Consider the following 72,089-nt stretch of genomic DNA (forward strand, 5'->3'; position numbering starts at 1 on the left):
TCCAAGAGCTGGTGCAGACTCGATGGGCCAAATGGCCTCCTTCTGCACTGTAAATTCTCTGATAATCTATGATAAAGTGAATATATGATTTAATATAAAATTAGTTCTGATCAGTTTTTGATATAGGTGGATACCGCCACACCCCCGAGTCATTCACATTGACCTCTTTAGCCAACCACCCCCCCCATCTATGCCCTGACCACTGACTAAACTTCTGATACCACCCACAAGACCTCACCCCCCGACCCCCGCCCTCGAGAAACCCCTCAAAACCAGACAACCACCCCCAGAGATTCTCGATCCTGCATGGAACTAAACCACGCCCCCTCTGTGTATTCCCACAAGCCCCCCCCCCCCCCACCTCCCGGACCTGACCCGACCTTTCCCCCGCTCCCCCAAACCTGACCTAACTAGACCACCCACTTTGCAGCCCAACATCCTCCCACCCGACTCTTGACACCCCCCCTCCACAGTCTGACACCCCCCAATTGGCCTGGCCCAACCTCCCAGACCTTTGACCACAGGACATCCCATCCCCGATCTCCGCGTCCCTGACCTCCTACCTCTAATTTACACCCCCTCTCCGATTTCCTGTCCACCAAGCCCTCAAATCCCATTCACATACATTAGATACTTACCTTCTCCCTGGCCTGTCAGTTCAATGGGACCTTGAACTTTCCTGGTTTACAGTAGTTAGTGTTGTCAAAATGGAAATGTGTCCTCCTTCAATCTGACAGAGCTGAACCGCGATGCTGTGCCTCGAGGACAGCTGTGCTGCTTGGATTTTGCCTGGCCTGAGTTGGAAGGTCAAGTGAGGCAGGCATGGAAGAAAATCTACAACGGAATTAGGCACGGAATGGTGATAACCTCTGTGAGGGATTTATGCCCCTAATTACTGTCCTGAAATATCTACAGTGGGTTTGGCTTGTCTCTACAATGCAAGTAGCACAATTTTACAACATTTAATCCATGTCAGTGGTGATGAAGACAGTTAAATGCAACTATGTGAAGCCATTGGCAGAGCCACGCAACTCAGACAGCAAAGTTTGAATATTTACATTTAATTGCACATCTAGTTCTTGCCTGAAGTTGCTGTACCATTTACTCATAAATAATAACCATTAACTTCACTATTATGCAGACTGAAAAATCTGGCCCATTATTATAGTTTTAGCTTCAGGGCATTAGTGTTTGAAGAACAATGCAAAGCTGTAAGTGCTGGCTACAAGCCGTGGGAGTAGGACCACCCAGGATATATTTTTATTTTATTCCCTGGCTCCCAATAGTAATACAACGGCCACTGATGTAACGTGGTGACTGGCTTTTAAACTTAGTTTTGTAAGAATGTTTGATACCCTGTGCTGTCTGTTCGATATCCTGTACGAAGTTGTAGTCTGAAGTTTCAGTTTTTCTTTTCTGTTTTTCACATCTGCTGGCTGTCTTACACGGATGGCAATCTGTTCAATTTCAGCTGCACACACCTGACACCATTTTCCATGCGGTGGATAGAATGGTTTCTACCAAAGAAAGGATTACCTCAGAGGTCACGGGCTGTATTCTCCATTTCTGTGGCTATGTGCCGGCACCAATGGAGAATCCATGGTGTTCTACGACGGGAAAATCGGTGCAAAACCCACATCAATTCTGGTACGTGAGGAGCTATCGCCGGTGCCATGTGGAACATCCATGGAACATGCGGAAAACAGCCGGAGAATTGCCGGGTCCAGGGCCGCACATGCGCAAAGCTGGCAAGCTGCAGCCGCACACGTCTACACCCTCACCGGTCATGCCAGGAATCATGCCACTGGCCATGCTAGACCACGTACCCGCCCATCCCGCCCCCACAGCCTCTGGCCACTCACCACCACTCCGCCCAGCCCGAGCAGAAGCATCCCTGCCAGCGGCACGGATCTCGGTCAAGTGTGGCCGCACTGGATACTGCCCGCAGCCAGCACGCCAGGCTCCCGACCGCCTGTGACCACACGTGGCCCACCCCGTAGGGAAAACGGCCCATTGGAGGCGGAGCATCTTGTGTGGGCTGGCTGATGATGCGTCAACGGCCTTGTGACTGCGTGCGGCGCAAGTCCCGATGACGCCGATTTGGAGGGGGCGGAGAATCGCCAACCAGTGTCAAACCGCACCTGCCCCAATTTCGGCGTCGGGAGCCATTATCCGCCCAATCACCGTTCTCGATTTCGGCGTCGTGCTACGTAGAATCCCACCCATGTCTACGACAGATCACAGTGTACATAGGCAACAGTGCAGAAAGGCATTTCTCCAAAATACGTACTGTTCTGTCCAGGTTGTCATGTATGGAGGCCGTCCTGGGGCTTAACCTTCCCTGATTGAACGTTGAGACCACAGCTAACCCCCTATAATGCACAAGAAAAGTGTTCAATTCTGCCTCTGTGGAGGCAATAAAAAAGAAAGTAAAGACTTGTATGAGTTGAAAATGTGCAATCTGACAAAACCAATGACTGGTATGTTTTGACCATGTGCAAGCGCATCCTTAATATTCCCAATATTAAGTATCTTCAGGTATATTTCCCTTCAACTACAATGAAGAACAACATATTGTGAAAACTGCATCAGCCATAACACATTTAGAATTGACAATTAGCAATAACATTCGCAACAACATATTGCAATTTACATGCTGGCCTTCCACTTGCAGAAATGTATGCATAATTATAGGGAACTCCTAAGATTTACTGAAAAATCTGCAGAAATGTATATTTTTTACTGGATATCTTTTTTCTCCAGCTTTACTTACTGTATCCATTTTTCAGTAACTGCAGTCATTTGTTTCTGCAGTGCTCTCCCACAGGTGGTGAACATCTTGATGTATCAAAGAGAATAATGGCTTTGTTCATCAGCCATAACAGTAGGTGTTGATCTGCTATTTGACCACAGGCACTGCTTTGGCAAATTGTTTTTTCTCCAAGCCCCTGGATAATATGATGGGTTAATTGAGAGCAAGCAGGGGCAGGCATCTTAGCCTAGCCCAGCAATGCTGAGGCCAATGGTAGCACCATTCTGAAATATTGGCAAACTCAATATATCAAATTCAAAGTGCATGACTGAAAATGTTAGCAGCACCAAAAATCCAGCAGCCATGATTTCAGTAGTTTGTACCCAACACAGTGCCTCCCACTACCAAAAAACATTGCAATTTGCCTCTAATCCAATGGCGGTGCCCAAGGACTAGGAGAAGCTAACCCCATGGAAATCACTTACAAATGTATCATGTGCGGAGTCTGCACGTCCTCCCCGTGTGTGCGTGGGTTTCCTCCGGGTGCTCCGGTTCCCTCCCACAGTCCAAAGATGTGCGGGTTAGGTGGATTGGCCATGCTAAATTGCCCGTAGTGTCCTAAAAAGTAAGGTTAAGGGGGGGGTTGTTGGGTTACGGGTATAGGGTGGATAAGTGGGTTTGAGTAGGGTGATCATGGCTCGGCACAACATCGAGGGCCGAAGGGCCTGTTCTGTGCTGTACTGTTCTATGTTCTATGTTCTATGTAATGTTTTTTGAGTGCCTTTCCTGAATAGACTGTTCTTCACAAGTGCCAACGGCGGGGCAGAGACATCACACTATCCACTCATAGCTCAGAATGCCAGTGGGATCCTATTGACATCTTAGGAACTCAATTGGCATGAGCAAATGAGATTCCCACCCACATCAAACAGAAGTCTGGGCCCCAGATTTCAAGACAGCAATCAAAATGGTGGTGACTTGAAAATGATCAGGAATGGGCTGATGAACGATGACATGTTACCGCCCCACGTGCACCAGGTGAAAAGGGAATAGATTGGCCCAATAAGATATGCAGTTTGGAGGACAAGGGGATCGTGGTGATATGTGTATGTTATGCTATCATCTGATTAGACATTGAGTACACAGACACGCACATCTGACTTTAACACATGACTACCACCTTTGGGAGGAATCAGCATTGCTGAACCTGAAAGAATGTATGAACCTAATAAATAGAAGCAGGAGTCGGCCATTCAGCCCAATGAGTCAGCTCTGCCATTCATTCAGATCATGGCTGAACTTTTACATCAACTCTACATTTTTTCCCTCAACTTCCTTGATCCCTCAGTATCACAAAAATCTTTAGATCTCAGTTTTGAATAACTTCATCGGCTGAGCTCAGGTCAAATCATGAATGAAAATGGAAATAAACAGGCATGTTGAAATGATACCATGATTTAAAACCTCTGTTGAAATAGAGGGAGAGGAAAGTCAGATGAGCACAGTTTGCTGATATCCCATGGTGCGGTGCAGGGCCAGAAATTTTAGAACTGATTATCTGCACATTCACTGAATGCAAATGATCGCTATGAAGCAATTTCAGTATTTGGATATATTAGCACAGTATTCTGATTTTCTTTTCCCTGAGTAACTGGAGAGCAAATTCACAGATGATACTTTGGTTATATTAGGCAAAGATCAAATGCTATCACACTGCATGCTACATAGTGTATTACCATTTATATACAGGTATAAATGCCAAGTGTACTCAGTATGTAGCGCTGTCAACAGACTCTCCACCTACACATAACAAAGAGAATAACCTGCCAACTCCAATTATTTCCCAGCAGGAGATTTCCATGTAAGATATTCACATCAGTATGCACTGGAATCATCTGTTGTACTGGCAAAGGCTCTCACCTCAGACATACCAACATGCTCCAGGGTCCCAGGTTCGATTCCCGGCTGGGTCACTGTCTGTGCGGAGTCTGCACGTCCTCCCCGTGTGTGCCTGGGTTTCCTCCGGGTGCTCCGGTTTCCTCCCACAGTCCAAAGATGTGCGGGTTAGGTGGATTGGCCATGCTAAATTGCCCGTAGTGTCCTAAAAAGTAAGGTTAAGGGGGGGGTTGTTGGGTTACGGGTATAGGGTGGATAAGTGGGTTTGAGTAGGGTGATCATGGCTCGGCACAACATCGAGGGCCGAAGGGCCTGTTCTGTGCTGTACTGTTCTATGTTCTATGTTCTATGCCCTGAGCAGGCAATCCTGGCAGTTGCATCATGATGCACTGACCATATTTTCCATAGTATTCCTGCAGTGCAGTAGGAAGGCATTCAGTCCAGAGAGTCGGCACCACCCTTTGAAGGAGCACGCTACCTAGGCCCACTCCCCTGTCCTATCCCTGTAACCTCTAAACTCACCTAACCTGCACATCTCTGGAGACTAGGGGGCAATTTTCTAATGTGGCCGATCAACCTAACCTGCACATTTTTGGACTGTGGGAGATAACTTGAGTGCTCGGAGCAAACCGAGACAGTCACAGGAAGAATGTGGAAACTCCACACACACAGACACCCAAGGCTGGAATCGAACCCGAATCCTTGGCACTGTGAGGCAGCAGTGCTAACCACTGTTCCATAGTGAAGTCCCGGTCAAGCCACTTTGGATGAGTTTCCAGTGACAGCCTGTCCTGACATGTTACAACACTGATTGGATCAGCATGCATTTATAAACTCCACGTAACCAAGTGCAGGTAATTTATTGAACCCCATTCGTGAAACAGAATGGAAATTGAAATTTGAGCACCCACTTATGGAAAAGGGGAAAAAGTCACTCAGGCCCCCAAATGAATCCAGTCTGCTGCATATTTCTGTTTAAATGAAATGCATAGGTGGGGGAGATATGTCATGGATAATGCACAGGCATTCATGATAATATTTCAGTAGTTACATATCCACTGAACATTAATGGAGTGACATCTCTTTCAATTAATAAATACTGATGGTTGATATCAGGATGCCCTGATTGCCATATGTCTGCCCTAGATCCCAATGGAAGGCCCCATATCTGCACTTGTGGAAATTGATAAGCTATGACTCACTCTGTACCAGCCATCAATAAAGCTGGGTCAATAAGAAACATGGAGCGCAATTCAACGAAAACAATTCATGTCCGGTTTCAGACGTATTTCGTGGGGTGTGATAGACCCTACTATTCAACGGCACTTTGCTCGATTTTTTGGCATCGGTGATACAAGGCCATATTTTAGACATTTCTAAATGACACGAGTGGATCATTTAAATATGCTGATCCGGATCTTACAGCATGGGCGAGATCCAGATCATGAGGTACGGTTGAATCTCGCAAGACGTCTCAAGCGTTGCTAATCCCGTGAGAGGTCTCTCGTGTGAGGCCTTTCAGTATCTGCTCTGCTGAGCCACTTCATAATCTTGAATGTTTCAATGGAGATTACCGCTTAGTGCCATAAAAACCCAAAGTCAAAATAACCTCATTCATCAGATCATTTAAAGTCAGCTTATACAATTTGTTGCCAGTATGATGAAAAGTCTGATTCTAAATCAAGGGACTCTGTGTGATTGCATCATGTCAATCAATTATCTTCCCTTGTGCAGCTACCTTTCAGACCTAAGCATCTTCCTCTGATGCATGACTGGTGGCAGGGCCTCGAATTCCTCAGTGTCAAAGTGGACCCGCATATCTCATACATTGCAGTGAACAACTATTCAATTTTTCTATCATCAGAGAATCCAGTCCCATATTTTACTTCAATATCCTAGCCATACTATATAAACCATTGCATATAACAGGGTGAACTGATTTACGTTTTTTGTAGTGTTTGTTATTGGCCCATAACTTCCGGCTAATGGTGGGAAGCCACAGGCTGCCGTTTTTGAAGGGGAAAAATGTGCATTTACGGTGCTCGGATAATGCGGTGAACCTTTCTCTCTGTGCGGCAGTCTTGGGCCTTCAGCGAGGCGCAGGAGGAGCACAGCTCCGTCCCCCTTTGATGGGGCCAGCTTGGGAACACCCATTGAGGGCAAACATTTAAACTGCAGATTTATATTGAAGACACCAGGTAACATATTCAACAAGTGTTTTAAAGGTATCTGGAAGTTTTTCTAACAGTTTGCTTTTTGCTCTTTCTTTTATGCAGGCATGGCAGTTGTTATTAATTCTTTTAAAGTAATTTTTAATTTTTTTGATTAAAGGTGATTATTTAGAAGTGAACATAGGTTTGGTTATTTGTTTTAAATCTGAAAAACTATTTAAATTTGCACAATATTATTTTCTAATTTTACATGTGGCTTGCTTAAAAATGTTTAGATGTTTTAATTTAGATTATGGTCAGAAGATTTTAAAAGCACCCCAGGGCTTTATGTTGTCACTGCCCTTGTAACATCTGATATTTGTCTGATTTGTGTATATAGATTCACTAAAGTGCAGAAGGAGGCCATTCAGCCCATTGAACCTGCACCGATATTCCGAAAGAGCACCCTACCTAGGCCCACTACCTGGCCTATCCCCGTAATCCCACCTAACCTTTGGACACATAGGGGCAATCTAGCAAGGTCAATCCACATAGCCTGCACACCTTTGGCCTGTGGGAGAAACCGAAGCACCAGGGGAAAATGCCGGTAGCACAGTGATTAGCACTGCTTCCTCACAGTTCCAGAGACCTGGGTTCAATTCCGGCCTTGGGTAATTGTCTGTGTGGACTTTGTAGGTTCTCCCAGTGTCTGCGCGGGTTTCCTTCGGGCTCTCTTGTTTCCCCCCACAGTCCAAAGATGTGCAGGAAAGATGAATTGGCCATGCTAAGCTGCCCCTTAATGTCCAGGAATGTACAGGTTAGGTTCTGGGGATAGGGCAGAAGAGTGGGCTTAGGTAGGGTACTCTTTCAGAGGGTCGGTGCAGACTCAATGGGCCAAATGGCCTCCTTCTGCACTGTAGTAATTCCATGGTTCTAGTCCATGGTTCTGGGAAACCTAAGCAGACACAGGGAGAAATTGAAAACACCACAGTCACCCAAGGTCCGAATTGAATCTTTCGTGTTGTGAGGCAGCAGTGCTAACCAGTGTGTCCCCGTGTTATTATGGTTCTGCCTTGTTTACTTCAATTATCATTTTCATTTATAATTATTTCATCATTAAATGTTGTGTTCTGATGTTTCAGTTAGACATTTGTAGAAGCTTGCAAAGTTTAATTAAAAAAGTTATTGACTGAAATAATTTTGTAAATACAAAACTTTGAAACTGGTTAACATCTAACTTAACGTTTAACTTTATCAGCTGAACAATGACATTAAACCATCTCAACTTTTGCAAATTTTTTGCAATAATACATACTTTTCCACATAAACACAACAGTTCTAATTGTAAAGAGGAGGGAGTGGGGAGAGAAGGGGAAAGGGGGGAAGGGAAGAGGGAAGGGAGGGGAGGGTTTTGATTGTTAGTGTTACAAGCTCAAAGTCGAAAAACAGCAGGTGCTGAAGTATTGTGCCCTGGCACACATCTCCTTTGTTATCATTTTGGGATGCTCTTTGTCTCTTCGGGGTGGGTAATTGATTCACTGCAATATCTGTCGGAAAGATTGTTCACATAGTTTACAGAAGGTTGCATTTGTCAACTAAGACGTTAAACTTTGTTAAAGCATTTGAAGTAATCGCTGAGGCTTTTAAGGATGAACATTACATCAGGGAGACTCTTAAACAGCACAGCTTAAAATAAATTGCAAAATGTAGTTTAGCTCTGAATCAGCTGGAAGGACAGGCATGCTAACGTCAGTGTCCTTGAAGGAGCCAACAGCACTAGTATCAGGCCATGATCATCCAAAGATAATGCCTCTAGGCTGCCCATATGCTTAGGACGTCAGACTTCTGACTGTCAAAGCAAATCTTCTTCACCCACCTCACGAAGGATCCTGAACAAGAGAAGGATAAAGGAAGCTCTTCAAAGAGAGCTTGAAGGTTTACCCCAAGAAATGGAACATAGACGTCAATGCCTGGGAGACATTTGCTCAGAAGAGACCTACTTGGAGGAAACTCCTGATTGAAGGGATACAATTCTTCGAGAACACCCTGGCGGCAAAAGGAGGACTCGGAAAAGGAGTCTGAGAAAAGAATACCTGTGACCTAGCGTCTAAGGACCAATCCCACCTTTTGGAAATTCCTTCCAAGTAAATTATTGAAGATGTGGCTCTAAGATCGGGCTCATCAGCCGCGCAAGGACCCACAGAACCCGTGACCTGTAACACTGAGTATCTTAGGTGGACAATCGACACATTCTGTCCATTATAGTTCCTTTAATTGAATTAACATCCTCATGACAAACCAAAGTTAAAAAAAATCTTTCTTTCACTTCCTGTGACTCCAAACTCACGTTGTACAGTAAATTTTGTGCATTTTGCTCAAAGCGATATTTTGTAAATATATAGATTTCAGAAATTATTCTTTTCCTGTGTAATTCCTGTAACTTCTCAATTTTCTTGTTCCACATCAGTGCTATTCTCCATCCAGGAGTGGCAGCTGTGCAGGCCCTCCCACACAGACCAATCTTACCGGAACCAAATCCTGGCATCTACATAATCCACTAGCGTTCAGAGTGCATTTGAACATCCTCGACTTCCAGCGTGTCTAACCCGCGGTGACGTGCCAGTTACATGCAGCACTCACCACACGAGCAACAAAAGCATCAGCAATCTGCAAAAGTATTTCTTCAACTGGGTCATCAGGTGGCCAATTTAGATCAATGTCGTGCACCAGGTCCCACAACATTTTCTTGCTTCAAACTGGATTGCCTGCTGGACTCATACATCCCCCTGAGCCGGGTGTTCCAGGACCCAGGTATCTCAGAAAAAATGTTCTTCTTTCCAGCTACAGAAAATGAAGGAAACAGTAACAGCAACCTCCTGGCATTTGCAGCCACAAGCAGGAGCAAGCATCAAACACACCCTGCAGCTGTGAAGTGCTCTCACAACTAACAAGACCAATTCCTCATTCACAATAGTCTTCATCTGTGAAGCTAGACGCTGTTCATAGTCAGAAGGAGGTAAAGTGACACAGCATAGACCCAAGAGCAAGGTTCTGTCCTGGAAATGTTTGGTAGGACAGGCAGCAGCTGTAGTTGCCCCGTTATGTGCATCCACAATATTTAAAGATAGCTTGAAGGCCTCGCAGACGAAAAGTCCCCCACCACCCCTCCAACCCAGGGGTAACCCCCAGCTGGAATGCTTCAGACCCCGATGAAGCCCGATCCCCCTTGAGAGTTTCTCTCCCCCCAACCACCCTCTGAGCACTGGGAAGCAGCTCCAGTGCCCTTGAGCTCCATGCCCGAAAATGGAAATGGCTACTCACCTCCTCAGTTCCCCCCAGCAGCCATTGCAACAGCTTCACATTTTAAAAAAGGAGTACTGAATGACGCTCATGGTATTTCTCTCTGGGGAGCCGGTTAATTCCCGGGAGGCCATGGCATTCAATATCTATCTCGCTAATGAGATTGAAATGAATGCAAATTGGAGTTAATGATATTTGGGCGAGATCCGGAACTCACTACTGGGAGCGGGCCGGTTAGATGGCAAACTGTATTGCACGTGACGCGACTCTCAATCTTGGCCTTCCCTGCTCTTGACTAGGTAAGACAAACATGGTGACAAAGCTACCCATAAAGGGATGGTAAAATTGTAATTGGGAAGTCTAAGATTTTTCTGGTGGAGCATGGAAGAGCACCCCTGCTCCTCCTGATCCCTCGAGGCAAGTAAAAGAAAAATTCACTTGCATGACTTGCTCAGGCCACTTAGTAAATCTTGCAGTTGAGTCCAGAAGATGTGATTGCGACCTGATGTGCATGTGCAAACATGCTTATGGCTGGATCGCTTTGCCACTAGCTCAGGAAAGCAAGTGAACACAAAGCATATCAGCCCCTGGTGGCACTGGACTGGGTAAATCACCTTGGGAAATTTTAACAGCCCCCTGAGGGAGAGATTGGGTTCAGAATGATGCCACCTCCAGATGTTTTTAAATGTAGTGTTTCACCTACAAAGCTGAAAGAATTTGGGAACGTTATTGAGCGGGATCCCCATCCCGCCGCACTCATTTTCTGGTGCAACGTGCCCCCACCAGCAGCAGTTTTTTCTGTCCCGGCAGCCAGCCAGTGGGGTTTCTCGTTGTGTGAGGGGGGCGCCCCCACTCTGTCCACAGGCCTGAGTGCGCTGCTGGCAAAACAGGATCCCGCCGATGGAGAATCCTGCCCATTGTTCTCAGGTTGCGGTCGGAGACATGTTCATTGCTTTCTGCCCAAGGTAACACCTGCCATGTATGAATAAGGTTAATTTGCTTCATTTCTTTCTTGTAGCAGGCCTCACCAGAATGTAAGGTTGAGTGACTTCTGTTCGCCACAAATTCATCAAAGCCTGAGACACAGTTTGCTCGGCCAAAATTGCGGGAGCTTTAATTTGAGTAGTTTGAAAGATTTTTAATTTCTGTGCTGTAGCCACTGCAAGGCAATATAATTACAGCTGCACGCTAAGAACAATTTTATTTTTATGTTCTGCTTTATTACAGTTGCCCAAATGAAATTGTTGTAATTAGAATTCTGAATCCTGATAATTATAATAATCTTTAACTTCGAGTTGGAATATATGAAGTAAGGTCTGATGAAACACGATCCCGTACTTTCTTCAGTGGTCGACAGCGATACATTCCCAGCAATTTCTTTTATCAGTTCCAGTATTCAGCTTTTCAAGTTTTCTTTTTCTTATTCGTAAGTTTTAAAAGGTTGATGCGCTATCAATTGCACACAAAGACTCGAATCGGTACAAGAGAGGCTTTATTACCGTGAGATGTTTATCCTTCGACTGCAGCTGGTAGAATGGCAGCTCAGGAGAACTCATGAATATTTATACTGCTCCCTGTGGGCGGAGCTAGTCGGCAGGGGCTACCGACAAACCTGTAATACAGGTACTGCTGTACATCCCCTAATACAGGCACTCGCATATTTACACAGTGATGATCACCACAAAGATTCTCATGAAAATTGATGAAGAGGATTTACAAGGCTGTAATTTGGGGAGTAAGATTGCTCTGGAGCAGATTGAGGACACAAATGTTCACTCCAAGAGCCCAAGCGAAAGGAGAATTTTAATGAGCTGCACAGGAAGTGCTACATACTCTTGGCAGCCTGCAATATTTAATTGGAAAAAAGTTTCTGCTCATTGAGTGCTAGAGGTTGGACAAACAATTCAGCAATTTAGACACAGCAGACAGGTTGAGAGAGATGATGGCGCAGTAGAGTTGGGTGTTGTCGGTATGCATGTGGGGCTTGATGTGTTTTCCGATTATATCTTTGTGGGGCAGCGGTTTGATAGGAAATAGGAGGGGGCCAAGGATATGACCCTTGGAAGACATCTGAGATAGGGGCGCTGGTGCAGGAAGACAAGAGATGCTCTGGCCACAACTGGATAGTTAAGAATGGAACTAAGGGAGAACAGACCTGCTCAAGCCGGACAACAGAGGAGAGGTGTTGGAGCAATGATCAGTCAGATACTCTTTAACTTGCTAAGGGGCTGGTTTAGCTCAGTTGGCTGGACAGTTGGTTCATGATGCAGATTAAGACCAACAGCATGGATTCAATTCCTGTACCAGCTGAGGTTGTTCATGAAGGCCCCACCATCTCAACCTTGACTCTCGCCTGAGGTGTGGTGACCCTCAGGTGAAATCATCGCCAGTCAGCTGTCCCCCTCAAAGAGGAAAGCAGCCTATGGTCATCTGGGATGATGGCTATTTCACTATGTATTTCCAACATTTCTGTCTGTCTCACATTTTATGAACTTAAAACACTTACTAAAAGTATAGAATGATAAATGGCGGAGCTTATAAATTTGAAATTGAAAAGATACATAACAGGTACCAACTGACTTCAAGTAAGAATTAAATATTAGAGAAATTACTTCATTTTGAGCAGAGCTCTGTTCCCTGAATTGACTGGGATTCAAGCTACATTGCTGTGGGATTTAAACAATTATAATCTGAGGATGGAAAGCTGATTCTGGTGGCTGGAGAGCTCAGAAGTGAAAAGATCAAAGCTCATATGTGCCTCTGACTTTATAATGTCCAATTATTATTCACTTTCAGCATGATTACACACCTACAAAGCTTTAGTTAAAAATCCATACCTTTTGCAAACTGAAGAATGTTTGCAGCACTTTCAAGCCAAAAGAAAACAAATGATTAAACCTAAAAACAAAAACCTACGACCATAACAGCTTATAGATTTTGAGGAGATTTCATTGAGGCCTCAAAAAAATGAAGAGACTAGATTGTGCCAATGTTGATCAATTATTTGAAATAGATTTGGGAGAATGAGAGGACACCGAGGTAAATAATAGCTCAGGAGATTTTCCTTTTCTTCAGAGCGTCCTTGATATTTGAAATAAGTTGCCAGCTCATATTGTAAATACAGATTCACAGCAAAGGAGTCAGGAATGATGTTGATGGGTGGATGTAACTGAGGATGGGAGTGCTGATTACAAAAGAGCCGCCAGCTCCTGATTGGCTGGCAGCTCTTGGCGGGCAAGACTTATGCCCTTCTCAGGGTTCTTGATCCCAAAGGAAGTCTCACCTCTGGCCTGTTAAGTGACTGATCAACACATGATTCTGCGGATATACCTTCAAAGAGGCAAATCCATCTGCAATATTCCACCCCTAGACTCTCAGATCTCATTTCATTCTAGGCCAAATGTCTAACGCCCTTCCCAATGCTCCTACATCCAAGGGCTACTCCCAGCAAGCCAGTGTCGCTAGCCAGTGTCGCTGATAATATTGCATTGTGGCAAGGGATGGGGGGTGGAGTTTGGGCCTCCGATGAAATTTGGGGGGAACTCCCTGAAAGTGTTTCCCCCTTTAGCCCGCCATGAGGTCCACCATGCCAGAGCCAAGCTTGCAAATACCCTGCATCAATTTTTGGCCATGTGAATCTCGGCCCAGAGGACTGGAGAAACACGCAGGCTTGAAGAATTTGTTGCCCAGCCCGTTAATAGGACAAATAGGTCAAATTGACCCATTGGCATCCTCACGCTGGTGCAGGCCGCGAACCCCTCTGCCAGCGGGGGCACTGATATCGTCTCTTGACGACACTGGATTCTCCGCCACATCTGAAACTCCGCTATGGGTGACGGGAAGTGGAGAATCCCAGCCTAGGGGGTAGGGGGCAGAAGTTGGAGAGAATCTAGAGGGAGGCATAAGTTCAAGACTATGGTATGGTGGCAAAAAGCATTTTGTCTCACTCCATTTACTTCATGGAATATATTTTCCCTACAGCAGCTCGTTGAATTCATAGACGTCACTCTAATATTGTGGAAACATTGTTTCCTCCACCCATTAATTTTAGCTTCTTCACAAATTTAAAATTTCCATCAAACATAAATTATTTTAATTACTTACCTAACATATGCTATGAATGGAATACAAGGCGATGAATTATGAGCTATGATTTAATATCACTTTAATAGCACTGGCCATATTTCAGTTTCAATAGGTCAACCCACTGTTGGGTTACAAATTGCATCACACAGCTCTTCATCACGTTTCATTTATATATTATCATTAATAATAATTATCTTTAAATAAATTTTCCTCCATTCATTGAATATTCTTTAAGAAGATCATGACCGGTATCTAATTTTAGTACCCTTTCCTTCTGAGCATTTTGTTAGCTAATAACAGCTGATGTACATTCATGGACCCAAACATTATAGGTCCTTGCTTTAGGCAATTACAAAAAAAATTTAAAGAATAAAACTACTTGAAAACGAGAAAAAAACCTTTGCATTTGACTCAAGTGCAAATTCTATTAGTTAATGCATTGTACAAAAAAATACACATTTACTCTGCCAGCACTGTACTCTAAAAGATGCTGCAATTATTAGTACTGATTTGAATACAAGCAATAATTTTCACAGCTTCACATGCATTTATTCTTTCACTGCCCCTACTTCCAACTGTGTTTCCCAACAGCTTGCTATGCAGTGGCAGCAAATGCAACACCTGTCCTGTTATTCAAACACGGCTAAGGGTCTTCACTTCATTTGTACATCCTCCAGTTTAGATTATCATAGTTACTAATCACAATCCAGTGCCTTCTATGTTCAGGAGACCAAATATAGATCTAGAGATAGAATGCCATTTTATTCAGAGGTAAACCTGACCTCCATATGGCTCTCCACTTTAGCCATCGCCCTCCCCACGCCAGATTCTATGCTTGGAAGCTTATTGACCATGCGCAGGCGAGTACCCGTCCTACTCTCCTGGTGGGCTGGCAGCTGATTCCTCTGCCTGCCCTCAGCTGTCGGGTTTCAATGCCCCAGCGCCATATTTAAATATCAGTCCAGCACACGCATGTCACTTTCTCCAAACCATCAGTCTTTACCAGACTATGCAGGATGTCAACGACCCTGAGGGAAAATTCTAATAGCCTCAAGAGGAAGTCTGTTCCTTGATTCAACCACCCTCTCCCCAAGGCCACCTCCTGCAAGGTGCCCATGCCCCACTTGGACGTCTACCCACTGCTTCATCTGTCCCCTTCAGTAAACAATGTGGTGTCCCTGTGACCCCCTTGCTTATGAGCTTTTCATGCAGGCTCATTGGGAACCAACTTCCCTCCCCTCGATCATCCCTCTGCCTGCCATTGTTCAGTTCTTCATCCTCCTCCTTCCCCTCTGCCTGCCACCGTGTGCCCTCACCCTACCACCCCCTCCTTACACAGCCCTTCTAACACATTGCACCTCCCCCCCCCATTGTGGGCCACAATCCCCTCATCCCTAGTCTCAGCTCGCACACTACCCCGAGTTGATCTTTGTTGCAGTGGCTGCATTTTAAAAAAAATTTACATTTAGAGTGTCCGATTATTTTTTTTTCAAATTGGGGGCAATTTAGCATGGCCAATCCACCTACCCTGCACATCTTTGGGTTGTGGGGGTGAAACCCACGCAGACACAGGGAGAATGTGCAAACTCCACATGGACAGTGACCCAGAGCCAGGATCGAACCTGGGAACGTGACACCGCGGAGCAGCAGTGCTAACCACTGTGTCACCATGCCGCCGATGTTGCAGTGGCTACATGAATCCTGAAGCACAGTGCTGTCCAGATAGACATGTGTGTGGCATTGGAGGAAGGAGACCCCTGTACTCCCCAATCCCAGGCACTGTACTGATCTGACTCGGTGACACAGGAGGATCCATGGGTCCAGCAGCACAGCACTGTCGATGAAGACCAGCTCTACATGGAGATGGAGGGAGATGGATGGTGAACAAAGCAGGAGGAGCATCGCAGCATTGTGGCAGAAAGTTGTTGCACTCACCCCAAAGTCTCCGGCAAACTGAGGGTGCCACTCATTAGCAATCGGGTTTGATGTCAATGTAAACTCCCACTAGCATGACACAAAATTGAAAAGCCTAACAGGATGTCGGCAGACAGCTGTTTAATGACCATTTATGAGATGCAAAGGAATGCATATGACATTTGCACCACATGCCAGTGAGAGGAGCAACCCACCACTAACCAACCACAGAGAATTTTATACTGGCATATTTCCAACTTGTTGTCTTCTCCCAGATTCACAATACCCGCATGCCACCAAACCCACCGTGGGTTGGTTCGTAGAATTCCACTCATGCATGTTTCACGTCTGGCAAACTCAGTATTTTGTCAACGTCTGTTTTAATTTCTGACCTGCTCCATTTACAGCTTGCTATTTCTCCCTTCCTCTCTCTAATATATCACCCTTTTGTTCATCTGGGCTTCTCAATGTCTCTTCACTCTCTTATTCTCGCTATCTTATTTTTTTTTATGTCTGTCCATCATTTTACAGATGATTTTATATCTTATTTACAATCTTCCATTAAGCAGTCTAAAGGTCATCACACCATTCACTCACTTTCTGTGTGTCTTGTAGATTGCAGAAATCTGAAATATCACACTTTTTGACATAGATACAGGAGCTTTACTTCAAATGCATTTTATCAGATCTTACCCTGTACTACAGACCGATATATTCTTGTTTTGTTACTGTCTGCTGTGCATCCATGAATGTGATATCCTGGATATTCATGTGCACAATAATTCATCCTTACTTTTTTCCAAAAATATAACATAACATTTATTCTTTAAGAACATGTCTCGATATATACATATAGCTGTTCCAATCATTAGACATTTTTGCATTACATCTAAACAAAAGAAGATTAACAATCAATTTTATAATTACACTGCACAGCTTCAAAGTCTTTTCTAGTTTTTTTTCTTTTCACAAAACATACACGGTATTGCTCATCTGGTAGGATATTGTGCCTCTATCTTCTGGGTTTGGCATTCAACACCCTCAGCGGTGAGTTGGCACACTGCCAGGTGATGTAGTGCGTGTTGCTCCTGATGGGGCAGGAGTTGTGCTGATGATGCTGCTGATATTGTGTTGGTTGTTGACGCTGGTGATGTTGTCTCATTGGTTAGTGTTATTGCCTCATGTTGTTGATGATCTTTTTTGCTGTTCCAGCTCAGGTGTAGGTCGAATATAGACTCTCATCCTCGTCATTTGCTTACTGGTTTCAGTCTTAATGACGCATGATCATGGAGTCTCAGCTTCACCAACAACTTTAGCTGTTTCCAGTGTCATGGGGGTGTCCATTTAAGTAATGTTTTGTCTTATCACATGGCTTCAGTGATGTCATTGTGTGGGTAGAGCTGGGTTGTGGCTCTGGAAGTTGGTTTTACTTTGCTTTGGTTTGGGCTGTTTTGGTGGTTCTGGATTTTTTGCTTTCGTTTTCACATTTGGCTGCTGTACTCAGTAACAGAAGTATACTGGCCTGCCTCTTTATCTTCATTTTAAAGGCTATGTTCAGACTTCTTGGTAACTTGAAAATAAATAATTGCTTTCTGGAAGGAATTCAAACCTGCTATTTTGGATAGGAAACAGGAGTATCCATACCAGTCATTAGTACTATGTGCCTGGCCACACCTTTGAAAAGGGATTTCTGGTTTATGGTATCTTGTTACTAAATTGGAACAGTTAAAGGAGGCAATTTATGAAGGGTTATACATAGATTACTGTAGCTGTGTGGGGTATTTAAGTTTGTAGTTGAAAAAAATGCTTACTGTGTTTGTTTGCAAAAATGTTAACTAGATTCATATAATGAACCTTGTTTTTGATTAAAAGTGCTTAAGGCCTCTGTTGAATAACACCTGAAAGGTAGGCCCTTGTGCTCATCATAACCAAAATCAATAAACAGTTGTAGGTCAGGTGAACTCCATGATATACTTTGGAGTTTTCTAAACCCGAGCCTAATACACCAGGGTTGGACTTTACAGCACCCGCTCGGCATGTCTTCAGGTGGCTAGCCAACTGCCTTCTCGTCAACCTCCGACCACGTCCCCCTCACATGGGGGTGGGTAAGGCACCTATTAGCAGACCCATCATCAGGCCTCTTGAGGCCCTTGATTGGCCGATCATTGTTTATTTAAGACCCTCAATCCACCTCTAATGCTGGGCAGTGAAAAGTAGGCAAGAGTAGAAAAGCCAATTTTGAAAATAAACTTGGTGAAAAGGCTGGAAGGAAGAGGCTATGTGCTTTGGGGCGGTGCCCTGTGCATGTAAGGGGCACCCCTCCCCCACCAAGATATTACCCCTACCTCTGTACCTCCCCACCTTGCCTCCAAAACCTCCCAAAATTCCTCACTTCCTTTTCTAGGGTGCTTGATCCTTCCATAAGAACATAAGAACTAGGAGCAGGAGTAGGCCATCTGGCCCCTCGAGCCTGCTCCGCCATTCAATGAGATCATGGCTGATCTTTTGTGGACTCAGCTCCACTTTCCGGCCTGAACACTATAACCCTTAATCCCTTTATTCTTCAAATAACTATCTATCTTTATCTTAAAAACATTTAATGAAGGAGCTTCAACTGCTTCACTGGGCAAAGAATTCCATAGATTCACAACACTTTGGGTGAAGAAGTTCCTCCTAAACTCAGTCCTAAATCTACTTCGCCTTATTTTGAAGCTATGGGCCCTAGTTCTGCTTTCACCCGCCAGTGGAAACAGCCTGCCCGCATCTTTCCTATCTATTCCCTTAATAATTTTACACGTTTCTATAAGATCCCCCCTCATCCTTCTTAATTCCAATGAGTACAGTCCCAGTCTACTCAACCTCTCCTCATAATCCAACCCCTTCAACTCTGGGATTAACCTAGTAAATCTCCTTTGCACACCCTCCAGCGCGAGTACGTCCTTTCTCAGGTAAGGAGACCAGAACTGAACACAACACTCCAGGTGTGGCCTCACTAACACCTTATACAATTGCAGCATCACCTCCCTAGTCTTAAACTCCATCCCTCTAGCAATGAAGGACAAAATTCCATTTGCCTTCTTAATCACCTGTTGCACTTGTAAACCAACTTTTTGCGACTCATGCGCTAGCACACCCAGGTCTCTCTGCACAGCAGCATGTTTTCATATGTTATCATTTAAATAATAATCCCTTTTGCTGTTATTCCTACCAAAATGGATGACTTCACATTTGTCAACATTGTATTCCATCTGCCAGACCCTAGCCCATTCACTTAACCTATCCAAATCCCTCTGCAGACTTCCATTATCCTCTGCACTTTTTGCTTTACCACTCATGGTTTTCAGTGTCATCTGAAAACTTGGACACATTGCCCTTGGTCACCAACTCCAAATCATCTAGGTAAATTATGAACAATTGTGGGCCCAACACTGATCCCTGAGGGACACCACTAGCTACCAGAGAAATTTTGCTAACCAGAGAAACACCCATTAATCCCCACTCTTTGCTTTCTATTCATTAACCAATCCTCTATCCATGCTACTACTTTACCCTTAATGCCATGCATCTTTATCTTATGCAGCAACCTTTTGTGTGGCACCTTGTCAAAGGCTTTCTGGAAATCCAGATATACCACATCCATTGACTCTCCGTTATCTACCGCAGTGGTAATGTCCTCAAAAAATTCCACTAAATTAGTTAGGCACGACCTGTCCTTTATGAACCCATGCTGCGTCTGCCCAATGGGACAATTTCCATCCAGATGCCTCGCTATTTCTTCCTTGATGATAGATTCCAGCATCTTCCCTACTACTGAAGTTAAGCTCACTGGCCTGAGTCCACTAAGCTTCCCCACCCAAAGCTCCCAGGACATACATGATTCCAGTGTCCATCCATGATCTTTGTGGGCCTCCTTGCAGTTCCAGCAGCAGCCACCTCTGGGTTCTGGTGCTGCAAAAGCTGCAGCCAGTCAGATTGGCCAACAGCTCCTGAGGATGGGACGTCCCTTCCACTGATCTGTGGAGGTCCAACCCTGACCGTGTTAAGGTTATCAGCAGTGTGTTCTCACTGTAGGGTAGCTTTTTTTAAAGTTAATCCATTTTCGATTGACTTCTCTCCTGCGGGAGGGAGGCATGTAGTCAACTTCCCTTCCCCCACCCCCATATAATTCAGCCCTAGGTTTTCATGATTGGATCATGTACAATTTGGCCTCTCAACAACTCGGACTGATTTGGCATGTTTGTTAAAGCTGACCTCCTTCTACCTGTGCATTGGTGGTTATTGCCTTATTTCCTCCTAGTCACTTGAAGGCAGAAGCTTGCTTGGCAGGGATGTATTCTACTTTCTCCAATTCAACGACTTGGCAGAAAATTTCATATCAGCCTTGAGAGATGTAGGGTGCGATCCGGGGAGATTGCAGCAGCATTCTGAGATTGGGATGCCCTTTCAAAATGGTGCTCTGATCACTGAGGGGCGGGACCTGTCAGAGAGGTTAGGTCCTGGCCCTCTCAGGTCCAGTGGGAACCCCGATGTGTCGCTGAATGTAATTTGTATCTAATTCGACGGCTCGGCATCCTATGCGCACCCTCCAGTGATTCTCTGGTTCCCGCGGCCAGGAAGCACATAGGCATGGATCTCTTGTGGTCTCTACAATGGTGGCCCTGACATGGTGGACCTTGCGGTGGGTCAAAGGGGCAAACATTTCCTTCTTGGCCCACCGCGAGATCCACCACGCCAGGGCCATGATGGTAGAGATCATCTGACGCCCGACCGCCACACCCCCTGCACCGCACATCAGCCCCAACACCCCATCTTGCACAACACAGCAGTCCCCAACCACAGATTGCCTGGGTGTCTCCAACTCAAAAAACTGGGGTTACCCACCATGCCCCCCCAGGGATCCCTGTGATAGGCAGACCCCCTACTACCTGCGGATCGGGGCACCATTTGCAAAAGCAGCCCCGAACCTTTGGCCACCCTCAAGTGGTCCCACTGCGGCCTCTAGACCTCTCCACATCCCTAAATAACCTCTCCCGGGGTTTCTGTGTCCCCCCCCCCTCACTCCAACTCTTATGGTCAAGACCCCCCCCCTCACGGCCTTGGCTCGACACCTGGCATGGGCTGCGTGGCACCTGGACACGTTGGTTAGTCTAGCGCCAGAGGAAGTGCTGGGGTACCACCCTGCCCAGTTACGACCACCTGGAGGTCTCCACTGGCCTGGGAGACCCCAACAGATGCCGTTACGACTGGTCCAAGTTTGTGTGGACCCGCACTAAACAGCATCCTGGCGAGGTCTCCCAGGCGTGGCTGGTGAATCTCGTGTGCAGGGTGAATCCGGTGAGTATATATCTCGCCGAGTGAGAGCAAGATCCAGATTGCGATTCAACCGAATATCACGGAATGTTCAATGGTCTTGTCCCAATATCAAGTCAGGCATGACAAGGCCGCTGTATCCCGCCCAATATTCACAGTTGACATTTCAGTCCAGTACTGCGGTGTCAGAGGCTTTCTTCCAGGTGGCATGATAAACCACCTGACCTCTGAGTGGATGTAAAAGATCCCATGGCACTATTTTCAAGAGGGGCAGGGGAGTTATTTGATGATCTGGATAATATTTACCCCTCAATCAACATCACAAGAACAGATTTCCTGATCTTTAATCCATTGTTATTTGATGGGAGCTTGTTGTACACAAATTAGATTTGTGTTTCTGACATTACAACAGCACCTGCACTTTAAAAAGCAATTTATTGGCTGTAAACATTCTGTGATATCCTGTGGCCATGAAAGACAATATCTAAATGTAACTTTTCCTTCCTTTTCAATCCATTAAAGATTGTTAATATTCACTCCAATTACTAGTTTGTAAACCCATGTAAGATCTTGTTTCCTCTTATTCACATTACTCAATGAAGATTGAAGATAATTCTCTCAACTTTCCTATAGTAAATATGCTCTACTATTGTTGAAATCAAATGTTCTCATTTCCCATCTGGTCTCCCCATCTGCCGCTGTATAATGGGGAGACAAGAAACACATTGGCCTAGTTTATCCCAAACTGGCCTATTCGCTTCCAGTAAACATTACATTCCATTCAGTTCCACACCATTTAACTGCTTTGTGCCGAAGTAAAATATATGCGCAATCTCTGTTCTTCTTACCTCTCACTAAAAAAAGGTTAAGTCCCTATCACATTTCAAAGCTCTCCTTATGCCTTGTAATGGAAGAGATGCTCCTGATCATAGAATCATGTGGGATTCTCCATTGGCTGATACCAAAATCAGGAAATGCGATTGGGAGAGACTAGGACCGGGATTCTCCCCTACCCGGCGGGGCGGGAGGTCCCGGCGTGTTGGAGTGGCGTGAACCACTCCGGCGTCGGGCCGCCCCAAAGGTGCGGAAGTCTCCTTTGGTCGCAGCGAGCGACATTTTGACGCCAAATCGCAATTCTCCATCACCTCGACAGTGGCATCAATATATACCGGAACGCATGTACAGTACATACCGTTTGCATATTATTAGCGGAACAACCCAGTATTCGCCAGGGCCTCTGTGATTCTCCCCCGATGGGCCAAGTTCCGAACGCGCGGTTCATTTGTGCTTTTAAAAATCATGAAATTGGCGTTGTGGCTGATGAGGGGGAAAGAGGAGGGAGGACACAGAGAGGAGCGACTGTGGGCTGCCAGGCCGGACACTGGCAGGGCTGGCTCAGGTGGGGAAGGGGCCCTGCCAGGGTCTGGGGAAGTGGGGGGTGATGGGGGAACAGGCCGGTAAGCTCAACGAGCCCCCCAATGCTCTATCCCGAGGTACATGTACCAGCGCACAAGTGGACAGACTCCGGATCCTACACAATACTCTGTCACCCAGGGGTCACATGGTTCTTTCACTTCATAAAGGCCCGCAATCTGCTCTACTCCATTGAGGAGGTCAGGGCTATCACCAGAGACTGCCAGGTCTGCGCCGAGTGCAAACCGCACTTGTACCGGCCAGACCGCGCGCATCTAAAGAAGGCCTCCCGCCCCTTTGGACGCCTCAGCGTGGATTTCAAAGGGCCCCGCCACTCAACCGACCGAAACACGTACTTCCTTAACGTGGTCGACGAATACTCCAGATTCCCCTTCGCCGTCCCATGCCCCGATATGACGCCTGCCACAGTCATCAAAGCACACAACACCAACTTCGCCCTGTTCGGTTTCCCCGCCTACATCCACAATGACCGGAGTTCCTCTTTTATGAGTGATGTACTGTGTCAGTACCTGCTCAGCAAGGGCAACGCCTCAAGCAGGACGACCAGCTACACCCCCGGGGAAACGGGCTGGAGTAAGGAAGAGTGGGACGGTCTGGAAAGCCGTCCAGCTGGCCCCATGCTCCAAAAATCTCCCTATCTCCCACTGGCAGGAGGTCCTCCCCGACACCCTCCACTCCATCCAATCGCTGCTTTGCACTGCAACTAATGCAACCCCCCATGAACGCCTCCTTGCCTTCCCCAGGAAGTCCACCTGGGTTTGTTCCCAACGTGGCTGGCAGCTCCAGGACCCGTTCTCCTCCGCAAGCGCGTGTGGCTCCACAAGACGGACCCATTGGTCGAGAGGGTACAGCTACTCCATGCAAACCCGCAGTACGTCCCCGATGGCCACTAAGACACAGTCTCCCTCAGGGACCTGGTACCAGCTGGTTCCCCACCATCCCCCTGCCCCGACGCCACCCTTCCTCCCCTCAGCGCACCCCACCACATACCCCCGCTCCAGGATGATCCGTCCTCCCCTTGGTCCCACCCGGGGATGAAGATGAGGTCTACACGCTCCTGGAGTCACCGGCGACCGAGCCGACGCCTGCATCGCCACCAGGACTGTGGCGCTCACAACGGAGGATCAAGGCACCCGATCGGCTGAATTTGTGAACTTTCCCCAAAATGTTAACCTTAAAATGCATGTAACTAGTTTTTCCACCATCCCCGCCGGACTCTTTTTTTAACAGGGGGTGAATGTGGTAGTCACCACTGTTGTATATATCACATGCGATATGTAATACGGTAAGGCCCCTGTACTACAGGTAGGGGGGGTAGATCCCTGCCTGTTGGCTCTGCCCAGTAGGCGGAGCATAAATGTGTGTGCTCACCGAGTTGCAGCCATTTTGGCAGCAGCAGCAGGAGGCTCCACATCTCTGCGTAATAAAGCCTCGATTACACTCTACTCTCGTCTCATCGTAATTGATAGTGCATCATCTGGGAAGGGGCGTTCACTTCGCCAGCGATGGTATGCCCGCGTTCAGGGTGTGATCAATGGGATACATGCCCCCCCTATGGAAAAAAAATGAAATGAAATGAAAAAATGAAATGAAAATCGCTTATTGTCACGAGTAGGCTTCAATGAAGTTACTGTGAAAAGCCTCTAGCCGCCACATTCCGGCTCCTGTTCGGGAGGCTGTTACGGGAATCGAACCGTGCTGCTGGCCTGCCTTGGTCTGTGTTCAAAGCCAGCAATTTAGCCCAGTGTGCTAAACAGCGATGGGCATCTCAATTGAAAGGGGGTCCACTCAATGAACGTGCAGCTGATATGTGGCCATCAGCTGCGCATCATACACATCTGTGCCCGATACCCGGGCAGAGTGCACAACACCTTCATCTCGCGCACTCGACGATTCTTGACATGTTTGAGATGCCCCCCGATTGGGGGGTTGGCTCCTGGGTGACAGGAGTTATCCACTGCAGTCATGGCTTATGACACCTATCCGGAGGCCACAGACTGACGTGGAGACCCGCTACAACGATGCCCACGCAGCGACCAGGGGTTTGATAGTGCGGTGCTTCGACCTCCTGAAGATACGGTTCAGGTGCCTGGACTGCTCTGGAGGGGCCCTCTAGTATGACGCTGCGATGCCTGGTGCGTCCCCCACATCGCATAGCAGAGGGGCAACGTGCTGAAGGAGTAGTTGGAACACCCAACCTGAGGAGGATGCGGGGGAGGTGATGAGGGGCTGGACATGGGGCCCAGGCAGGGATGGGACGCCACACGCCATGTGCGCCAGGGCCAACATGCAGGGGATGCTGTAATCACCTCCAGGTTCACCAACTTGGGGAGTGGGGTTGAACTGGCTAGGGGCACGAACACCATATCCCACCCCCACACCACCTCACTATCCCGCCCCCCTCTCCCGACCACACCCCCACCTGCAACCCCCTCTATGATACATACCTGATGAATTATGGGGTGTATGCCCTGGGTTGGTCATAACAGCGGGTCTGGTCCATGGGATGGAGGATGATGACAACCTGCTCTGCAATGAACTCTCGTGCTCCACATTGTCTGATGGTACCATAACACCCCTAGTCATACTACCACATTCACCCCCTGTTGAAAAAGGAACCGGAGGGGGTACGGGAAACGTGGACATGGAGGGGGGGGGCGTGTCCCGTGTGTACTTGAGAGACTGATAGTATGACTAGAGATGTTAGGTCGTACCATTGCATTGATGGCTGCCCACTGGCCCGCAATTATGTACAAAATACAAACAAATCTATGTACAGCGTGGAAAAAAAAACTGGGGGGGGGGGGGGAATGCAGAACAGACAAAAAAACAAGAGTCCATCAGCAGGTCACATGGATTCGATCAGCCAATCGGGTGCCTTTGATGTCCTGTTCGACCTGCGTAGCTGTGCCGGCGACGTTGGAGCGGTGGTCGTCCGTGACTCAGGGAGCGATGACCCTTTTCTTGCGTCCGAACCCCTAGTCCCCTAGTCGGAGCTAGCGGGGGCCAGGCCGGGGGAGGGTCGTCCTGTCCGCTGGGCAGGGGTGTGTAGGTGTCGGTGGGGCCGGGAAGGGGGCGCCTGCTGGGGGCAGTTGGGGTTGGGGGGGTTTGGGGGTTGCTGGCACGGGGGGGGGGGGGGGGGGGGGGGGTGGTCGGGATCCGGCGGGTGTCAGGTCCCGAAGGGAGACCGTGTCCTGTCGGCCGTCATGATCCTCCACATACGCGTATTGCGGGTTCGCGTGGAGTAGCTGGACTCTTTCGACCAACTGGTCCGACTTGTGCACCCGCACGTGCTTCCGGAGCAGGATGGCCCCGGGGGTAGCCAGCCAGGTCGGGAGCGAGGTCCCTGAGGAAGACTTCCTGGGAAAAACAAGAAGGCGTTGGTAAGGCGTTTGGTTGGTGGAGGTACAGAGGAGTGACCGGATAGAATGGAGGGCGTCTGGGAGGACTTCTCCTTCAGTGGGAAACTGGGAGATTTCTGGACCGCAGGGCCAGCAGGACGGTCTTCCAGACCGTACCGTTCTCATTTTTGGGATTCATCCATCTTTTCTCATCCCCATTCCTTGATCTCAGTATTTTCATCAGATTTCCCATTCTTCCTTCCCTGTCTACTCTTCTGCTGTAAACATTTGTATCACTTCTGGACCTATTTTTTTGTGTTTATACTTTTGAAAGTGGTGGTGAGTTGTTGACTTGAATTGCTGCAGATCCTGTGGTGTAGGTACACCCACAGTGCTGTTAGGGACGGAGTGACCCAGCACCAGTGAAGGAATGGCGATATATTTCCAAGTCAGGATGGTGAGTGACTTGGAGGGGAACCTCCAGGGGGTAATGTTCCCAGGAATCTGCTGCTCTTGTCCTTCTAGATGGTAGTGATCGTGGCTTTGTAAGGTGTTGCATAAGGAGTCTTGGTGAGTTCCTGCAGTGCATCTTGTAGATGGTACACAAGGCTGTCACTGTTCGTTAGTGGTGAGCGGAGTTAATGGTTGTGGAAGGGGGAGCAATCAAACGGCTGCTTTGTCCTGGATGGTGTTGAGCTTCTTGAGTGTTGTTGGAGCTGCATTCATCCAGGCAAGTGGAGAATATTCCAGTATTCCATTGTAGTTCTGACTTGTGCCTTGTGGATGGTGGACTGGTTTTGGGGAGTCAGCAGGTGCTTTACTCGCCATACGATTCCTAGCCTCTGACCCGCATCAGTATCTGTATCATTTCCATTTGTTTTTGCGATCCTTTAGTCATTTTTTTTTAATAAACAATTTTATTGAGCTAGTTTTTGGCTTTATAAACAGTTACAGACTTCATCAGAAAGGAAGCAAAAAAGGCAAAAATGTGCAAACATCCACGTACTTTCAATACTTCCATCGTAACATATTGCACAAGCCCGCCCCCCTCCCACCGGTACTACCCGCCATATTTTCCCTCCTACTCTACTCTACCCCCCCCCCCCCTCCCCCCACCCCCCTGCTGACGCTCACTCTCCCGCAAAGAAGTCAATAAATGGTTGCCACCTCCGGGTGAACCCCTGCACAGATCCCCTCAAGGCGAACTTAATTTTTTCCATCACCAGCTCAGAGAACTTCCTATAAAACTCTACTGGGTATCCATCCGGCCCCGGGGATTTCCCCGACTGCATGGCCTTTAGGCTCCCCAATACCTCCTCTACTCTAATCAGGGCCCCCAGCTCTTCCACTCGCCCCCCCCCTCAACTGTTGGGAATGTTAACCCGTCCAGAAACCTTTTCATCCCCTCCGGTTCTTCCGGCGGCTCCGAAGTATACAGCTTACAATAGAAGTCCCGGAATATCCTATTCAATTCTGCCGGGTCCTCCACTTTGCGCCCCCCCTCGTCCCTCACTCTACCTATTTCCCTGGCCGCCTCCCTCCTCCTGAGTTGCTGCGCTAACAGTCTGCTAGCCTTTTCCCCATGCTCGTACACCACTCCCCTCGCCTTCCTAAGCTGTTCCACGGCCCTGCTCGTGGATAGTGCCCCCAGTTCCGCCTGTAGTCTCTGCCTCTCCCTGAGTAAAACCTCCCCCGGGGACTCCGCGTGCTCTTCATCTATCCGACCCATTTCCCTGACCAATCTATCCATCTCTGCCTGGTCTGCCTTGGCTCTGTGGGCCCCAATTGAAATCAGCTCCCCCCGCACTACTGCCTTTAGCGCCTCCCACACGGTCGTCGCTGAGACCTCCCCAGTATCATTCACCTGCAGGTAATTTTTTATACATTTCCGAAGCCTCTCGCAGATCCCCTCCTCCGACAGCAGTCCCACATCTAGCCTCCATTGCGGGCGTTGATAGCTCGCTCCCCCGAACTGCAGGTCCACCCAATGCGGGGCATGGTCTGAAATGGTAATTGCTGAGTATTCCGTGTTCTTTACCTCCCCCATACAGTCCCTGCTTAATACAAAGAAATCTATCCTGGAATATACTTTATGGACGTGCGAGTAAAACGAGTAGCCCCTTCCTGTTGGCTGTCTATCTCTCCAGGGGTCCACTGCCCCCATTTGCTCCATAAACCCTTTCAGCTCCCTTGCCATTGCTGAGTGTCTACCCGTTCTGGGACACGACCGATCCAAAGTCGGCTCAAGGACCATGTTAAAGTCCCTTCCCATTATTAGCCTGCGAAAATCCAGGTCCGGGATCTTCCCCAGCACTCTTTTAATGAAGTCCACGTCATCCCAGTTCGGGGCATATATATTCACCAGCACCACTCTTCTCCCCTCCAGTCTGCCCCGTACCATCAGGTATCTGCCCCCCCTGTCTGCGGATATGCCCTCTGCCTCAAATTGCACGCGCTTGTTGATCATGATTGCCACCCCTCTGGACTTCGAATCCAAGTCCGAGTGGAAGACCTGGCCAATCCAGCCCTTCCTTAGCCTGGTCTGGCCTGACACTTTCAGATGTGTCTCCTGCAACATAATTACGTCCGCCCTCAGGGCCCGCAAGTGCGCGAACACCCGCGCCCTCTTAACCGGCCCATTCAGTCCCTTGACGTTCCAGGTGATCAGCCTGGTCGGGGGGCACATCCCACCCCCCCCACCCCGCCGGTCAGCCATAGCCTTTCTCGGGCCGGCCCCTGACCTGTGCGTCGCGCCATTCCTGGCCCGCCCTTTGGCTGCCTCCACGCTCGACCTCCTTTCCAGTGCCTATTTCAAGTGCTTCTCCCATCAGCAGAACAACCCCCCCCCCTCCCCTAACCCCATCCCCCGATACCCCCACCCCTGCCATCTACTGGCTGTAACTTCCCCCCCATCTGACTTCCTTGACTAGCCAATCTGCTAGCCCGGTGACTCAACACTCCGGCGCCTTCCTGTCTCATTCCCATTGTTTCCCCGTCCTCCTCCCCACCCACTGGGGCAAGCCGGCTCCAGTGTCTTCCGCGAGCTGCACAAAAAGCACAAACCAGCCCAAACAGGAAAAAAAAAAGAAAAAAGACACAGAAAAAAGAGAAAAAGCACATAAATGTCCATGAACAAAGGAAAGAGTCTCAAATGTTCCGCTTGGCCCCTTTGGCCCAGCAAACCGTTGAGCAGCAGTCCAGGCACATTCGGCGTTCCTTCCCACAGAAATCCTCGGGCCCTAACTCGCGTCCTTGGGGCCTCCTTTCGGGACCAGCCCCAGGTCCCTCACAAAATCCATCGCTTCTTCGGGCTCGGAGAAGTAGTGGTGTTGACCCTGGTGCGTGACCCATAGGCGAGCTGAGAACAGCAGACCAAACTTCACGTGCTTCTTGAACAGCACCTCCTTGACATTCTTAAAGGCTGCTCGCCGCCGAGCCACCTCCTGGCTTAGGTCCTGATAAATGCGGAGAACACTGTTGTTCCACGTGCTGCTCCTGGCGCTCTTTGCCCACTGCAGCACCCGCTCCTTGTCCACGAACCTGTGGAACCTAATCACCATCGGGTGGGGGGGTCCGCCCGGCCGCCCCTGCCTTGCCTGCACTCTGTGTGCCCCCTCCAGCTCCAGCGGTCGCGGAAAGGCTTCGGCCCCCATCAGCTGCTTCAGCAGGTCTGCTACAAACGCTGCAGCATCAGCTCCCTCAGCCCCCTCCGGGAGGCCGACCATCCTCAGATTGTTCCTGCGGACTCTATTCTCCAGCTCCTCCACTCTGTCCAGCAGTCTTCTTTGCCGCTCTTTCAGGCCGTCAACTTCTAGCGCTGCAACCGTTTGCGCATCCGCCTGCTCCTCCAACGCCTCTTCCAGCTCCTTAACTTTAACATCCTGGCGTCCAGCCTCTGGTTCAGCTGATCCACCACTTTCTGGATTGGGTCCAAGCTGTCCCGCTTCAGCGCTTCAAAACTGGACTTCATTACCTGGAGCATGTTATCCAGCGCCAGCTGGATTGCTGAGTCCGGGGTCCGTGTGTCCGCTATCTTAGGTCCCAGGTAATTTTCTTCAGGTCCTTGTCTCTGTCCCTTTTTCTCCTTCTTCCTCTGCCTTCTGGAATCCCGCTGTTCCATGTGCCGCAGCCCGCTCCTCAGCACCTTCGCTGCCGCCTTCCTTCGCCCAGCTCCTTAAATCTTACCTTCTGGGCATCTGAAGTGGGTCCAAGCTGTCCCTCCTCAGCAACTCCAAACTTTTTTTCTTTGTCCTGGAGGGAGGAAGGTCCGTGGGTCCGCCATCTTACCCTTCAGGTCAGTTTCCTCCTTGCCTCCGTCTCTCTCTCTCTCTCTCTCTTTCCTCCTCTACCTGCTGGCCTCCCACGATTCCATCTGCTGCAGCCCGCTCTCCTCTTCTTTCCACGACAGCCTTTTTGCCGCCCCCGTGGTCCCGCTATCGCGGGGAATCAGCTGTTAAGCCCCGCCGGAGTGAGAGCCCGCCGAATGTGCGGCTCACTCGAACATCGCCGCCACCGGAAGTCCGATCCTTTGGTCATTTAACCACTCCTGTCCTTCACCTGATCACAAATCTTTCTTCTCACCCTGTTTCTCTTTGTCTGGCCCTGCACTTGCATAATTCCTGTTTACCTCTAGCATCTGTTCTGATTAAAGGTCATGGATCTGGAATGTTAACTGCCCCACCCCCCCCCCCCCCCCACCCCCACCCCCCCCCCCCCCCCCCCCCCCCCCCGCACCCCACAGACACTGCCTGCTTTGTTGAGAGATGTCAGCATTTCTGTTTTAGATTTCAGTCACTATTGCAATTGACTCACAAGTTCAACTCCATTCTCACCTTGGGTGCAATTTCAGTGACACAAACTGTGTAACTAAATCACCATGGTCAGTGCCAACAGAATTTCACATCAGCCGTGAAGTTAATACATTACACCCTCAATCTCTTCCACATAATTTTGTTGTACAATCAGTCAATCTACTGCCTTTCCAGCAAGCTGGTGCTGCATGATCTTTAATAACCAGAGCTGTGTATTTTACCCTTTTATCTTGTGGCTGACTCTGGAGTTAATACATCGCAATGTGTCAATCCAGTCTTAAAGTAAACACCTTTATGTGTTGATACACAAATCTACTCATTTATTTTCAGGACTGACACTACCCCTGACGGTGACAATCTTCTTCATGTCATTTGTTATTCATTACTTTGCTTTGGTTCTTAATCCCTACCAGGCAAAGATGTCCATTCCAATCACCCAGAGCATCGAACGCATGAACAACGCATTTTAGTCTTTAAACAATAGTTGGAACATAACTTGAAACTTAAGAATTTGGAAACAAGTTATTGATCAAGATAATTTCATTTAAAAATACTAAATTAATGTTGCAGGAAAATACACGGGGCGGGGTTCCCCATTGACCCCAACCAGAGTTCATGGACTTTCATGACTGTGGTAGTATGACTAGAGTATTACGGTACCTGGAAGTGTGAGCTGCCATTGGTGCAGAGGACTCGCTGCCCATTAGCCCAGGTATGCCATGTGCCTCTCAGCCGATTGGCTGAGAGGTAGGTAGCTCCACCTACAAGGCGGGGTATAAGAACCCGTGTTCCCCGGCAGTGTGCCATTCTTCTGTACGTCTGCTGCCGGTCGGACTTCATCTACGTTTCGTGTCCATTGATTGTGCATCAATAATGCACAGCGGGGCAAAAGAACAATAAGATCTTACGGTGGATGATCAAGCTCTCCACCTCCAACTGTGAGATCTTGTATCGTCCCGGGAAGCTAAACGAGCCTCCTGATGCCCTATCCCATGGCACATGTGCCAACGCACAAGTGGATCAACTATGGGCCCTCCATGAGGACCTTTGCCACCCGGGGGTCACTCGATTTTTCCATTTTATCAAGACCCGCAACCTGCCCTACTCCATTGTGGAGGTCAGGACCGTACCAGGAACTGCCAAATCTGCGCGGAGTGCAAGCCGCACTTCTACAGGCCAGAGAAAGCGCACCAGGAAAATGCTTCCCGTTCCTTTGAACGCTTCAGTATGGACTTCAAAGGGCTCCTCCCATCCACCGACCACAACATGTACTTCCTGAACGTGATTGACGAGTACTCTCGGTTCCCATTCGCCATCCACTTCCCTGACATGACCGCAGCCACCATCATAAAAGCCCTCCACTGTATCTTTACACCTCGTTTACTCACTGTTCAGTTTCCCAGCCTACATACACAGCGATAAGGGGTCCTCCTTCATGAGCGATGAACTGCGTCAATTCCTGCTCAGCAAGGGCATTGCCTCGAGCAGGACAACCAGTTATAACCCCCGGGGAAACAGGAAGGCAGAGATGGAGAACGGAACGGTCTGGAACCACGACAAACGAAACACCTCATGAACGTCTCCTTGACTTCCCCAGGAAGTCCTCCTTCAGGATCTCGCTCCCAACCTGGCTGGCAGCTCCTGAACCCATCCTGCTCCGCAAACACGTGCGGGCTCACAAGTTGGACCCATTGGTCAAGAGGTTCCACCTCCTTCACGCTAACCCTCAGTACGCCTATGTGGCGTACCCCGACGGCCGACAGGATACAGTCTCTCTATGGGTCCTGGCGCCCGTTGGATCCCCACCCACAACCCCCCGCCCCACCTACCCCACCCTCCCTCCCATCGATGCACCCCACGCCGCCCCCTTCCCAGGTGGGTCAGTTCTCCCACTGTTCCTACCCAGGGGTGATGAAGCTACCGAAGAAACCGAAGTCATGCTCCCGGAGTCTCGGATGCCCGAGCTGGCTCCTGCATCACCGCCGAAACTGCAACGTTCACAGAGGACAACCAGGGCCCCCGATTGACTAATTGCTTCATTTTGATATGTACATGTAAATAAATACTGTAAATAGTTGTGATATGTAACAAGGCAAAACACTGTACCACCGAAGGGTACCACCATAGTCTCAACTTTTACCACTGTATAATGCAAGACCACCACCCCCCGCCGGACTCTTTTTTTTTAACAGGGGGTGAATGTGGTAGTCGGTATTAGGGGTATTACGGTACCCAGGTTGAGGCTGTAAAACCATTGGTGTGGTAGGTAGCTGAGACAGCAAGACCATTGGTGAAGCCTGCCTGCTGGTTCCGCCCAGTAAAGTGGAGTATAAGAGTCTGTGTCTCCCCAGCTGCTGCATTCTGTAACTGCGCTGCTGGGGGAAACATCTAGTCCAATAAAGCCTTCAATTGTCATCCAATCTCGCTTTGAGAGTTATTGATCATGCATCAGGCAGCTCTAGTGACTGTTTCCTAGTGAGGCTAATGTCTGAAAACGCGGATGCCTGAGTCTCCATGTCAGATCCTAAATCCTCCACCTCAAGCATCTCAGTGTCAGAGCCCCTATGGGGTGATGTCCTCAGGCCCTCTTGTGCCAGGCAGGCATGGCTGGAAAACTGTTCCTCCAATGGGGTTGGTCCTGATGCTGGCTCCCTGCTCTGGAGGTGGTCCGGATGTTTCTGCACCGTCCATTCTCGTGCTTTTAGCATGTAAGATACCGGGTGCCCAGTCTGTTTCACAGTCCCTGAAATTCACCGACACTGTCTCCAAAGGTTCAGATGTATTATCTGTCCCCCTGGTCGGAAAGTTCTGTCCTGTGTCTGTCTGCTTCTGTAATAGCGGGAAACATTAGGCTAAGGCGGGTTCTGAGCCTCCGGCCAGCAGGTCAGCCAGTGCCATTCCGATCATAAAGTGTGGTGCAGTCTGATAACTGAGCAAAACATGCACTGGCCTCGGCTACACGGATCCCCTGGCCTGTTCCCTCATGCCCTTCTTGAAAGTCTGCACTGCTCGTTCAGCAAGAACATTTGAGAAAGGGTTGTATGGGACTGTTCAGATACGCTTCACCCCATTTGTCTTCATGAAGTGCGCCAACCCAACGCTAGTGAACGAGGTACCATTGTCCGATTTAATGCCTCTGTACTGGGACCACAGGCATGCCCAATCTGAAAATTGTACCTTCTGTTTCAAACGGCTGAGCTCATCCTCTACCTTTGTCAGCAACATGCAGGGAACTGGGTGGGCCCTGAAGTACTTTGGTTGGGCCTCAGGGTCTATGTGAATCTTGGCCATGGCACCTTTGATCTTACCCAGGCCCTCCTGGAAATCTACTGGGTACTTCCCCAGAACTTTGTATCATTCCCCAGTGCTCATCCTGAAAATATAAGAAAAATAATATATGAAAATAAAATATTGCGAGTCCTAACAGAGCCTCTACAGCCAATCACGGCCCAGCAGATCTGGGCCAAGGCCCCATACAATTATCAAGGGCAACCTGATGGACTGCTGTGTGTTGGCCACTGGAGTCATTGCTGTATCTGCGATTGCTTATGATTCCCCATGTACGTTGCCAACCTCAACTTGGTGTCCCTCAAGTTAAAACAGTGGTTCTCAACCGGGGTCCACATGGACCCTGGGGGTCCATTAAACATTACTGGGGGTCCACACAAAAAAAATACCGAATTGGGGGCCCACGGTGATATTTTAGTGGTTCATAGAGCAATTCTACTTCAGAACAATTGTTATTACTGAGAATCAAGTAGAAGAAAAAAATGTTTGTTTTCATGATGAATATTCACCTTTCTCTCTCTCTCTCTCTCTCGCACTGACAAAGGTCAAAGAGAGATTATAATCTATCTAATTTACCTTGAGGGCTGAAGGGGCTCAGAACCAAAAAGGTGCATTTGCTGTGTTTATTTTTGTGGTACTGTATTCTGAGAAAAAAAAATCCATACCGGTTGATGACAAATGGGTTTATTGTGCTTTAATGACAGTTGTTGTTGAAGATTGCCCGGGCTATTGTCCCCTAGGAACAGCCCGGAGAACCTTTAATGACAGAAGCAGCTTATTAAATACCCACGGTTGACCTGACGCTTATGCCACGTTTCTCCTTGACAAGTTTAATGAATGATTTAACACAGTAATCACTAGAAACTGTGTATATTTGATATGAATTGGTTATTTTTAGAGTAATTTTAGAGTAGATGGACTTTAGGATTAGTTTACCACGCATATAAGAAGCTTTTTTTTCTGTGGAATGGCTATGGGGGTCCACAAAAAAAAATTAAGAGGAAAAGGGGTCCATGGGTTAAAAAAGGTTGAGAACTCCTGAGTTAAAACAATGGATTCCCAGTCTAATCTTTTTGAACACTGCCGTCCTATCACTGAGCCTGCAGCCTCCATGTCCAGTTCCATTACGAGTGGGTGACTATTCACCTGGACAGTGACTTTGATGGGGACAACCTGAGGCGTGGTGGATCAATTGAACTGCATGCACTCGACTTTGTCAGGCTGCTTTAGGTAGAGGGTCCGAGCCCTAGGCGGATGCCTCCCTCGACCAGGGCGACACGCTTGTTTCTGGTCCCCGCGGTTTCTCCAACCATAGGTGCCATACCTCTGTGACTCATCCTCCCATAGTTCAGGCGGAGATGTCTCACCTGGCTGCAGTGGCCCTCACCCAACAGTTTTGTTAGACTTTAACCTGGTGTTGTAAGACTTCTTACAGTGTTCACCCCAGTCCAACGCCGGCATCTCCATATCATGGCCAATATTGTAGATAATGAGGATCCCCAAAAATTAAGATAGGAGTAGTTCATTTCCTACTCACAGTTAGGAAACACAGCAACTAAGCAACACTCCAAGTCCCAGTCGGGACCATCCAGAGATGCCGGTACCCTCTTGGGCTGGCTTTTATCTTGGGGAATTAACAAGCCTAGCTGTTGTGCCTCTGGCCCTCAGTGGGGGAGCTGGTATTCCACAGCCCCATGGGTAGATTGAGCGGGTCGTCCACGAAGGTCTCCTGGGGATTATAACACACATGATGTTTTATAAAGACGTGGAAAACATATGTGAGCACCTCCATGCAGCAACATCATCTGCTTTCGCATGATGCTAGATCACAGAGAATATATAAAGGAAGTCAGTCAGTTGATTAACAGTTTTGTTTATTAAGGAGGTTGAGAGAGGAAAAGGAGAGGACAGAAACCCAGAGAGGTTGATCAGGTTAAGGATTGAACTTGGTAAAGTGAAGAAAAAAAACAGAGATTTGGTGCAAAACATCAACAGAAAAGCTCTGGTCATTGAACAAACCTCTATGAGACTGTCGGATTCAGGTACAGTTGACAAAATAATAAGGCAAAAAGAATCTAAAAAATATGCACCCCTGCCTCAATAGTAGCCTGGTCTTCCAACAACAGAAAATAAACACAAACAGGTGGATGTAAACACACCGGTCAAGAGGAGAGACATGTCAATGGTGGTCAGGTGCAAAACATTGGGCAGCGCACCTGCTTCTTGTTCTACACTTGTACCTCTTCCTTCTTCTCTCCCTGACGCCCACATTCCAGGCAGCTTTATAATGACCACATTTCCAGATTCTGGTTTTCATCACACTAATCGAATCGCAAATCTTATCCTATTCAATGGCACCAATGGCGGGGCCCATATTCAGCATTCACTGCAGGATAGAGGGTGCCCTATCCAAACTTGCTATTGTAGTGACTGACCTGAATCCTGCAAGTTCCAAGCTCCAGGGCATCATATCTGGGGAGTACCCCAAAGAAGCTCTGGGGAATCCCCTCACTGCCCACCCAACATTCATTCCGAGGTAAGAATTGCATGGCAATTGCTTGAGAAGTTTAACCCTTCGATGGACAATTTCTTGCAATGGAAACCATCCAAAATGTGATTTAAATCAATCTTTCAATGGTCCCGACTGTGTCACATCAGTATTTACCCAGAAAAAAAATTAAAAGAATTAGAACTATTTCTAGCTTCTGGGCAAATCTTATACTGACCTCCCGCAAACCCCCCACAGGACACCACATCTAGAAGGGAAAGGGCAGCAGAACACTTGGCAGCTGCCATCTGGAAATTCCCCTCCAAGTTATTCACCATCCTGAATTGGTGTTCCTTCACCATTCTTGGGTCAAAATCCTGGAACTCCCTTCCTATCGGCAGTGGGTGAACCTACACATATGGATTGCAGCGGTTCAAGAAGGCAGCTCAAGGGGCAATTAGGGATGTGCAATGAATGCTGGCACAGCCAGCGAAGTCCACATTCTGTGACTGTATTGAAATAAATACCCAATCACCCTGAAGCCCCCACTACACAGCCCCGAAATCCCACCACCTCCCACCAAACCCCCCCAATTGACCACCAACATACCCCCCCCCCATCCCCCGAACCCTCAGTTTATACATTTTCCTTCTCCATGGTCTGAATCTTTAACCTTACTTGGATTTAGGCAGCTAGTGCCATGAGAAATGTGGTGTGCTTAACTTCAACTGAGCTCTCTGCGACAGGAGGCCCCAGAAGCGCACTGCACTTTGCGGATCTCACTCAGACTGAATGTGAAAGTCGGTTGAGTAAGAATCACGTGGATTTGAAGGTAAGAAATTACAATGGAGTGGTAATCTGACTCAATTGCCATTGTGCTAGACGCTATGGCCAAATATCATCACCTGGACGTCATGCTCCTCTGGTTATACACCACAAGATCAGGTTAGCATCTTTGCTACTTTCTGCTAAATGGTTCCAGAGATTTAGAGAAAAGGAAGTAAACGTTCTGCTTCTCTCAATGCTGATCACATTTGCACCCACTTGCTGTCTTGCCTCAAGACTTACTGCGCACAGCAATCAGCACCATAATCAGTATGGTTTAAAATCCCGCCTTTGTGTATATGGCCTCCCACAGGCTTGCATCTTTATTATGGGTAAGCTTGGAAGCTTTGACAGGCGGACAAAGCATGCCGCTATTTAACTGACTTTTGAAATTGCATCATTATTGTTTTCATAAACCGAGGTTAACTTGCAATCGGATTATATCTTACAAATCATATGCCTACAAGTGACTGCTTAATGCAAATAATGATCCACCTCCTGTTGGAATTAGAACACCTTAATGGACTTGCACTGCTGGAAATTTAAGCTCTATGTGCAGTAAGCAAAGCTACAACAGCTATGATGGTCTAATCTGTTGTTACAAACTATCAGTGTCAGATTTAAAAAACATCAAAAAGAAAATCCCTTCGACTTACATGTGCCAGAGGAGAAAGTAAATGATGTATTTTTTAGTTAACTAGGCTGAGAAAATAATGTAACAGGGTGACCGAGGCCATGTCAACTGAATGCGTGCCTTGATCTCAGAGGACAGGTCTAGACCCTTTAAGAACTTTCCTCTTAAAGGTAACTATCCCTAGAGTGTGTCAAATATGGCTCGACAACACTCTCACCTCTGAATGAGAAGGTTGCAGGTTCAATTTCAAAGAACAAAGAAAATTACAGCACAGGAACAGGCCCTTCGGCCCTCCAAGCCCCTGCCGACCATGTTGCCCGACTAAACTACAATCTTCTACACTTCCTGGGTCCGTATCCCTCTATTCCCATCCTATTCATGTATTTATCAAGATGCCCCTTGAATGTCACTATCGTCCCTGCTTCCACCACCTCCTCCGGCAGCGAGTTCAGGCACCCACTACCTTCTGTGTAAAAAACTTGTCTCGTACATCTACTCTAAACCTTGCCCCTCGCACCTTAAACCTATGCCACCTAGTAATTGACCCCTCTACCCTGGGGAAAAGCCTCTGACGATCCACCCTGTCTATGCCCCTCATACTTTTGTAGACCTCTATCAGGTCACCCCACAACCTCCGTCGTTCCAGTGAGAAAAAAACGTGTTTATTCAACTGCTCCTCATAGCTAATGCCCTCCATACCAGGCAACATCCTGGTAAATCTCTTCTGCACCCTCTTTAAAGCCTCCACATCCTTCTGGTAGTGTGGCGACCAGAATTGAACACTATACTCCAAGTGTGGCCTAACTAAGGTTCTATACAGCTGCAACATGACTTGCCAATTCTTATACTCAATGCCCCAGCCAATAAAGGCAAGCATGCCATATGCCTTTTTGACTACCTTCTCCACCTGTGTTGTCCCTTTCAGTGACCTGTGGACCTGTACACCTAGATTTCTCTGACATTCAATACTCTTTAAAGTTCTACCATTCACTGTATATTCCCTACCTGCATTAGACCTTCCAAAATGCATTACCTCACATTTGTCCAGATTAAACTCCAATCTGCCACCTCTCCGCCCAAGTCTCCAAACAATCTAAATCCTGCTGTATCCTCTGACAGTCCTCATCGCTATCCGCCATTCCACCAACCTTTGTGTCGTCTGCAAACTTATGAATCAGACTAGTTACATTTTCCTCCAAATCATTTATATATACTACAAACAGCAAAGGTCCCAGCACTGATCCCTGAGGAACACCCACTAGTCACAGCCCTCCAATTAGAAAAGCACCCTTCCATTGCTACTCTCTGCCTTCTATGACCTAGCCAGTTCTGTATCCACCTTCCCAGCTCACCCCTGATCCGGTGTGACTTCACCTTTTGTACCAGTCTACCATGAGGGACCTTGTCAAAGGCCTTACTGAAGTCCATATAGACAACATCCACTGCCCGACCTGCATCAATCATCTTTGTAATTATTGTCCCTGTTCAATAATATCTTATACAAGTTGATGCTGCAGTACAGCCTGAGGAAGCACTGAACTGTTGGAGGTGCTGCCTCTTGGATGAGGTGGTAAACCAAAGTCCTATCCATCCTTTCAGGTGAATGCAGAAGATCCCTGGTGTCCATGCCAATATTTATCCCGTTAAATAGCTGCATGCTTTGTCCGCCTGTCAAAGCTTCCATGCTTACCCACAATAAAGATGCATGCGGTTCATTCCAGGGCTCGAGTAGGGACTTGTGCTGCATTGCACAAGCCACAGCCCACAAGTGCATCCATGAAGTCATGGATGCCCGATATGCCCGGGCAGCTGACTATATATTATTAAATAATCTTTATTGTCACAAATTGGCTTACATTAACACTGCAAATGAAATTACTGTGAAAAGCCCCTAGTTGCCACAGTCCGGCACCTGTTCGGGTACACAGATGGAGAATTCAGAATGTCCAATTCATCCAACAAGTACGTCTTTCGGGGCTTGTGGGAGGAAACTGGAGCACCTGGAGTAAACCCACACAGACACGGAGAGAATGTACAGACACGGGGAGAATGTGCAGACTCCCCACAGACAGTGACCCAACTGGGAATCGAACCTGGGACGCTGGCGCTGTGAAGCAACTGTGCTACCATGCTGCCAATTATATTGGTATATTAACTTTGAGCTGGACCAAATCCATCAAAGTGCCTGGGTAGCAGGATTCTCCGCCATCGCCGGGATGCCCCCTGTCCAGGGGATAATTTATGGCACACATGTCACCTTGCACTCACTGGGGCATCATGGAATGCCCTCCATCGACAGGAAGGGGTTCCACTCCTCAATTTGTGCGACAAATCATGCACTTGTGTGCACCTGTCTCAGGGAGCGTGCATGACAGCTACATCCTGGGACACTCAGAGATCCCTGGCATCTTCGAGGACCACCCCAGGATGACAGGTTGGCTCTTGGGGGATAAGGAGTACCTGCTGAGGTCATGGCTGATAATGGCAGTGTGGAGGCCAGAGACCGTGCGGAGACCCGATATTGTCGGAGTCCTATGTCAGACTCCTATTCATTGGCTACAGCTCTGCCTTCAACACCATAATCCCAGCCAAACTCAAATCAAAGCTCCAAAAACTAGGACTTAGCTTCTCCCTCTGCAAATGGATCCTTGACTTCGTGACCCATAGACCACAATCAGTAAGGATAAACAACAACACCTCCTCCACGATTGTCCTCAATACCGGGGCCCTGCAAGGCTGCATACTTAGCCCCCAACTGTACTCCCTATACACACATGACTGTGTGGCAAAAATTGGCTTCAACTCCATCTACAGGTTTGCTGACAACACAACCATAGTGAGTTGGATCTCAAAGAAGGATGTAAAATGTTTTAATTGTGAAATTTAAATACTCACTGTCCCTAGCTACATATGGTGCCCCCCCCCCCCCCCCCCCCCCCCCATGTCCATTCAGTAATTTTCAATCTTTTGTGCTCTGCCAGTGCATCTAGATGTATCCCCAGGATGCCCATCAGAGGCGGGGGCAGCCTACTAATTTCTATGCCCTATGACCTTTGATGCCCTTGGCGGGTGTCCTCTGGAGGGCCTGGAGCGGAGGCCGCTGGCCAACTTACCAGCATCACTGGCACCACCGAGCCACCCTGTTCTGCCTGCTGATCTTGAGTCGCACTGATGTCAGGAGAGGGGTGTTCAGAAGAATTGGAGACCACTGTCGTCTCCTTGGTGGAAGTAAATGGTTTGCCCTCCAAGGCTCCCTCCTCCCAGATGGTGCCAGGAGGACTTTGGGAGCCGGGCCACCCTGGGTCACCCCTGACCCACGTCCGCCACCCAAGAGAACATCTCGTAGTTCTGAGGAGACCACGATCAAGGTGTCACAGCTGTCATCCTCACCTCTGCGGCGCAGGCCAACATTACTCTCAGTGACTTCTCTCTCCTTCACCAACCCCGCAACCGCAAGATTCCATTCCTCATAGGGATTGAGTACTCTGATGGCCGGATCCCCACCGCCCATCTGTGCCCTTTCCTGCCTATAATACACTAATTTCTCTTGCGGGGACAGAGAGGGAGCATTGTGAGAGGCACGCTTGATGCAAAGGGGATTCTAAGGCAGGTGGCATGTGTGGGCACTATCCTATGCATGGACGGGTTGTGCTGGTGGGTGCCAGGGTGTGCTGGGGCACACGTATAGTAATATGCTGTGGGGGGGTTACGAGGTGCCAGCAGTCGACTTGGGGTGGCATGGCGGTGGTCAGGGGGTGGCGGCAGGCAAAGCTGATGCCAGGGGGCCGGTTTTAACTTACACTTGTGGCCCGGTGGAAGTCGTTGGTCTTTTTCCTGCACTGGACACACTGCCCAAACCAATAGCTGCTGCCACTGCCTGCCAGGCGGCATTGGCGGACCTCCAACCCCATCGCGGGAACAAGATGTCCCGTCTCGCTTCCATGGCATCCAGCAGCCTGGCCAGATCAGTATCCCTGAAACGTGGAGCAGGTCTACGTGGTATCATGATGATGTGCTGCCTGAGAGTGAGTTCGGAGGCAGCGGTTTATGAGCAACTCCACCTTGTTAGCAGGGAGCTGCCAGGCAAATCAACTGACAGGACATCTGGTTCCGCTGTGATGCTCGTGGGGGATCTTTTTCTGCTAAGTGCCATTAAATACGGCTCGGCCATCGGGAAGCACCAGGGAAGTCGTGCACAATATTGCACTTTGTATTTTTCCCGTTAAATCGTGACCAATATGTTGGGAGTTTGCGGCGTACAATTTGGCTGCTCTGTTTCCTACATTAGAACAATGAGTACATGATAGAACATTGGTTTGGAAAATCCGGTGGTTAAGCTGCCACTTAAATGCATATATTTCCCTTTCCTTAAAGTGGAAAGTGACTGTCCTCAGTCAGTGCAGTATAATGGGGAGGTTTAGGAGAAGAATGCCTTGAAAGAGGCTGAAATTGAGGAAATGAAAGATAGACTGTGTGGTTTTGTTTTGTGTTTAAACTTGAATAGTTAAAGGGCTAGTGTTTGTAAGGAAAAGGTGATGCCAAGTCTGTACATCTCTGTAACAGTACCTATCCCTTACTCTTTCACACACTTTTCATTGATATTACCAATAGCAGATTGAAAATGTCATAAAGAATGTGTTCAGTTTACACAATTCAGCTATTAAGTCAATTGAATTGCCACTTAATGCATAATAAAGTTATAACACTGAGAACGCACCTTAAATTCTGTTCTTCAATCCAATGAATCTATTCAAGAAAAGCCTGCTTTTTTAACATCAAACAGCACTTTTGAAAACTATAATTTATGAAGTCATATCTGAATTGATTTAATCTGCTAGCCAAAAGATGTCACTCATAACATTAGCATGCAGATTTTTTTACCTATTTTGAAACAGTACTTCAAAATCCAATTATAGGCAATTAAATCCCATTGGCTGTCTCTTTATGAAGTCAGTCATTGTCTCTAAATTGTAGGGATAGAACAAAGAACAAAGAATAATGAAAAGTACAGCACAGGAACTGGCCCTTTGGCCCTCCAAGCCTACATCAACCATGGTGCCGATCTAACTTAAACACCTCGACACTTCCAGGGTCCGTATCCTTCCATTCCCATCCTATTCATGTATCTGTCAAGACGTCCCTTGAACGCCACTCCCATACCTGCTTCCAGCACCTCCTCCAGCAGCAGGTTCCAGGCACCCACTACTCTCTGTGCAAAAAATGTCACTCTCACATCTCCTCTAAATCTTGCCCCCAGCACCTCACCTATGTTCCCGAGTAATTGACTCTTCCACCATGAGAAAAAGCTTCTGACTATCCACTCTATCCATACCCCTCATAACGTTCTAGACTTCCATCTGGTTGTCCTCCCTCGTACCAGTGAGAACAGACCAAGTTTATCCAACCTCTCCTCATAGCTAATGCCCTTCATAAATCTCTCTGTATCCTCTCCAAAGCCTCCACATGCTTTTGGTAGTGTGGCGATCAGAATTGTACACTATATTTCAAGTGATGGCCAATTCGGGTTCTATACATCTGCAGCATGACTTGCCAATTTTTATACTCAATGTCCCAGCCGATGAAAGAAAGCATGATGTATGCCTTCTTGACCACTTCTCCACCTACATTGCCATTTTCAGTGACCTGTGGACCTATACACCCAGATCCCTCTCCCAATCAATACTCTTAAGGGTTCTGAAATTTATTGTATATTTCCCACCTGCATTAGACCTTCCAAAATACATTACCTAACATTTGTCCGTATTAAATTCCATCTACCATCTCTTTGCCCAAGTCGCCAACCGATCTATATCCCGTTGTACCCTCTGACAGTCCTCCTCGTTATCCGCAATTCCACCAACCTGTGTGTCGTCTGCAGGCTTATGAATCAGACCAGTTACATTTTTCTCCAAATCATTTACATATGCTCCAAACAGCAAAGGTCCCAGCACTGACCCTTGCGGAACACCACGAGTCACAGCCCTCCAATCAGAAAAGCACCTTTCCACTTATCCTCTGTCTTCTATGGCCTAGCCAGTTCTGTATCCATTATGCCAGCTCACCTCTGATCCCATGTGATTTCACCTTCTGTACCAGTTTGCCATGAGGGACCTTGACAAATGCCTTACTGAAGTCCATTTAGACAACATCTACTGCACTACCTTCATCAATCATCTCTGTCACTTCAAAATACTCGGTCAAGTTAGTGAGACAAGACCTCCCCTTCATAAAACCATGCTGTCTATCACTAATAATTCCACTTGCTTTCAAAGGGGAGTAAATCCTGTCTTGAAGAATCCTTTCCAATAATTTCCGTACCACTGGCATAAGGCTCACCGGCCTGTAATATCCTGGATTATCCTTGCTACCCTACATAAACAAAGGAACAACATTGGCTATTCTTCAGTCCTCTGGGACCTTACCAGTAGCCCGTGAGGATAAAAAGAATTCTGTCAAGGCCCCAGCAATTGCTTCCCTTGCCTCCCTCAGTAGTCTTGTGTAGACCCCATCAGGCCCTGGGTTCCTATCTACCTTAATGATTTTCAAGATGCCCAACACCTCCTCTTTTTTGATCTCAATGTGACCCAAACTATCTACACATCCTTCTCCTAGGTTCATCATCCAACAAGTCCTTCTCTTTGATGAATACTGGTGCACAGTACTCATTCAGTACCTCACCCATTTTCTCTGACTCCACGCATAGATTCTCCCCCCTCTCCTTGAATGGGCCAACCCATTCCTTGGATACCCTATTGCTCTTTATATATATATATATAAAATGCCTTGGGATTTTCCTTATTCCTGTTTGCCAATGTCTATTTGTGACCCCTTTTTAGCCCTCCTGACTCCTTGCTTAAGTTCCTTCCTACTTTTTTTATATTCCTCATGGCTTCGGCTGTTCATGGCCTTCTAGCCCCTACAGATGCTTCCTTTTTCTTTTTGACTCGGCTCACAATATCACTTGTTATCCAAAGCTCCTGAAACTTGCCACATTTATCCTTCTTCCTCACATGCCAGTCCTGAATTCTTATCAACTGACCTTTGAAAGCCTCCACATGCCAGATGTTGATTTATCCTCAAACATCAGCCCCCAACCTAGATTGTCCAGTTCTGGCCTAATATTGTTATAATTAACTTTCCCCCAATTCAGCACCTTCACCCAAGGACTACTCTTATCTTCATCTAACAGTATCTTAAAACTTACTGAATTATGGTCATTGTTCCCGAAATGCTCCCCTCCTGAAACTTCGACCACCTGGCCGGGCTCTTTCCCCAATACCAGATCCAGTAAAGCCCTTCGCTAGTTGGAATGTTTACATATTGTTTTGACAACCTCCTGGATGCTTCTTACAAATGCTGCCCCATCCAAGCCCCTAGCACTAACTGAGTCCCAATCAATCTCGGGGAAGTTAAAATCGCCCACCACAGTAACCCTGTTGCTTTTACACCTTTCCAAAATCTGCTTACATATCTGCTCCTCTATTTCCCACAGGCTGTTAGGAGGCCTGTAGTAAAACCCCAACATTATGACTGCACACTTTCTATTCCTGAGCTCTACACATATTGCCTCGCTGCATGAGCCCTTTGAGATGTCCTCCTGCAGTACAGCTGTGATATTCTCCTTAACCAGTAGTGCAACTCCTCCACCTCTTTTGCACTCCCCTCTATCCCACCTGAAACATCTAAATCCTGGAATGTTTAGCTGCCAATCCTGTTCCCCCCCCTCAAGTCCAAGTCTCTGTAATGGCAACAACATCATATTTCCAAGTACTATCCAAGTTCTAAGTTCATCTGCATTACCTGTTGTACTTCTCGCATTGAAGCAAATACACTTCAGACCACCAGTCCTGCTGCGTTCAGCAACATCTCCCTGCCTGCTCTTCCTCTGAGTCTTACTAGCTCTATTGTCTAGTTCCTCCTGAGTTATTTCACCCCCCCACACACTAGTTTAAAGCCTCCAGAATGACGCTAGCAAACCTCCCAGTCATGATATTGGTGCCCCTTCAGTTTAGATGCGACCCGTTCTTCTTGTACAGGTCCCACCTGCACCAGAAGAGATCCCAATTGTTCAGATATCTGAAACCCTCCCTCCTACACCACCAGTTTAGCCACGTGTTTAGCTGTACTACCTTCCTACTTCTAGCCTCACAAGCACGTGGTACAGGGGGTAATCCCGAGATTACAACCCAAGAGGTCCTGCTTTTTAACTTTCTACCTAACTCCCTGAACTCCTGCTGCACGACCTCGTCACTCTTCCTGCCTATGTCGTTAATACCAATATGTACCATGACCTCTGGCTGTTCATCCTTACCCGACAGAATGCCCCTGCCCATTCAGAGACATCCTGGACCCTAGCACCAGGAAGGCAGCATACCATCCTGGAGCCTCTTTCATGTCAAAAAAAGTGCCTATCTGTGCCTCTGATGATAGAGTCTCCTATAGCTATTGCTCTTCTGCTTAACAACAGAGCCAGATGTGGTGCCACTGTTCTGGCTGCTGCTGCTGTTATCCCATGATAGACCATCTCCCCAACAGTATCCAAAGCGGCATACTTGTTAGAAAGGGGAACAACCACAGGGAATTCCTACACTGACTGCCTGCCCATTCTAGCGGTCACCCATCTATATTTCTGCAGCTTGGGTGTAACTACGTCTCTAAAACGACCGTCTATGATGCTTTCCGCCACCTGCATGCTCCTAGGTGCGTCCAACTGCTGCTCTGATGGATCCATGCGGTCTGTGAGGAGCCGCAATTGGGTGCACCTCCTGCAGATGTAGTGGTCCGGAATGCTGGAAGCTTCACGGAACTCCCACATCTCACAAGTGAAGCATTTTACCCCTCAAACTACCATTTCTAGAAGTAATCAAAAAAGTAATTTAAAAATAAATACTTATTAAATTAAAATAAGGTACAGTTAACTAGATGCTTCCTTGCATTAGATTGCTACAATAAATGACTCACTTTATTCTCTAAGTTTGATACTCCAACTGTTATCTTTATTTGTACACATCCCTAATATCAGTTACTCACCAACCAATCAGCTTACTGCTTTTCTGTCACGTTACTGTTGATTTTCTTTCTTAAAACCCACTGCACTGTTTGCACAGCTCCTGAGCCTTGAGAAGGCCCTGAGCCTCAGGCTGTCTATATGCTCTCCCCGGTACAAGGTGTCCCTCGCAGGTTGGGTACTCGTTCCTCCCGAAGGTAAGCTGAGAACAGTGCCGAATGTGGGGCTCGAACCCACAACCCTGAAATTAAAGAGTCTCATGCTCAACCGACTGAGCTAGCAGGGTTTTTGTTATCCTTTGATTAGGATACATTATTCCAAGTGGGACTTCTGACCACCTCAGGGTTCCTTATATCATACAGCCATACTTGCAGCGCCTGCTACATTGACGGACATGACACAGCCACCCTGGTGAAGGTCAGTGAATTGTACAAGTGGTAAGATGGAAACATGTTGCGACAGGTAAGGTCTGTACGCAGTGGGGGTACCCGGACAATGCTTGGACAATTTCTCTACATTTTTGTGTTCTACTGACTCCTGAACCTGATCGTAGCACACCTCTCATACATTCAGTGTCTGAAAAGAGAAATTGGGTGGAAATATAGAAAAGGCCAAGTTTCCCCAATTTGTGTATTGTTAAGACCATAAGACATAGAAGCAGAATTAGGCCACTCGGCCCATCGAGTCTGCTCTGCCATTCAATCATGGCTGATATTTTTCTCATCTCCATTCTCCTGCATTCTCCCCATAACCCCTGATCCCCTTATTAATAAAGAATCTATCTATCTCTGTCTTAAAGACACTGAGTGATTTGGCCTCCATAGCCTTCTGTGGCAAAGAATTCCACAGATTCACCACCCGCCGGCTGAAGAAATACCTCCTCATCTCTGTTTTAAAGGAGTGTCCCTTCAGTCTGAGATTCTGTCCTCTGCTTCTAGTTTATTCGACAAGTGGAATCCGGAATCCATCTGCTGGGCCCATCCAGAACCAGTTGCTCCAGAGGATGGCCATCAAAGGGGAGCCATGTCATAGGGTGGGATTCACAGCAGGTCGCCTCCGCCTAGACATAGCATAAGGCCCATTAGGACCAGAAAGTCAACACTGGTTAAGTTGGCATAGGTGCAGCACATAGGGCACAAACCTTTATTTTGATGTTCACATGTTATTGTGCACAAAAGTACCAACCTGTCTCGGTGCTCTTTCAGAAGGGTGTGAAGGGTATGAAGATAGGTGGATGGTGGAGGTGGTCACGGTCTAGGGCCTCCAGGTCAGTCCCTACATGTCACCCCGGCACCCTGTCCTTCTCCACACTCTCACCCAAACCACCCCCCCCCCCCGCCCCTCCCCACCCCCGCTTTCTGTCCCCACCTCTCCCCCCCCCCCCCACCCCCACTTTCTGTCCCCACCTCAGCCAACTCAAGGTTTCGGTGTGACTGTGTAATGGAATGGCCTGCTCGCATGCTGGAATCACCCAGACGGATGGTTGGAAGAGCTCCCGTGGGCAGGAGTCAAGTGTTGTCAAAAGATGCAGATCACCAGAGCTCATCGCAGAGCAGGTCATCATCATCCTACATCCCATGGACCAGACCTGCTGTCACTGCCAACCCAGGAACCGCACCCACAGGTAGGAATTAAGGAGGGAAATGCAGGGAGTGGGGGGAGGGGAGGGGTGAGGTGGCTGGTGTAGGCCGGGAGGTCATGGGAGGAGGTGGACGGGCAGGGTCAGGATGTGGGGAGCTGGGAGACGGCGTGGTCGTGAAATGGGATGTTCGTACCGTTGGCGAGCCCCCTTAGTTGGTGAACCTGGAGATGAATAGAGCGTCCCCTGCCCTAACCATCTTCCGCATCGTCCTTGTTGGACGAGGCCCAGTGTTCATCCTCCTATTCTAATACATCATAGGAGGGTCTCCCGCATTGTGATGGCCTGCTGTGCAATGTTGTGGAGGATGCAGCAGGCCATCACAATGTGGGAGACCCTCCTAACATTATACTGGAGATCCCCTCCAGAGTGGCGCAGCCACCTGAACCACATCTTCAGGATGCCGATACACATCTCAGTCACACCCCTGGTCACTGCATGGGCATTGAGGATTGTGGCCTCTGGATAGGCATCTTCAGCCATGCCCGTAGCGATAACCTCCATCAGCCAGGAGCCAACTCCTCACACCGGGAGGGTGGGGGGGGGTGGGGGGGGGGGGGGTGGTGGGGGGCGCGCATTGAAGGTGTCAGGAACCGTCAGGTGTGCCAGGATAAAGGCGTGCACACTGCCCAGGTATCTGGCGCAAACGTGCATGATGTGCAGCTCATGGTCACACACCAGCTGCACGTTCATCATGGGCAGCACAGTTGCATTGTGGATAGCACAATTGCTTCACAGCTCCAGGGTCCCAGGTGGGATTCCGGCTTGGGTCACTGTCTGTGCGGAGTCTGCACATCCTCCCCGTGTATGCGTGGATTTCCTCCGGGTGCTCAGGTTTCCTCCCACAATCCAAAGATGTGCAGGTTAGGTGGATTGGCCATGATAAATTGCCCTTAGTGTCGAAAATTGACCTTAGTGTTGGGTGGGGTTACTGGGTTTTGGGGATAGGGTGGAGCTGTTGACCTTGGGTAGGGTGCTCTTTCCAGGAGTCGGTACAGACACGATGGGCTGAATAGCCTCCTTCTGCACTGTAAATTCTATGATTCTATGATGGGCTGTGTTCTCGACAACGGGGCCATCGCGAAACACTCCACTACACAGGTCCCAAAACTGGACTTTGGAATTTTTCCATTGACTCGCGCTCAACAGCTGGTCTGAACTTGGTTTATTTATTTGAATAGCCAGGGTATGCCTTTGAAGACGTAAAGTACTCCTTTTGATAAGGTTCCTGAACACCTTTGGGAGAGGCAAGGAACCCTTTTGGAAAGGCATATCCATCTCTAGGAGACATTCTCTACGGGCAGCACGGTAGCATAGTGGTTAGCATCAATGCTTCACAGCTCCAGGGTCCCAGGTTCGATTCCCGGCTGGGTCACTGTCTGTGTGGAGTCTGCACGTCCTCCCCGTGTGTGCGTGGGTTTCCTCCGGGTGCTCCGGTTTCCTCCCACAGTCCAAAAGATGTGCGGGTTAGGTGGCTTGGCCATGCTAAATTGCCCGTAGTGTCCTAAAAAGTAAGGTTAAGGGGGAGTTGTTGGGTTACGGGTATAGCGTGGATACGTGAGTTTGAGTAGGGTGATCATTGCTCGGCACAACATCGAGGGCCGAAGGGCCTGTTCTGTGCTGTACTGTTCTAAATTCTAAATTCTAAATTTGGAGACATGTGACACCCTTTAAGATTGTTAAAAATGAATGTAAGTATCTAGTTTCTATGCACAAACTCATACTGTCAAGCTGCCAGAGAAAAGTTCAACTGTCAAAGAATTGTTAAATAACTGTCCCGTTTTCAAAGCTTTCACAGTTTTCAAGGAAATATCCAAGGATACTAAGTGTATTGAGGTTGATAGAAAACTGGTTGGCAGAGAGGAAACAAAGAGTAGGAATTAATGGGTCCTTTTCAAATTGGCAGGCAGTAACCAGTGTGGTACCACAGGGATCGGTGTGGGACCCCAGCTATTCACAATATATTTAGGGCAGCCCGGTAGCATAGTGGTTAGCATAAATGCTTCACAGCTCCAGGGTCCCAGGTTCGATTCCCGGCTGGGTCACTGTCTGTGCGGAGTCTGCACGTCCTCCCCGTGTGTGCGTGGGTTTCCTCCGGGTGCTCCGGTTTCCTCCCACAGTCCAAAGATGTGCGGGTTAGGTGGATTGGCCATGCTAAATTGCCCGTAGTGTCCTAAAAAGTAAGGTTAAGGGGGGGGGGGGGGGGGGGTTGTTGGGTTACGGGTATAGGGTGGGTTTGAGTAGGGTGATCATTGCTCGGCACAACATCGAGGGCCGGAGGGCCTGTTCTGTGCTGTACTGTTCTATTCTATATATTAATGATTTGGATGAGGGAACAAAATGTAACATCTCAAAGTTTGCAGATGATGCCAAGTTGGGTGGGAGGGCGAATTGTGACGAGGATGCAGGGATCCTACAGCATGATCTGGACAGGTTGGGTGAGTGGGCAAATGAATGGCAGATGGAGTATAATTTGGATAAGTGTGAGCAAAAACAGGAAGGCAGATTACTACTTGAACGGTTGTAAATTGGGAGAGGGGAGTGCAGCAGGTCCTGGGTGTCCTTGTGTACCAGTCGCTGAAGGTAAGCATGCAGGTGCAGCAGGCGGTAAAGAAGGCTAATGGCATGTTGGCCTTCAGTACGAGAGACAGAAGCAGGGATATGTTGCTGCAATTATACAGGGCCTTGGTGAGGCTACACCTAGAATGCAGCAAAGGTTTACCGGACTGATCCAGGGATGGCAGGACTGTCACATGAGGAGAGACTGACTAGATTAGGATTGTTCTCGCTGGAGTTCAGAAGAATGAGGAGGGATCTCATAGAGACTTATAACATTCTAACAGGTCTGCAGGGAAGATGTTCCTGATGGTGGGTGTGTCCAGAACTGAGGATTCATGGTGAACCATTTCGGACAGAGATGAGGAGAAATGTCTTCATCTAAACAGTGGTGAGCCTGTGGAATTCATTACTACAGGAAGTAGTTGATGCTAAAACATTGAATATATTCAAGAGGCGGCTAGAAATAGCACTTGGGGTAAATGGGATCAAATATTATGGGAGAATGCAGGATTAGGCTATTGAGTTGGATGATCAGCCATGATTGTGAAAAATGGCGGAGGAGACTCGAAGGGCCAGAAGGTCTCCTCCTTCTCCGATCTTAAACGTACGGGCAGTACAGTAGCATAGTAGGTAGCACAGTTGCTTCACAGTTCCAGGGTCCCAGGGGCAATTACTGGCTTGTGTCATTGTCTGAGTGGAGTCTGCACGTTCTCCCCGTGTGTGCGTTGGTTTCCTCCGGGTGCTCCGGTTTCCTCCCACTGTCCAAAGATGCGCAGGTTAGATGGATTGACCGTGATAAATTGCCCTTCGTGTCGAAAAAGGTTGATGGGATTACTGGGTTACGGGGATATGGTGGAGGTGTGTGCTTAAGTAGGGTGCTCTTTCCAAAGACCGGTGCAGATTCAATGGGCCAAATGGCCTCATTCTGCACTGTATGATTCCATGATTCTATCTGTATCCATGGAGCACAAGGGACTCTCTAATCACCTCCAGGTTCACCGACAAGGGAGCATGGCCAGGGACACAGACACCACATCCCACACACTGCATCCCACGCCCAAACCCCACTCCCCCCCCCCCCCCACCCGCCCCCCACCTGCCATCCACTCCCATGAACACCCTCCCTGAGCCACCCCCCACCCCCTGCCCCGGGTCGAGTTGGCAGTATTGGCGGGCCTTGTCCATGGAGGGTGATGATAATTCGCTGTGCGATGATCTCTGGTGCTCCATATCGTTTGACAATGTCTTAATCCTGCCCACGCTGGCAGTTTCCACTGTCCACCTGGATGATTGCTGCATGCGAGCTGCCTATTCCATTACAACCGAACCCTTGGGGTAGTGGAGGGGGGGATGCGGGAGTCGAGGGGGTATGATGTTGGGGGAGCCGCCGAGTTATGAGCGCTGGCTGAACTAGGTTCCTGGCCCACGCCCACCCCCGCTTTCCGCCAGCCTACTGCTCCCCCCCCCCCCCCCACCAGCCCCACGCCCCCAGCATCCCCTCTGCAGCCAGCGCAACCCATCCCTCAAACTCGTCTGACAGAGCACAGAGGCTGGCTGAAATATTGTGAACAGGTGTTTTTTGTGAAATTGTGAAAATATATATATCAGTTTGTGCCTTAGGCCCTATCGCTATACTGTGTGCTGCACCCGTGCCAACCTAACTGGTAAGAAGTCTTACAACACCAGGTTAAAGTCCAACAGGTTTGATTCAAACACTAGCTTTCGGAGCGCAGCTCCTTCCTCAGGTGAATGGAGTGTTGTAAGACTTCTTACTGTGCTCACCCCAGTCCAACGCCGGCATCTCCACATCAAACCTAACTGGTGTCTACCTTATTGGCCTTACGAGGCCTAAAGCTGTGCCTCAGTGGATCTCCAGGTGGTACATCGGGAGAGGAGGTAGCCTGCTGTGTTTCCCACCCTGTGACCTGGGTCCCCTTTGGCGCGAGTGTCAATCTCCACCCCGGCGAATCCGACACCGTTTACCATTGGACTCGATCTTGTTCCACGTGGCGCCGCTGCTAGCCCATCAACAGTTGGCGAATTGCTCCGGGTGCGATGCCAATTTTGCTGTTGTAGAAGTGCACCGATTTTATCCTGGCATCAACACTGCATCTCGGAAAGGAAAATCCAACCCTTCATGTTTGGAAGGATCAGACATGCAAAAGTTTTGATTGCAAAACAGAATGAACGTCTGAAACTACCATTCTACCAACCATTCGAAAGGGGTCAATCCATTCATTTGCAATCTGCCTGGCTTCTATTTGCTGCCAGCACATTTGGAAAGGGACCTGCTGCCTGTCCGTGTGCAAACTGCTCTTTGAAGAAGGAAAGCAACTTGTTCAGACATTCCCTTCCTGAGCATTTGTTTAAATTGATCATCCATATTAGAAAATATTTTATCCAGGAGGATTTTGTTGAGCAGTTTGGAGTTGCGGAGCTTGTTGGAATGGTCTTTGTCCGCGCTGAAAAGCCTGTTGTGATGGTGATTTAAGCACTCAGTCTCACATCAGTTACACCGCAGTAATAACAGGTTTGCTGTTATTTTTTGGAACGAGCAATTGTTGGGGCTGCTGCTTCGACCTTTATAAGACAGAGATATTCTTTTTCATAGGGCTGGTTTAGATTTTTCTGTGTTCTCATAAAGCATCTCTAATGGATGTCCATGCCTCCATCTACTTGTCGCCAGGGGTTGCTAACTACTACTAATAATAATCTTATTATTGTCACAAGTAGACTTACATTAACACTGCAGTGAAGTTACATTGAGATCTCTAAAACACCCCAAAACTTTGGGTATGACTCCCTTAAAAACACGCTCTCAAAATCAGATTGATTCTTTGCTGTCCCTGGTGTTCTGGGGATTACATACTAAGAGCATTCATACAAATCATTGATTATCAAAGGTGCAGGATAATTGTCCGGACATTGTTTAGTTGCATTCATTTTTTCATTTGCAATAGCAGTCGTATACAAAAGTTTAACTAACTATTATTTATGCAATTGTTTGCATATTATGGATTATAGGGTCTGCGATATCTTTCATCTCTTGCACAAGCAGCCAGGAGGTTATGTTTTTGATCACTATCCCCCAACCCGGAGTAGCCTCACCTAAAGAACAAAGAAAAGTACAGCACAGGAACAGGCCCTTCAACCCTCCAAGCCTGTGCCGACCATGCTGCCCGTCTAAACTAAAATCTTCTACACTTCCGGGGTCCGTATCCCTCTATTCCCATCCTATTCATGCATCTGTCAAGAGGCCCCTTAAACGTCACTATTGTCCCTGCTTCCACCACCTCCTCCGGCAGCGAGTTCCAGGCACCCACTACCCTCTGTGTAAAAAAATTGTCTCGTATGTCTCCTCTAAACCTTGCCCCTCGCATCTTAAACCTATGCCGCCTAGTAATTTACCCCCCTACCCTGAAAAAAACTATCCACTATGTCTATACCCCTCATAATTTTGTAGACCTCTATCAGACCACCCCTCAACCTCCTTTGTTCCAGTGAGAACAAACCAAGTTTATTCAACCTGTCCTCATAGCTAATGCCCTCCATACCAGGCAACATCCTGGTAAATCTCTTCTACACCTTCTTGAAAGCCTCCACATCTTTCTGGTAGTGTGGCGACCAGAAGTGAGCACTATACTCCAAGTGTGGCCTAACTAAAGTTCTATACAGCTGCAACTGCAGCTAACGTCTCCCCACCATCTATTCTCTTCAAAGAAATCTTCCCCATCCTTAATTGTTCCTAACTCCCTAAAACAAGCCTGCACTTCAATTTGGGGATAGGAGCTGTTCGCTCATCTCCATTTTCCAATCTGCCCTGTGTGGTGAATGTGATTCACACTATATATAGTTGCCAATATCACTCCATGTACATATGTTCATTATCTACCCATTGTAAGTGCAGTTGCACTATCCGACCACCAGGGGGAGTCGCTCTGGGAGTACGTGGGAGTTGTACTGGGCTCCTCCCTTGGCTCCGCCCAGGACTCCTCCCCCTGGGACCGATGTACAAAGATCAGTGCCTTAGAGCCAGCCTGCCATTTTCACCTGAAGTTCAACGACGAATAGGCTGGCTCTATTGTAAGTGTATTAAAGCCTCTGTTCAGATCCAATTACACGTGTCCGCTGAATTGATGGTTCCATCACCCTGCACATCTTAGGTAGTATTTGTGATTCTGCCGAGGTGGGAGCTGATGCATTCTCAGGAGGAATGGGTGAATAAATGGTTGGAGGGGCCTATGAAGCTGGAGGGTCCATAAAGTTTGGTGTGGGGGTGGCGAGGGGGAACGGGATCCCTTTCTTCTTCAACCCATTCTACCGGTGAGGGTAGATCTGGCCACTTCCAATCCAACACACATATCGCCTGCAGACATAGGTCTGGTTCTCGGCATGTAGGCAGATCCATGATGTATTCTTCCCTTGTAACCGCAGAAACAAATACTTTCTGCCTTTTCAACTTTGCTTCCAATTTTTATATTTGAAGCTGAAACCATGAGTGGTCTGCTGCTACCTTTTGCTAATTAATGTAGTCTCTCAAGGGTCTCTGAGTCTCGCAATTCTTTTTGTTCAGCGGTGGCTGCACTGGCCGTTGCACCCGTGTAACTTTTCTGATGCAACACCAATGTTCTACTATCAACATCCCTCTCTCGATCTCACATCTCACTGTTTCTTTAACAGGGAGCTCCTCTCTCTCTACCATCTGTTGTAACTTTAGGACCTCAAGATCCCCCTCACAGATGATACCACAAAGTATGAACTGTACAGCAGTATGTCTTTAGTTTAGACTGGCTTCTCCACCGTCTTTTATTACACTCCTGTATCATCATTTATTACACATTGTGTGTTTTGATATACTATGGAGTGTCATATGTGTTACTCAAACCTTGGTTGTTGATGAGGTTTTCTGAATCTCGATGAAGAAGACTCAAACTCATCCAGTAGTAACAAAAGGTTTATTGAGTAACTGTAACAATAATTGTGTGAGTTGTTAGCTTTAATATTGATACTAGTGATAAGGTTAACTAGATCTAAATACAGTAACTATACTTATCTACACTAACCATCTGAGCTAATCTGATCCTCCTGTCCTGGTCACAGTCCATCCAAAAGAGAGAGAGAGAGGCACAATGTAGTTACTTTTATACCCTGTTGGTCCGGCCCTCTAGTGATCATCTGATGCTACTGATTACACATTAACCCCTTATGTACATGCACGTAGAGATCACTACACACCGTGTTTATTCTTGATAAAAGCGCCAACATTCTGGAAGAAAATATCACTTCCTTTCGCCAAACATTGAGCCTGTAATGTTTGATACACTTCTCCGGAGGTGCTGTCAAGCTTCTCCATGTACTGTGACTATCACATCCTGCCTCTATCTTTCGTAACTGGAGTTGTTAACCTTACGGGACTTAACATCCCCTTTTGATATTCTTACTAATTAGATACCTAGCCTGCTAGTCTCATCTATTCGGCTTTACCAAGAACTGTCAGCTTTAAAGGGCTATATAATTAAAATGTGGACTCAGTTTTGTTTGATTGCATGCACCTAATTTCTCGGTTCCAAATTGACCCTCTAAAATGCTTCAGTTCAAAAGAGACTTTAACCTAAAGGCATGTCAGGATTCTGAGAAACAAATAATATCAAAGATTATTCAAAAGAAAAAAGGTATACTTATGAAATACACAACACACCTTCACCAACTCAATTGTGCAACTACCCGAGATAAACGTGTGAATCTTCTTCAGGCTCCTGAACAACAACGATTTCCTGAAATCCAGGGAGCACTCAGTATCTCCTTGAGTATAGTCTAACTTGCAAGCACAAGACAGTTCTCAAAACCCACTTAACCCTTGCACATCATCACTTCATCGCCAATCAGTTCTGTTGTAATTATCCAATTGGACATGGTTTTTATTGTGTAATTTAAATTTTTTTTGCCATTTCCGCATATTGTACTATGGAACAAAACAATGCGATGATTTATGATCTTTCTTTATCTAAATTTGTCTGAGTCTTCATTCATTCTCTCACATCTTGTATAAAAATTCATTTACGGGATGTAGGTTTCGCTGGCTAGGCCAGCATTTATTGTGCATCGCTAATTGCCCTTCAGAAGGTTGTGATGAGCTGCTTTCTTGAACCGTTGCAGTCCCTGCAGAAAACCTGCAGGGGCTGGTTTAACTCACTCAGCTAAATCGCTGGCTTTTAAAGCAGACCAAGCAGGCCAGCAGCACGGTGCGATTCCCGTACCAGCCTCCCTGGACAGGTGCCGGAATGTGGCGACTAGGGGCTTTTCACAGTAACTTCATTGTTAACTTCATTGAAGCCTACTTGGGAGAATAAGCGATTTTCATTTTTTTTTTTCATTTCCCTGTGGTGTAGGAGCACCCACTGTGCTGTTAGGGAGGCAGTTCCAGGATTTTGACACAGCGACAGTGAAGGAACGGCGATATATTTCCAAGTAAGGGTGATGAGTAACTTGGAGGGGAATTTCCAGGTGGTGGTGTTCCCAGGTATCTGCTGCTCTTGTTCTTCTAGATGGCAGTGGTCGTGAGTTTCATCGGTGCTGTTGAAGGAACCTTGGTGAGTCTAGTGATCTTCAGATCTGTATATATACAAGGGGTCAATTCCAATGCACTACAACTAAGAAATCACTAGAGAAATCACGGGAGATGTATAAATATAGACAGACAGGAAGTCAGAGGCACTCTTCACAAGGACTGCAGCAGTCACAGACAGCTCAGCACAATACAATCTTAATGTAACGTCTAGTATAAAATCTGGAGAGAGAACAAACTTACAAATAAAGCATCTTCTTCAACTGCGAGACTACGAGCTTTATTCAGACATAAGGAATAATACATGGTACCAGGTGTCCTTCAGAAAGCTTACTAGAAGATTACAAGATTCAGAAAGAAAGATTGAAAAAAAAAGAAGAAAATTCAAACAGGATATTCGAATGTGGAAGACTTTGCAGCATGTGGATCACCGCCGATCAACCGATTCAATGAAACTCGTGGTAACAACTGGTAATTTAAGGTATAACTGGAAAATGTTTGAACAGATGTTCCAAATATGTATCGTAGCAAATGATTTGAGCACAGTCTCTGATGCAACAAAAATAGTGCTGCTACTCTCAACAGCAGGACATGAAGCTAGAGATATATATAACTGCTGTAGTTACCTCGAAGGTGAAGCCAACACCAAATTAGAAGTAATACGAAAAAATGTAAAGATCACTGGAACACAATGCTCAGATACCAAATTGCACAGGGAATGAGTGATGCAAAATGCAAACAATCATTATTAGAACAGAAAGGTTCATTGCTGGAAATCGCGATTGAAAAGTGCAGATCGAAAGAAAAAAGTAACATTAACTTTTCACCAAGAAAAAACGCCAAAATCCACGTTAAAATGGTGTCTCAGCACATTTTAAAGTCTTCGAGGAACAAAGGACGCAAATCAGGTTTTGCGCATGCGCAGGAATGCAAAGCCACGCATGCGCAGTTGAAATCAGCCATTTTGGGTGAAGACCATTCTGACCAGTCAGAAAAAGATCAAACACTGTTCGAAGATGGAACTGCGATGCGCAAGTCGCACATGTGCAGTTGAACAAAAACAGCACACCATTCGAGGATGGATGTGCGCATGCGCAGTCGAAGAAAAAGCACACAGTGAAGGAAAATCGATCCGCGCATGCGCAATCGATCGGTGCGCACGACATCACGAGCGTCATGACGTCAGAAGACTCAGACCACGCCCACTTAAAGGGGAAACGCCCGAAAATCACAAACAAGACTCTTAAAGGCACAAAACCCAAGAATTCAACCTCAAAAGGCACAACATTGCTTGAACTTTTATCAACAGTTGAAAATAACTTCCGTAGAACCCTGGAAGTAGCAATTTGCAGCATAAAAAGTGAGGAGCAAATGAACAGATCCGAAACACCAGAAGATGATTTATTTATCAAAAAATACTACACAGACATGGCTGGGTTTTTCATATATGCTAATCATAGCATTAGTGACACGGTTGAAAAGCTCAACACGTCTTTACTCATGGTAGATTAATCCAATACCATGATGCAATGGCAGATCGTTGATACAGTGGATGACAGAAACCTGTCAAATACCCAAGAAGAAAACAACACCACACAGAGAGTACTGACTGACTCCGTTGAAAGAGCACAGATCGACTCCACAGAGAGAACACTGCACGTCTCCACACAGACAGCGATGTAAGACTCAACACAGAGAGTGACGCAAGCCTCCACAGAGAGCTTGTGGACAGAACTCCAAATGGAAGCAAGTAAAGACTCCATAGCGAATGGCATTCATGACCAAAACCATGAAAGTTTATCTACCTTATCTGAGCAACCAGAAGCAGACTATGAAAGTCTACCAAGCTGACGTGAACAACAAAAAGACTATGAAAGTCTACCCAGCATACAGAATCAAAAAGAAGACAATGTAAGTTTACCCACTGTTTTTGAGACAAGTGGCAATGTGATCACAATCGACATTCATGATGTGCAGGATCACAGCGAGACTGACAGATCTCAGCTCGTCTGTACAGAAACACTCAACAATCAAAGTAAAAATACTCATGAGTCCAGTGAGACCACATCAATTGAAACCTCATCTGCTCTAAACTACCCACAAGAAAATTAAATCCTGAAGATTTTGATTCCAGAAGAGGAGCACCAAGAAACCAAAAATGATTCAAATGAACCAGAAATGACTCCAGAAGAGGAGCACCAAGAGATCAAAGATGAAGCAGATCAATCACAAATGACTCCAGAAGAGGAGCACCAAGGAATTAAAGAGGAATCACATCAACCACAAATGTCTGATGTCACATGATCAATGCAACATCAGATTATTCACACAATCCTCAAGAAGAAACGCTCAATGCAACATCAGATACCACAACGAACACGATACCAATAACTCTGAGAATGACTCAAATTATCCACAAGGAACAGTCATTGAGTACAGTAAGAACAAGAACACAGCTACAAGAACAACAACAAAAACTACAAGAAGCATGACAAAACAGCAACAAGAAGCACAACAAAAACAAGGACAACAACGACAACAACAAAAACTACAAGAAGCACAACAAGAAGAACAACAAAAACAACACGCAGAACAACGAAACCAACAAGAAGGACAATGAAAACAACAAAAACAACAACAATGAAACAACGACCTGTACAACATGGTACAACTCTGCACATGAAGGACAATTTAACAGCACAGTCCAAAACAATGGCAAGAGTACAAACATAACATGGCACAACAACAAATCTCACAAACTCATATTTGCTCCAAAATAAACAAGCAAACCAGTTTTCAAGGCAGATGCCATACAGAATCAACACCACAAGCAGAGAAAAAAGTCCAGGCCAGACAATGAGGATGACATACAGAATCAATACCGCAAGCACAGAAAGAAATCCAGGTCAGACAACAAAAGTGCTTCGACCATTCAAACACCTCATGATGACCTGCTGGTTATTTAAACACAGGAACACTGATGACGTTCACAAAGAAATTACAACATCAACACACCACTTCAACAACAGAAGAAGAAAGAAACTCAACTGAATAAATTTATAAAGTTTGGACTCATAAATATTAATTGGCTTTGTATAATAACCAATATCATCACAACCTAGTACAGATATACATATAATTAATCAAACTGTTTTGTACAATTTTCTTTAACACTGCACAGAAAATATGTAAAAGAAAAAAGGGGGATGTAGTGATCTGCATATCTGTATATACAAGGATTCAATGTAAATGCACTCCAACTAAGCAATCACTAGAGGGAGCATGGGAGATGAATAAATATAGACAGATAGGAAGTCAGAGGCACACTTCACAAGGACTGCAGCTCCTGAGCCGTCACAGTCAGCTCGCCACAGTATATAATCTTAATGTAACATCTAGTATAAGCTCTGGAGAGAGAACAAACTTACAAATAAAGCATCTTCTCCAACTGCAAGACTATGAGCTTTATTCAGACATAAGGAATAATACAGTGAGTTACTGCAGTGTACCTTATATATGGTACATGTGGCTGCCACAGTTCGTCGGTGGTGAAGGGTTTGAATGTTTGTGGAAGAAGGAGCAATCAAGCGGGTTGATTTGTCCTGGATGGTGTCGAGCATCTTGAGCATTGTTGGGGCTGCACTCACCCAGGAAAGTGGAGAGTATTCCATTAAATTCCTGAGGGGCAGCACGGTAGCAATGTGGATAGCACAAATGCTTCACAGCTACATGGTCCCAGGTTCAATTCTGGCTTGGGTCACTGTCTGTGTGGAGTCTGCACGTTCTCCCCGTGTATGCGTGGGTTTCCTCCGGGTGCTCCGGTTTCCTCCCACAGTCCAAAGATGTGCGGGTTAGGTGGATTGGCCATGATAAATTTCCCATAGTGTCCAAAATTGCCATTGGTGTTGGGTGGGGTTACTGAGTTATGGGGATAGGGTGGAGGTGTTGACCTTGGGTAGGATGCTCTTTCCAAGAGCCGGTGCAGACTCGATGGGCCGAGTGGCCTCCTTCTGCACTGTAAATTCTATGGACTTGTGCCATGTGGATGGTGGACAGGCTTTGGGGGGGTTACAGCAGGTGAGTTACTCGCAGTCGGATTCTTAGCCTTCAACCTGCCCTGGTAGCCACAGTATTAATACAGCTAGTCCAGTTCAGTTTCTGATCAATGGTAACCCTCAGGATGTTGATTGTGGGAGATTGCCATTGAATATCAATGAGCGATGGTTAGATCCTCTCTTGTAGGAGTTGCTCATTGCTTGCCACTTGTGTTGCGCGAATGTAATTTGCCACCCCAAGCATGGATATTGTCCACGTCCTGCTGCATTTGGACATGGACTGCTTCATTATCTGAGGAGTCGCGAATGGTGCTGAACATTGTGCAGTCATCTGCGAACATCCCCACTTCTGACCTCATAATGGAAGGGAGGTCATTGATGAAGCAGCTGAAGATGGTTGGGCCTAAGACATTACCCTGAGGAAGTCCTGCAGTCATGTCCCGAGCTGAGATGATTGACCTCCAATCACCACAACCATTTTCCTTTGTACTAGGTATGACTCCAACCAGCAGAGAGTTCCCCCTCTGCTTCTCATTGACTCCAGTTTAGCAAGGCTCCTTGATGCCATACTCTGTCAAATGCGACCTTGATGTTAAGAGCAGTCATGCTCACCTCACCCCTGGCCTTCAGCTCTTTTGCCCATGTTTGAACCAAGGCCATAATGAAGTCAGGAGCTGAGGGACCCTGGTGGAACCCAACATGAGCGTCTGCAAGCAGGTTATTGCTGAGTAAATGCTTGATAGCACTGTTGATGACTCCTTCCATCATTTGCTGATGATGGAATGTAGACTGATAAGGCTGGATGGGCTTTGTCCTGTTTCTTGTGCAGTGGAACAATTTTCCAAATTACTGGGTAGATGCCAGTGTTGTAGCTGCATTGTAGCAGCTTGGCTGCCCTCGAACGTCGAGGATAATAGCTAAGTGCTCTGTGCCCATCGGTAGTCTTACAGCAACAAATTAATTATACTTCAAATATTAGACTATTACTCAGCCTTAATAACTACTTGATTGATTATTTACTCTTCAATTATATATTGAGGCTCACTACTTATTTAATCATCTGTTTCAAGCTATTTACTAATTATACTCTAATTCTTGATCAATTACATGTGAACGATTGTAAATTACAGATTACAAAATGGCTTCTTTAGCCCAGTTTTAAGTGTAAAATAGTGGGCACAATTCTCTCAGAAAATAACTCAGTGTCAAAATCAGTGCAATTGTCACCAGCAGTTCTGGCTCGATTCTGATCGCGATCTTCCCGCTGTTTTACACCAGCATTGAGAGCGGTGGAATAAACGTGCCGGCAAGCCCAGTTTCTCAAAAAAACAGAGAGCTCCATTTTTAAAGGACACTCAATCTCCGTTAAGTGACAGGCCCCTTTCCGCACCCCTCCCTTGCCCCTCCCTCACTGCCCCAAGGATATCACAACGCCCCGCAGACAAGGGCACAGAGGGGCAACCTTCCCCCCACCACTATATATTTGTGTCACCCTCCCAACAACACTCGGGCATCAGGCTGACCCACTCCCACCACCAGCCCTCCATCGTCGCCCTCGTCATTGCCACCCCCCTTGTCCTCACCAGCAACAATCTCCTCCCCTCCTTGCCGCCCAGGATCGTTGGCATCAGGGCACCAGGGCCCTCCAAATGGGTGTCCTTTCAGGCCTCCCTTCAGGCTCTGCCCCCTTCAGGCCCCACCCATTAGCATTGCCAACCTCCAGGGTGCCAGCGGGCAGTGTCTCAACACTGTCCAATCATATTCCCGACCACCCGGGCGCGACAGTGACCTCCAAGCCCCTGATGTAGTCATCATGTCCGGTGTCCGTTTGTGGAGACCAGGAATGACTCGCGCTGGCGTCATGTTGCACTGGCATGTGGGACTGCAGGACCTGGGAGAATCCAGCTTAAAACAGACCCTGCATATTTAAATGAAGCAAGGACATGAACCACATTAGGTCTGCTCGACTCATGAGCATAAGAAACTGTTTGGCGCCTGCATTGGGTACAACATGGCTGGAGAATCGCCCCCTAGTGTCTTCACCTTGTTAGCTTGCTGCAGGAAACATAATGGGGCTGGATTTTCTGTTTCAGACATAAAGGCCACGATTCTCCCAAAAGGGTACAAAGTACCTTCGCAAGTGCGTTTAGCTGCGTGTTACCTGGCACTTGCAGTGCCGAGAAACACATGGCTATTCAACAGGACTTGCATTGAATAAGGGCCTGAATGGGGAATGCCTGGCCAAGGCTGCACGTTGCCCCATTTTTTTATGCTGGAACTCCCCATTGCAGCAAGACACCTGAAGGAATCTCCAACATCGCCTCCAGCTCGAATGCAATATGGGGCGGTTCCCTGGCTCCTCCCAACACACATGCCAGGCAACCCCGGCCTGATTGCGCATGCGCATAAAATGCCAGCTTGGCAACTTGGCAGTGCCCATGCCAGTTTGAAGTGCCACCTGGACAGTGCCAGGGAGCCAGGCTGGCACCCAGGTGGCATCAGCAGTGCCAGAGGACCATCCTTCCCAAAGGTCGTGCAGCTGGGGTTATCCGATCCACGTGGAGATCCCCATGAGTGCTGTACCGTCTGGTCGCCGTTTGTGGGGACCTGTATCAAATAGCGTTTGCCCGAGGTCTCTGAAGTAAACAAGTTGAATCCCAAAGCCTCAGGTACCTCAGGAATCTGCACATTAGAGTAAGGCTTGTTGCTTCGCTGCAATGTGCAGATTGTGAGCGGGATTCACATGGCAACATCTTACAAGATTGCGTTAAATCTCGCGAGGCATTGCAAGCCGGGTAGATCCGAGGAGCGGAGACTCCCAGTATTCAATGGCCACTCTGCACCACAGCGAGCTGCTTTTCTGAAGCAGCATGGCCGTAGGATCGCACCCAAAGTGCTGATGTTGGGACTGAATCATGGGTGTTCCACAATCCCGATGGGGGCATCTGTCGCAGAGCAATTCAGGACACGCTAATGGTCCAGCACTGGTGCCACGAGGAACTGGTGTGATTCAAACCAACGCTGGTGTCGAATTTGCTGCGGTCGGGATTGGCACTGGAGAGCCTGACAAGCTGGAGTTGCACATAAGCAGCACTCCACTCCCCACACACTCTCATTCTAACCAAGAAGATGCCAACCCAGAGAATGGTACAGAGATTCGGTAGGGGAGAATCCCACCCAAGATTCCAGTTGTGGCCTCACCTGTGTTTTATACAATTCCAACATTATGGGCGGGATTCGCCCCTACCCGGCGGGGCGGGCGGTCCTGGCGGGATGGAGTGGCATGAACCACTCCGGCGTCGGGCCACCCCAAAGGTGCGGACGTCTCCGCATCTTTAGGGGCCAAGTCCTAACTTTGAGGGTCTCGGCCCGCGCCGGATTGGTTGGCGCTCAGCCGGCCGGCAGGAACAGCCTTTGGTGCCACGCCAGTCATGGCCGAAGGAACTTTGCCGGCCGGCGGAAGTCCGGCGATGCGCCGGAGCGTCAGCGGCTGCTGCGTCATCCCCGCGCATGCGCAGGGGAGGGGGTCACTTCTGCGTCCGCCATCGTGAAGACTATGGCGAACGTGGATGGAAAAGAGTGCCCCCATGGCACAGGCCCGCCCGCCGATTGGTGGGCCCCGATCGCGGGCCAGGCCACCATGGGGGCACCCCCCGGGGCCAGATCGCCCCGCCCCTCCCCTAGGACCCCGTAGCCCGCCCGCACCGCCTGGTCCCGCCGGTAAGGTAGGTGGTTTGATTCACGCTGGTGGGACCAGCACGACAGCAGCGGGACTTCGGCCCATTGCGGGCCGGAGAATCGCCGGGGGTGGGGGGGGGGGGGGCGCCGAAAGGAACGGCGCAATTCCCACCCCCGCTGAATCTCTGGTGCCGGAGACTTTGGGAGACGGCGGGGGCAGGATTCACGGCGGCCCCCGGCGATTCTCCAACCCGGCGGGGGGGGTCGGAGAATCCCGCCCTATATCCTTACTGTTATATTCTATACCTCTGCCAATGAAGGAGAGCGTGCAATATACTTTCTTAACAACCTCGTCTACTTGAACTGCTGCCTTTAGGGACCTGTATACTTGTATGCCAAGGTCTCTCACTTCATCTGCCACTTTTAGTATATTCCCATTTATTGTGTACTCCCTTCAACTGTTTGACTAAATGCATGACCTCACACTTCTTAGTGTTAAATTCCATCTGCTACTTTATCACTCAATCCACCAATACATCTCTATTGTTCTGAAGATCATAGCTATCCTCTACACTGTTCACCACTCAGCCAACCTTTGTGTCGTCTGTAAATTTCCCAATCATGCTCCCACACTCACGTCCAAATCATTATTATACAACACAAACAGTAAGGGTCCCAACACTGAGCCCTGTGGAGCGCCACTTGAAACAACTTTCCCATTACAAGGGCCGCCATCGACCATTGTCCTTAGTTTCCTGTTACTAATCCAATTTTTTAATCCATTTTGCCACATTGCCCTGTATCCCATATGCTTTCAGTTTCTTGACCAATCTGCCATGTGGGACTTTGTCAAATGCCTTGCCAAAAATGCTGTAGTTTGGCAGGTGGGAAGCACGGACGGAGGGTGGGAGGAAGGTGCAGGTGCAGGGGTCGGGGAGGGAGGTGGGAAGCAGGTGGTGTGCGGGTGGGGGGGGGGGGGGGGGGGGGGGGGGTGATGTTCAAGCTGCCAAGGTGTCAACGTTGATCTGTGGCCTCCAGATAGGCGTCATCAGCCACGACCACAGCAGATAACCCTTGTCACCCAGGAGCCAACCTGTGAGTGCTTTGAATGTGTCGGACACCATTGAGTGCTAGGACGAAGGCGTCGTGCATGCTGCCCAGAAATCAGGCGCAGACGTGCATGATGTGCATGCTGGTCACACACTAACTGCATGTTCAAGGAGTGGAACCTCTTTTGGTTGGTGAAGGACACCCCCTCATGCAGCGATGCCTGTAGGGGTCGATCAACGCCCGGGACCTGGGGCTTTTCCAGCAATGGCGACGAATCCCACTGTCCGGGTAATCTGGTGGATTTAGTCTATATTCGTATGTCACCTGGGCATATAGGGCCTCTGTAATGACAATGATGCACCTGTGCTTGGAGATCTGAGAGATCCCAGACAGGTCCCACTCGGCGCCTAGAAGAACTCGGTTACAAAAATGTTCAGGGCGACCAACTTAATGGCCACCAGGAGCGGATATCTTCCCTGATGTCCCCATGGCTCCAGATGTGCCATGATCCAGCACAGATGTTTCAAGGTTGCCCTGCTCAGCCGCAGTCGGAGGCAGCATGCTCTGTCTGGCCAGTCCTCGTACGACAGGCACTGTCGATACACACAAGCCCTGATGCCACGCCTCTGTCCCACCTCCTCCTCGGCCTGTTGGGTGGCCGGCTCTCCATCATCACCGGCTGGCCTCTGCTCCTCTGGGTCAGGCTCCTGTTCTGCCGGGTCCTCCCCAGAAGCTCCTGTTCATGCAGCCCCAGTGCATCCACCAGGGCTGCAGCGGCTACACAGTTGCCAACCACTCCTGGTTCGATTCCAAAATCCATTCTCAGCAGTGGGTAAAGGGCAGACATGTTTGCATGGTGAGTACTCCCTGGATGGCACCAGGTTGTGGGGGGGCTGGGCACAGTGCATCACTGATGGGTACTATGCTTGGTGTCATGCGTACAGACAGGGCCCATGGGTGGGTCTCAGCCAGGCAGGGTAAGCACCTGTTGGAAGTGTAGCTGCGGTGTTCTATGAGTATTTTGACCGGTGCAGCGGTTGTGCCTGCTTGTCTGCGGGCAGAATGGATGGGGGCAGGAGCACAGTGGGCAGGCAGGGCTTGGTGACTGCCAGTGGTCATCCAGGGTGGGTTATCTGGGTGTCACCAGTAGGCAGTGTGCCAGGGCGAGTGTTGCCAGCCATGGTACATGTGTCCACCTGTTGGGGCGCGCTAGTGGCTCCCCTGCTCCCCTGCAGTGGGGCAATGCATTGGATGGGTGCACTGGGGCATAACAACACCTGCTGGGCATGGGCTGCTCTGGTCCACGCCCATCCCATTGATGGGTTGGCTGAGGTCTGTGAGATCCTAGGGGCGATGGCCTGGTGAAGGGGTGGGGCAGGGCACCCACATGGCCTGTGGCGCTCTGCACATCTCGGGCCACATTGGGCAGTGAGTGGGGTGCACAGCTAGATGGCTGCCTTGCAGACCACAGCATTGGCGGTCCATGCCTGGACGTCCCGGTCGTAGAGGGACACCCTGACCGCACGGCCTGTCTCCTGGTAGCCCCTGCCACTCCCCCTGGCCTTGGCAGATGCCCCCAGACAGCGACACGACTGGCAGCCCATTGTTGCACCTTTGTTAACTTGGTTTACTTCTTCTCTATTCCTCATCGGCCACGGTGTCTGATTCCAGATTTTAAATACCACAAGTGAACCAATCCATCATCACCTCCACCTGGCAAAGGCAGAGCATCATCCAAGGCCGGAGAATACTGGGTCAGGCCCGTTAATGATATGCTAGCAGACATACGACCATAAGACATCGGAGCAGAATTAGGTTATTCGGTTCATCGAATCTGCTCCGCCACTCAATCTTGGTTGATATGTTTCTCATCCCCATTCTCCTGCCTTCTCCCATAACCCTGATCCCCTTACCAATCAAGAACCTATCTCTCTCTGTCTTTTTTGAAAAAAAAATTTTAGAGTATCCAATTCATTTTATCCAATTAAGGGGCAATTTAGCACAGACCCTGGAAGTGTAGAAGACTTTAGTTTAGATGGGCAGCATGGTCAGCGCAGGCTTGGAGGGCCGAAGGGCCTGTTCCTGTGCTGTACTTTTCTTTGTTCTTTGTTCATTGTTCTGGAACTCTAAATAGATAACATCCACTGGTGCTCCTTTGTCTAAGAACCTCCTCAAAGAACTCTAACAGATGTGTCAAACATGACCTCCCCTTGATGAAGCTGTGATGACTCAGCCCTATTTTATCATGCACTTCCAAGAACTCCGCAGTCTCATCTTTAATAATGGACTCTAAAATCTTACCAATGACCGAAGTCAGGCTAACCAGCCTATAATTCCCAGTCTTCTGCCTCCCTCCCTTCTCAAACAGGGTTGTTACATCAGTCATTGTCCAGTCCTCTGGGACCCTCCCTGCCTTCAATGATTCCTGTAAGATCACCACCAATGCCTCCACAATCTCCTCATCTATCTCGTTTAAAACCCTGGGGTGTTGTCCATCTGGCCCAGGTGATTTATCTACCTTCTCAGACCTTTCAGTTTCCCCAGAGCCTTCTCCTTAGTGATGGCATCTACACTCACCTCTCTCCCCCCCCCCCCCCCCCCCCCCCCCCGATTATCTTGAAGTTCTGGTATCCTACTGGTATCTTCCACCATGGAGACTGATGCAAAGTAACTATTTAGTTCCTCTGGAATTTCTTTGTTTCCTATTACAACTTCTCCAGCCTCACTTTGCAGTGGTCCAATGTTTATTTTTTCCTCTATTATCTTTTATATATTGAAGAAAACTCTTCCTACCTTCCTTTATATTACTAGCTAACTTGCATTCATATTTCATCTTCTCCCTCTTATTGCTTTTTTAGTTGTCCTCTGCTTGCTTTTAAAGGCTTCCTAATCCTCTGGCTTCCCACTAATCCTCACCACCTTGTATGTTTTTTCTTTTGCTTTTATTCTGCTCTTGACTTTCCTCATCAGCCATGGATGCCCTACTCCCCTTAGCACGTTTGAACAACTTGCATGCCCATGCTGGAACGAACCGCATGCACACCGTGATCGAGGCGCCGGAGCATGGTCTTCTGTTGGGCGCCCAGCACGATCTTGATTTTCGGCTGACGCGTGATTCTCTGCCTGATCAGGATTTGCGATTCTGGCATCGCTGGGCAGAGAATCCAGCCCAATGTAAAGCTCCCTAAAACTGGTCAAGTGTCAGACTAAAATCCACTGTTCAGCTCTGCTTCCACTGGGTTTTAATGAAGATTTAATGAAGTACTTTATTGTTTAGCATTGGTTTAATCAAAGTATCTTTACATTCAAATAAAGGTTATAAGCACTAAATGTAGTTATTTGCAGGTATCTATTTCTGATATATGCCTTTTTGCACAGCCAGATTTTGATTTGATCGGGAGATTTATTTGTCTGTGGGAGTAGAAATGGCAAAGGGAAACCAGAAAGGTTGGGTTGCAATTTAAATCACAAATACCTCCCTCTGAAGGCAAAAACGTAACAAGCGGCAGTTACAGATTGCTGTGTGTTTCAGAAAGATTTGTTGATGATATTGAACCTTGATATCACTGTTCAGGTCATATTTTTTATGTCTTCAGCTCTTTTCAGGACAACAACTGGGACATCTGTGGTGCCAGACAATTTGTTGAGGCGACTGATGCTTTGGGAAAAAGCAGCACCACGGATTGTTCAGTCTCTGAACAACGGCAAATTAACAGAGCTGCTAAATTCTGTGGAACTGTTTGCTTTCCTAAAGTGCAGTGAGTGGTCAGAATAGCCTGCGGCTCTCCTGGTCCCTGTCCAATGCATAGTAGACTGCATGATAGGGGGCTTTAGTCCATCAATGTGCAACTATTCTGTGACCACAAGTAATGCAGTTTACAGGTCAATGCCTACTTCCCATGCAGACCTTACAACATTTTAATTTTGCACCAATCATCTATACTCGACCTACTTTAAGGGGCAGGTAGATTTGAAGACGAGGTCGTGGGAGACCAAGGAAATCACCCTCAGCATGCTAATGACACCCGTAAAGTTGCTGTGAGTAGAATCTGAGCACCAATACAATATACCCTGTGCAACCACCAGGGGACTATTGAGCATGCAAATGGCAACGGGAAACTATGGACGTAATTCAGCGACCCTCTTTCACCCTGCACAGATCCGGGCACAACAGGTGAGTCGCAGGTGAGCCCCAAACAGAGCTCCACGCCAGCCAATCCTTGTTCTGCACAGCGCAATCTGGGTGATTAAGGGTCATTTAAATACTTGGACGCCCAGGACTCACTGGCCATGCCTGGGAGACCTTGCCAGGGCGCTGTTTAGTATTGGTCCACACAAATGTGGACCACGTATAATGACACCTGCAGGGGGGGTGGGGGGGGGGGGGGGGAAGTCTCCCAGACTATTGGAGACCCCCGGGTGGTTGGAGACAGGGAGGTCTAACACCCTGACACTCCCCCTGCAACCCGGGCATCTTGACACAGTCTGCCACCATGGCAGTTCCAACTGGGTACAGCCCGGATTGCACTGCCAGGGTACCTGTGATCCACTGCCAGGGTGCCATGGGCACTACCAGAGTTCCAGGCTGGCACTGCCAAGGTGCCCGGGTGCTAGGATGGCTGTTCCAGAGGACGGGCCCAGGGGAGCCTTCCTAAGTAGAGGGAGGGGCAAAGGGGGATTGCAGAGGGCCTCCCCAAGGTTGGGAGGGTGGGGGGCTGTGGGTCAAGAAAGCGGGATGCGGTCCTGGAAGGGCAGTGAGAAAATGGTGCCCCGATCTGCAAGGTGCTTAGCTTGCCAGCAGGAAATCCCTCTGGTGCAACCTTGGCTGGGAAAAACTGCCTGAGGCCAAAAAGAATGGCAAAGTGCCATTGAATAGCGGGATGTTTGTTGGTGCTGCAGCTGTTGAGAAGCATCCCACTGAAAGTCTGCCATTTAGCAGACTTTAACTTGGTCTGCTGAATAGCGCCCTATATTTCAGATGTTTGGACAGTTTTACAGTTCGGACTCTCCTTATCTCCTTATGTATTCACAGTAAAGCACACTTTCTAAAGGCTAACCCATATTTCCTATCATCTTAATCTTACAGTCGGAGGTGCTATAAATGCTTCTCACATGGATAACAATTGCCCTATTACCAAGTTATTTCACAGTGTAAATTACACTGGCTGCCCACTGTGCATTCCTGTCCTTTTGAAAAGGTGGAAAATATTACACTGACACGCTGTGGTGCACAGATACAAGGTAATGATTGATTTTACTTGCACAAAAACAAAAGTGGCACAGCAGATAATCAGCAATATATCACTG

This window comes from Scyliorhinus canicula, chromosome 3 (genome assembly GCF_902713615.1).
Source record: "Scyliorhinus canicula chromosome 3, sScyCan1.1, whole genome shotgun sequence".
In the NCBI taxonomy this organism is placed as follows: Eukaryota; Metazoa; Chordata; class Chondrichthyes; order Carcharhiniformes; family Scyliorhinidae; genus Scyliorhinus; species Scyliorhinus canicula.